We start from the raw sequence: 72,089 nt of genomic DNA, 5'->3' as shown, positions 1-72,089 counted from the left end.
ACTGTCTTCTCAGAGACCTTTTCTTGCGATGGCAGCAAGTGTGTTTAACCTGTGTGGCATCTCTAGCTCTTCCAGTTCCAGTCCTGGCAGATGCACAGTGAGCACAGAAGCGTTTTAGTCATGCTGGCCACATGACTATGGACAAAAGCCAGCTCCCTTGGCCTGAAGAACGAGATGAGTGCCGCAACCCCATAGTCGCCTCTGACTGGACTTAACTGTCCAGGGGTCCTTTACTTTCCTGTCTTTTACTTCTTTAGACAATCTGCTTCTGAGTATTTGCTGTTTTCTTTCACACTTGGGGACCTTTTCAGTAAAATTTGCACCAAGCTACATATTGCAGTTTCATAACTTATTTTAACGATAACACTTGGCAATGCTGGAATATGTTCACTGGATACAAAGCACCTGCCCTTTTTTTATATGTATGAGCAGACACACCCATCCTTGCCATGTCTGAGGCTATGTTGCCCAGACACATTATTACTATCTACAAACATATTGTACTTTTGACTGTCACAATATGCTACAGAGAGTACTAGTAAGACAGAATCAGAGAAACATATGTTTGTTACTATTGTTAATGCACTGTTCCCTAGAACTGGGCTCAATGAGTCTCTGTTGCCATTTTCCAGGAGAGCAATACAGTGGAATAACATGAATATAGTACAGTGGAACCTTGGTTCTCGAACTTAATCCATTCCAGAAGTCCGTTCGACTCCTGAAACTGTTCAAAAAGCAAGGTGCGGCTTCTGATTGGCTGCAGGAGCTTCCCGTACTCAAGCGGAGCCACGTCGGACATTCGTCTTCTGCAAAACATTCAATAACCGGAACACTTACTTCTGGGTTTTCGGCATTTGGGAGCCGATTTGTTTGTCAACTAAGCCGCTTGAGAACCAAAGTTCCACTGTACAGTGGTACCTCGGGTTAAGTACTTAATTCGTTCTGGAGGTCTGTTCTTAACCTGAAACTGTTCTTAACCTGAAGCACCACTTTAGCTAATGGGGCCTCCTGCTGCTGCTGCGCTGCTGGAGCACGGTTTCTGTTCTCATCCTGAAGCAAAGTTCTTAACCTGAAGCACTATTTCTGGGTTAGCGGAGTCTGTAACCTGAAGCGTATGTACCGTAACCTGAAGCGTATGTAACCTGAGGTACCACTGTACAGGTTTGGCCTGGCTGATGTTTATGAGCCACCACTCTGATTGTCTTTGTATGTAAGAAAAGCATTTTCTTTTCTTCTTGTTCCCATCAAAAACCGTCTCCCAGTTATCAATGTCCTTCATCTCTGCCACATGGTACAACATAGGCTCTTCTACTAGGGTGCTTTCATTCACTTCTTGGGTTGCACAAAAGAGGTGTGCGCAACAAAACGCTGCAGAACAATTGCAAACCTTTGGCACTGGAACTGGAATTGTAAAAAACCCCAAAAAATGTTTTATTTGTTTTAAGAATCTCAATAAAAATTACTTTACAAAGGACAGAGATCTGTCATGGCATGTGATTATGAGACTGCTCAGAAGGCAACCCTGGTGAGCTTTTTGGGCATCTTCTAAAGAAGTGTGTTTTAAACTCAGGGTTTGTAATTAATGAAGCCAGTTTAAGGCAACCTCCTAGGTTTAAAATAGTACTGCAATTTTAAATGTGTGCATGCTTTGTTAACTTGCTACTATCTCTTTAAATACCAACACCTTATTTTACCCTTTTATTTTCTCCACCTTTGTTAAGTTTCACCAACACCAGCAGCTAGAATCTATTCCCACCCCACCCCCAACTCTTTACTGATCTGTTGAATTTAGAGTTGTCCTGCTGTACTGCCTTGGAAATCTTCTCTGATAACCCTTACCAGCCACCAAAGACTGACATTTTAAGCTGTTTCATGCTGCAGACAGGCTCCCCTCTTGTCTCTTCAGCCTCAGGCAAGTGCTTTAGCTATCTCCAACAAGTCTTCAGCCACCTAGCCACTCTGCTTGCCTCTCAGGTCTTCTGTTCCTTCCCCGGGTCTTCTTTTCCTGGCCCTTCTAGTCCATCCCCAGCCAATCACACCGTCTAGCTGATAATTCTAAACCTGCATCCACTAATTGAAATAATATGCAAACTATTCTTTTTGCATACTGAGATATCTGACACCAACCCTTCTTCACAGCTGCCAGTTAAGGCCCCAAACAAAAGTTTCACTGGACCAGACAGAAAATTTCTTGCATCAAACAAATGCGCATTACAACACAAATGTCAGAATGCATTGCGCACCACCCATCAAAACCTACTTGTGTTCTTCTTCAAATCTTGGGTGTTTTATTTAGCTTATAAGAGTATTTATAAAAAGATAAAAAAGGTAGAGGACCCCTGGATGGTTAAGTCCAGTCAAAGGCGACTATGGGATGTGGTGCTCATCTCGCTTCAGGCTGAGGGAGCTGGCATTTGGCCAGACACAGCTTTCCGGGTCATGTGACCAGCTTGACTAAACCGCTTCTGGTGTAACGGAACACCATAATGAAAACCAGAGCGCACAGAAACGCTGTTTACCTTCCTGCCACAGTGATACCTATTTATCTACTTGCACTGTTGTGCTTTTGAACTGCTAGGTTGGCAGGAGCTGGGACAGAGCAATGGGAGCTCACTCTGTTAAGAGGCTCAATGGTTTAGACCACAGTGCCACCCGTGTCCCTAGTATTTATAAGAGATGCTAAACTGGCTCCCTCCTAGCTGTCCCCCTTCTGGCAGGTGAATACATTTTCCTGACAGGCTTTTGGGAACTGACTGCTTTTCATGAAAGGGCTGGTGCCATGCTGTTCTAGTGGAAAATATTTGTATGCCTTTAATAGATTTTATATACACTTCGTATCATGTACTTTGTATCATTTATAACAAATAATAATTATATATATGTGTGTGTGTGTGTGTGTGTGTACACACACAGAGAGAGTTTTAATTTTATTCACGTTTCACTGGTTTTTAAATACTCTCCCCCCCACGTTTTCAGCGGCTCTCATTTTCAGCATCCCGCTGTAAGCCGCCTCGAGTCCCGTCGAGTAAGGAAACGGCGGGGTATAAATAAACGGATAGATGATTAAAAGCAAACCACTAAAGGGCAGCAAAGCTATCAGCCGCGTTTCCTGGCGCTTTTAAAACGACCTGCAATCATTTCGCTTTAAATCCCCGAACGAGCCGTCAGAGAAAACTAGTCCGGGTGTCTCCCTGGTCGAGGACAGCGGCGTAGCAGGGACCTTTAAAACTAGGCTTGCATCCCTTCTCCTCCCTTCCCCTTCACTTTCCTGCCTGTAAGCCGCACATACTATACAGTGGTACCTCGGGTTAAGTACTTAATTCGTTCCGGAGGTCGGTACTTAACCTGAAACTGTTCTTAACCTGAAGCACCACTTTAGCTAATGGGGCCTCCTGCTGCCGCCGCACCGCTGGAGCACGATTTCTGTTATCATCCTGAAGCAAAATTCTTAACCTGAAGCACTATTTCTGGGCTACCGGAGTCTGTAACCTGAAGCGTATGCAACCCGAGGTACCACTGTATATCGCTCCTTCCCGAAAAAGCTCCTTTCCCCGGTCCTCCCGCGCCACTCCGCCAGCAGGGGCCGCTGTGGAGCCGCCCGGGCGCGCGGCTGCCGGAACTAGCCTGCTTTTGCCCTGACGCGCCGAGGCGAGTCCCGTCATATGACCCACGTCGCGCGGGGAGCGGGAGGCAGCAGGAGCAGCAGCAGCAAGCAGGAGAACCGGGAGCAGCAGCAGCCTCCGGATTCGGCCTCGAGGCGCCGTCGCGAGAAGGAGCGTCGGAGGCGAGGCGGGCGAGGGAAGGGAGACGAGAAGCGTCCTGGTTGCTGCCTTTGCCGCCACCACCTGCACCCCCCACCCCCATCATGCTGGCGCTGTTGTCTCGGCTGCTGGACTGGTTCCGGTCGCTGTTCTGGAAGGAGGAGATGGAGCTGACGCTGGTCGGGCTGCAGTACTCGGGGAAGACCACCTTCGTCAACGTCATCGCGGTGAGATGCGTGATTCCGCACCCCGGGGAGTCCCTACTTTGCCCCCTCCCGCCTGTCCATTGATACCCGCTTGAGCTGGAGATGGGCGGCTGCTCTCGCTCCTCCCCTCCTTGGCCCCAGCCAAATGCATGCACAGTAATTTTTCCACTAGTTGTAGAGTGGGGTTGTGGTTTTTTTGGGTGGGTGGGAGAAGAGGAACACCAAATTGACATTTTAAAGGCCCCGCCCTCGGCTTTCCCTCCGCCTCCTGCGGCCCATTGAGTTCTGCCTCGTGCGGGTGGTTAAAAGTCCCAGCACTTTGGGGGAGCATGCGAGGGGAAAGGCCACGCCAACTCCTTAGGATAGGGCAAAGGGGCTTTTCCCACTTTCTTTCCTGGGTGGGGTGGCATTCAGACATGCAGCTCGCTCACGTGTTCAGCTGTACAACCAGGGGACAGGAGAAGAGTTTAGGTTAGGGACTTAGAATTCTGCTGTTTCCCGGACCTCGGCAAGCCGTGGAGGTTGGGGTGGGGCTCAGCCAGGTGATGCTTTCGCCCACTTGGTTGCCTCCAGACACTCAACGTGGATGAAAGGAGTTCTGGAGGAGGGCTGCATTAGAGAATGGTGGGTGGTACCCTGCCTTTCCCAGCCCAGTCATGTCTTAGTCAGGTCTGAAGCTCTTTGCATAGCAAGCCTTGTTTGGGATGGGCAAAAGAAGAAGCTGCAACTCTTCTCCCTGAAGCTGCTATAATCCTGACTCTCTGTGGGTGTGACTTTCCCAAAGGAGAACACTTTTCTCTCCCCAGTGTTTGTAGGTGCCTGTGATGTGGGAGGACCAAGGACCTGTCTGGTTTTACCTGACTTTGCTTTGGTTTGGAGATGACTTCCTGGGCCTTTCTCTCTCTGGAGGAAGTTAACAGTTGGGCATGTTGCTCAAGATTAGTAATACAAGACCAGTGTGCACTCAAGAGTGGTCTTAAGGTGCCACATGAGTTTAAGTAAGGATGGGCCTAGCCAATATTTGGAGGCTATCCAGAAACCCCATGTATGTCTGAGCTCTTCCAAGACATTTAAAATATAAATGTTATCTATTTTGTTTGAAGGTATTTCTAGGGCACCTTTAAGGGTAAAAAACCTTGCTAAGATGACTTAAACCCTCTGAAGGGCAACACTTAAGCAGTTTGTGGTATACTTGAACATATATCATCTGAGGCCCTTCTCCAGGTACTTCCTCTGAAAGAAGTTTTGAACGTGGTGGCACTGTCTTTTTGGCTGTGTCTATGGAGGGCCCTCCCCATTGAGGCCTGCTTGATGCCAGTATTAACATCATTTCGGTTCCAGATTGACATACCTCTTTTCCCAGACTCTTCAGAGGTTTCAGTCTTTCCATTCTTTTTCTTTTGTTTGTATTTTGGAGTATCATTTTACCATCAGTTAAACCTGATGATGGTTTTTAAATTGTTTATGCAAGTTACTACTTTTATTGGATTACTACATGTACTTAAAGTAATCCATGCGAGTTTGAATGAGTCTAGGAGCCCTGTCTAGGGACGCGGGTGGCGCTGTGGGTTAAACCACAGAGCCTAGGACTTGCCGATCAGAAGGTCGGTGGTTTGAATCCCCACGACGGGGTGAGCTCCCGTTGTTCGGTCCCAGCTCCTGCCAACCTAGCAGTTCGAAAGCACGTCAAAGTGCAAGTAGATAAATAGGTACCGCTCCAGCGGGAAGGTAAACGGCATTTCTGTGTGCTGCTCTGGTTTGCCAGAAGTGGCTTAGTCATGCTGGCCACATGACCCGGAAGCTGTACGCCGGCTCCCTCGGCCAATAAAGCGAGATGAGTGCCGCAACCCCAGAGTCGGCCACGACTGGACCTAATGGTCAGGGGTCCCTTTACCCTTTACCTTTAGGAGCTCTGTAATGACTTATTAGGGTTATGTTTCATTAAACCAGGGCAAGGGATATCTGTAGAAGGTCTGTCTTTTTTATTTATTGACACCATTCTTGTAAGCAAAAAAGCTCACTTAGACTACATAGCCTGAACAGACTTGATACACAAGTAACTCCTACTAACTTCATTAGGATTTATACTCAGGCAAACAGACATATGTTGCCGTTGAGTACCGTTGCATAAAGTAAGTTTTGCCTTACATATGTGTGAAGGTGCAGGCCCTCAAATGGCTTACTTACTGCTTAGAAATACAATAGATGGTTAAAATGTGTTCAGAACACTTATTTGCCTCAAGGTATCTTAATTAGCACATATTATAGACGAATATTGATCTTTTTAACTGACGTTTCATACTTGCATTCTGGTTGTAAAACATCGTTTTCTCTTCCAGGGTTTTTGGTGTGTGTATATATATCTTTATGCCATCTATAGATATCTATAGCTATGGTAAAATCGGGACCAATCCATTTGGAATACTTTGCTCTGAATAAAGGGTCTCTCTCTGTCTTGAGGGTTTGCCCTTTGGGAGAGCAGAGTTGGGTGAATTACATCCAGCTCATTCTCCTGGTAGGTCAAAGTAGCTTTTCCCCCTTGGTGCATTAACAATAGGAGGGTGGGGTCAGGTTGCAGTTTGGGATGGGGCAAGAAACCTTCCACAATGGACTCAGCTGCAGAATGTGCCTCTCGGTTTAGCCATTAACTTGCTTATCTATGCTGAAGTTGCCTCATAAAAAGCTTTGATGATGTCTTTCTAAATGACTTGATTGCATCACTTCCAACAAACAAGATGCTACATTTTCTTGATTTGTGCCATTATCAGGGGCATGCAGCATTGTCTTGCTAGAGTAAATCTAAAACAGTGCTCTTATTTGGGGGGGGGGGCAAACTGGCCTCTACTTACTACACTTAAGATCGTTTTGGCTTTGGTAGGCCTACTGAGGCAGCAAGCTGCTTCTGTCAGTTCTGTAGGTTTTAATGGTGGCAGTTTGTTGGATAAATCTAGTTCATAATATGGTTCTAAAAGACAACAAAACAGCTTCCTTGCAGGCCTGGGAAATGCTTTCTGGTCTGTACTGGCTTGGCAGACCATTGGAGTGTAATATACTTTGCTTGTAGATATTTTTGTCCTATTTGTTGCTTAGACCTTGCCTCAAATACAGTAATGAAACTTCTGAGGGGATCTTGTAAATGAGATCTGAAACTCCTCACATTTTTCTTTTTTAACAGTAGTGCTTATGACAAAGAGTGAGCAAGGAATAGTTTGGAAAATTAAGAGTGTGATCCTTACCATGTTTGCTTGGAAATGAGTTCTGTTGAAGTTAGTAGGGCTTATTCCCAAATTAGTATGGGTTAGGTCTATAAATGAAGTAGTCCTAGCATTTTTTCAATTTTTTCATGGAAACGTCTTGAGTCTGAGTCTTGACAAGATTGAATTTGTAAATAATACTTCTAAGCAACTAGAATGATTTAAATATCTTCTTGTGAACCACTCTGAGATCTTTTGATAAAGGGCAGTATATAAACAACAACAGCAACAACAACATTTTGCACTTAAGCTTTGTGTTCATTAAGTTCAAAGAACGTTGTTGTGTGGTAGACATATGCTCCATAATAGTGATGGGCTCATTTGAGATGACTTCTAAATACAGTGGTACCTTGGTTTATGAACTTAATCCGTTCCGGAAGTCCTTTCTAAAACCGAAACCATTCGCCTCCCACTGCCGGTGCCCTTCCACCATTCGGATTCCATTCTTAGACCAAGGTAAAGTTCACAAACCGGGACACTACTTCCGGTTTTGCAGAGTTTGTAAACCGAATAGTTCATAAACAGGGCTGTTCTTAAACCGAGATACCACTGTATTCCAAAGCTTCCAGGTTCAGCACCTGCATTGGGATATCCTCTCTCCTTAGCTGAGATAATACAATCAGAAGATGGCCATACCCATGTTCTCCTTATCCACTGGGGATATGTGTGTGCAGCAGCGCCTAGGAACTGGGTGTATTTAAGTCTTGGTCTACTGACAGACCAGTACCCGATTTATGGTAGATCAGCTACTGAGATTATTGCAAATAATACTGGACTAGTGAATTTTTGCCTACCTACTAAGACTTATGTTCATATTTGGAACACTTAGCACAGATCATAGCCTTGATGCGAGTTCCTATGTATGCATGCTTGCTTTGTACATGTTTATACTTCTTGATGGATCATGGGGATTCTTAGGCTGTGCTGGAGGGAAGGTTGAAATCAACCCATACTGTTGTCTTGGGGGGCAATTAGCAAATAAATAAAAACAAAGCAAAGCTTTGTGAATAGGGATAGTTTAAGCAAGGGCTGAACCATCACCCAAAAGACAATATGTGTGTTCTTGTGCTTGAGTGCTACCAAAGGGCGTGCTTGCCCTGACCTGAAAACTTCTTAATTCAAAAACAAACACTAAATGCACAAAATATGGCTAAGAGTTTGATCCATCATTTCTTTAATATCAGTCCTTGACTGCCTTGCATTGCTTGTTTTCAGGACTACAGGGCACATCTGCTATGTTGTTGACTTTGAATGAACGAATTATGGAATTAGAATGGCGAGGCAAAAGGGCGATGTTGGTAGAGTGCTTGCTTGGTAGCTGCTTGCTCTGTGCTAAGGGCTGGGGAACCAGTGGCCCTCCAGATGTTGCTGCATGGCAACTGCAACATCTGGAGGACTGCAGGTTGGCCACCCTTCAGATACAATGACTTCCTTTAAAGGTAGTATTTAGATCTACAACATAAACAAATATTTTATCAAAACCTTTCAGGTAAATTGGAAGCTAGCTTTAACTTGGCACATGTGGTGGAATTTGTTAAAAACATGCTGTTATTGGATGATATATCTTTAAGCAGAACTTTTTTGTTCTTACTGGCAATGCAAATTGCAGAAAGGGAACCTGGTTGAACGTATAGCAGATCCTATGGAAAATTTTGCTGTTCCTCTTCCTATAAACTGAACTAAAGTTGATAAAATATTTAAAACTAGAGAGTTGCTTCTTTTCCACCCATCAAAAGAGTGTTGCCATATTACAACTTAAACATGGATAAAATAAGCCAGGTATGTGTTGAATACTGGGAATCATACCCTCTTGCCAAATCATAGAAACCACTGTTGGAAGTCGAGGTGCCTAGATGATACAAGAACTGGATATATTTCCAGCCCAATTTAAAGGAGTGTCAATTTCTTATGTAGAAGTAATGTCCTTATGCATTTTAAAAGTAAATAATTTAATTTAATAGTTCAGCCTGTTAAAGAAAAGTGCCATTCAGTGGAAGAGGTGGGGAAGGATTGGTTCTTTGAATTGAAATTGTGTACCTTACTGCTTGGTTGGGATCTAACACATCTCTAGACTTAACTGGGTGAAATCTATTAAATATGTATTCTTGCAAACTTGTTCTTGCGTGAAATAAAAGAGCTTTGTCGGCTTCAGTATTAAACTTCAATAGTTTGTGTTTCTGTCACTTGGACTGTAGGCAAGTGATGATAGGAATTTTTATTCTGTGATGATTGCAACTGATAAGCACCTAAAAAAATACAGGGTTGAACATAAGTCATACCGTAGACCCATTAAAAGAATGACTAACTTAGGTCTGCTCATTTCAGTGACTCTACCCTGAGTAAAACTTGGGAGGGTACAATCCACTGTGCTTCACCTTGGTATTGGGGATCTATTGCCTACAACTCCCATGATCCCTAGCTAGCAGGACCAGTGGTCAGGGATGATGGGAATTGTAGTCTCAAAACATCTGGAGGGCCAAGTTTAAGGATGCCTGGCCAAAATTAAAGTTCCCTATCCTTCCAAGGTAAGTATAAAATATTGAAGGCTAATAACTTGCCAGGCTAACAGCTCAGTTATATATGGGTAGTCTGGTAGTAAGGATTTCAGTTAAATATAAAAATAGCTAATAGGAAAGACTTGACTAATGTTATCAGAACTTGAACAACATATTAACCACCTGCATTATTATTATTCCATTAATAATAAGGTCAGGGATGTTTGTGTGGCATGTGAAGCTTGAGTAGGGATTCTCTTTAATTTACCGTATTTTTCGCTCTATAAGACACACTTTTCCCCTCCTAAAAAGTAAGGGGAAATGTGTGTGCGTCTTATGGAGTGAATGCAGGCTCCATGGCTTCAGCGAAAGCAACGCGAAGCCTCCAGAGCGCTTTCGCTGAAGCCAGGAGAGCAAGAGGAGTCAGAGCTCCCGCTGCGCTCCGGAGGCTTCGCGTTGCTTTCGCTGAAGCCAGGAGAGCAAGATCCCTCTTGCTCTTCTGGCTTCGCTTCACTGGAGAGGCGCTGCACAGCTTTCCCTCTCTGCACAGGAAGGGGCTCCGTTTCTCCTGCCGCTTTGCTGAAGGGGTGCTGTGCAGAGAGGGAGAGAATATTTTTTTTCTTGTTCTCCCACTCTAAAACTAGGTGCATCTTATGGTCGGGTGCGTTCTATAGAGCAAAAAATACGGTAAATGACTAAAGGCTGCAGTCTTTTACAAGCTTACATGTGGGTAAGTTTCATTGAATTCAATGGGGCTTGTGTCTGAGTGTGCATGTTTAGGATTTCACTGTAAAAGTAAGATAGTGTGTGTGGGCTGGGAATATATTACAACTTTTTTTTTTAAAGTACTTTCAGCTGGGCATTATCATTCAAAGTGCCTCCCTGAGCAACTTCAAGGGAGCTAAGCTAGCCTAAATGCTTCCATACTGGGACTAAATGTTTTGAGAGCTGGATTCCTAGATCTTTCAATTCTAGGAGAAAGGCTGGTCATTGCTTGATGTAGGCTCTTATCCAGTCATCGGCCAAACTGGATCATTACTTGTTTTCTGGACAGATGTAATAATAGCATGACTCATGAACGGTGATCTAATGATGGTGAAGTCTGGCTTCTTTGTGATTGCAACCTCCTTTATCTGAACTCCAAATATTTAAGACTGCTGAAGTAATCTTCAATTGCTAAGCAAAAACTTGGGATTTAGCAAACTTGGGGTGCATTTTTAAAAACACAAGCTAATACCAGTCTGTGAATATCAGCATACTGATTTTAAAATCGGTAAGAGAAAGCAGAGCTGTATCTGCTCTCCTAACCTTTTCTGAATATCCTTGGTAGTAGTTGACTGGCTACTGCGGAACCCTGTGTTAGTTTTTGGCATTTGGGGAATTACCCAACTCGGTGTTTGTAGGATTAGCGTTGAGAAGCCTGGCATCGAAAATGCTGTGACAAGCCTTTGGAGAGGAGAGGTCTTTCTCTGCTCTAAATGCCCCTGGATATCTTATGCACGACGGAACATGCTGCAGTTGTGGATGGAAATAGAAGTGATGAGGGAAGTAATGACGTGGCTCTTGTAGAAGCAACCTCCTCCTGCTGTGTCACAAGTAGCAATGACACTGTAGACTTGCTGCTGCAGGTTTCAGCTGTCTGTGTAACACAAATGCCTCCAGAAATCTCTTGGGCAATAAAATAAAAACCGTCCTGTCTGCCTGTATGCACCCTTGTTGATTATAGTGACATCTTTGCTTCAAAGAGGGGGAAGTTGCTGCTTCTCTTGGCTTCCCCATAGTAGCTTGCCACATGCAACCCTGGTGAGGGTCTTTCCCCCCAACCTGAAGCTTGTGATATTCAGTTTTTGTATCTGCTGCTTATCCAAACAATTAATACTTGGGTCACTACGACTTCATGGTGAGACGTATATAGATTGACTAGTGTATCTAAGAAGATACTGGTTTTGTTATGATGTAACCCTAAACCATGACTTTGCGTTACGGGGATAAGCCTCAGAAGCCTCATAAAATCATAATAGTTGGAATGTACCCAAGGGTCGTCTAGTCCGACCCCCTGCAATGCAGGAATCTCAGCTAAAGCATCCATGACAGATGGCCATCCAAGCTCTGCTTTAAAACTTCCAAGGAAGTAGAGCCCACCACTTTTTGTGGGAGTCTGTTCCACTGCTGAACAGCTCTTACTGTCAGAAAGTTTTTCCGAATGTTTAGTCAGAATCTCCTTTCTTGTAACATGAAGCTATTGGCTTGAGTCCTACCCTCCAGAGCAGGAGAAAACAAGCATGCTTACTCTTCCATGTGATAGCCCTTAAGATATTTGAAGATGGCTATCATATCTCCTCTCTTTTCCAGGCTAAACATAACCAGCTCCTTCAAGCATTCCTCATAAGGCTTAGTTTCCAGACCCTTGATGATCTTCGTTGCCCTACTCTGCATGTGTTTCAGCTTGTCAACATCCTTCTTAAATTATGGTGCCCAGAATTGGACACAGTGCTCCAAGTGGTCTGATCAAGGCAGAATAGAGTAATACTATTACTTCCCTTGATCTGGACACTATACTTCTAGAATAGCGTTAGCTTTTTTTTGTTGCTGCATCACACTGTTGACTCATGTTAAGCTTGTGGTCCACCAAGACCCCTAGATCCTTTTCACATGTACTGCTAGTAAGCCAGGTGTCCCCCATCCTATATTTGTGCATCTGGTTTTTCCTTACATTTGTCCCTATTGAAATTCATTTTGTTAGTTTGGGCCGAGTTCTCCAATCTGTTACAGTCATTTTGAATTCTGTTTCTGCCTTCTGTGGCCTTCACATTTCTCTTTCCCACCCCTTCTCTGGCACAACCATGAGAAGGGATATGAAAGCTTTTGCTTACATTTTCAAACTAACCACAGCTTGCTGCGCCATCCAAACCCGGACAAGCTATAGTTATGCTAACTATAGTTAGCGGAAACAAGCCAACGTCAAGGCATAGTCTATGGAGCTGGATTGTTTCCACTAATTGTGGTTGAGGTTTAGGATTCAAATGTAATACTAGTTGGCGTCCGTCTGTCTCGGGAGACAATGGAGGAATGTACCTTTGGGGGTGAGGGTAAGCTGCTGGAAGGTTGCAGCGCCTGCTGTGGCTGTAGAGACTGATGCAGGAGAGACATGTTTTATTGCAGCTAGAGTAGATGGTGTCCAGCTGTGCTGCTGCAGATGCACCATGATGTTTCTTCTTTCTGCACTCCTTCCAGCGGTCATTCTTCCTCTGGTCACTGCTATGCATACATGACCTGACTGCCTGTTACCAGGCACTACAGTCATCTGCAATGGATTCTCACATGGCAGGGTCTGGAAAACAAGCCTTATGAGGGAGTTTAGCCTGAATTAGAAGAGTCTGAGAGAAGATAGGCTAGCCATCTTCCAATATCTCAAGGGCTTTCACATAGAAGATGGAGCAAGCTTGTTTCCTCCTGCTGCAGAGGAGGGTAGGATCCAAGCCAATGGATTCAAGTTACAAGTAATGAGATTTTAACTAAACAGGAAGAACTTTCTGATGATAAGAGCTGTTTGACAGTGGAACAGACTCCCACAAGAGGTGATAGACTCTCCTTCCTTGGAGATTTTTAAGCAGAGGTTTGATGGATGTTTTGTTGAGATTCCAGCTTTGCAAGTGTTGCGACTAGATGACCCCTGGGATCCCTTCTAGCTGTACAATTCTGTGCTGCTGTGAAAAAAAAACAAGTGAAAGTTCAGGCTTCCAAGAGTGACAAGACCATAGTGAAAGGTCGTGCAGCTTATTGTAGGAGATCCTTGTCTAATTGGCCACTTCTGATGGGGATTGATGACTCTAGTGCAAGATGTTTATGTGGTGTAGCTTTTCATGAATGCTGAAATCAAACACTGGTGTGTTTATGCCTCCGTCAGTCAGCTGATCTGGTTCCTCAACATCACTCGTTGCTCTGTAAGCAACATGTGTTAATCAGCAGCCATGCTTTTTGTGCTTGCTTTAGTTTAGAATCTCCTGTCAGAGGGGAATGGTCACTCTGACAGGCTATCAGTGAGCAGAAAGGGCCGCATTAAAATTGAAATAATGTTATGACTGTGAATGCAATAATCCTGCTTGCCTTTTTATAACTGAAGGCATCCAGGTTCTAAAGAACCAAGTGCATGTTTGAATATCGCTCCCACATCTGAAAAGACAGGGACATGAAATAGAACCACAACATCTCTATAGGTCTCCAAACAGATCTCTGTGTCAGGATTCGAGGTGTTGTAGTGATGATCGGTGTCCTACTAAACCTGGAGAGGCCCAGCATTAAATGCCCATTCTGGACTTCCGGGTTAGCGCCATCGGCTAATGGTGGATTCCCTCCGAGCTCTGGAGGGAATTGGCTCCGCAGGATTGGGTCTTGACCGCTGCGGCGACGCGGGGACCCTCAAAAATCACAGGTGGTGAAGCCTGTGAACCTGGTGACTCGGCGGGCACCATTTGCGCCCCCCGCGACCTGTGAAGGAGCCTTTTTAAAGGCTTCGGAGCAGGGGACGGGGTGAGCGGCACGGTGCTGAGAGTCGACTGCTTCTCCTGCGGAGTGAAGCCGCATTGCCATGGTCGGAGAGCGCTGACTTCTTTTTGTGAACAATTGGACTTTAAAGCAACAACCCGTGAGTAGTACGGAAATTGGAAAGAATTTTTTTTTTTTAATTAGGCACGGTCGGGGAAGGCGCAAACAGGAAGTCCGTCTCCCCGTCTTGTAAATAATTTAAAGCAAGGACCTGCTAACTAAGGTCAAGAGAACCCTTTCTTTTTTACTTGGTAAAAGACATTAATTTCACGATTTGGCAATATAAGTAATCTTACTGGAGGATAAAGAGCTAATCTTGGGAGCTGAAGTGCCACCCCCCCCGGACCCGGGAGTGCTCTGCGAGAGAGCCTGCTGATGAGGTATTGAAGAGTTTGACAGCTGTCAAATTTAGCTGTCAAGACGGGAAAAGAGAACTTTGTTTCTGTTGTTTCTGCTGGCTATATTTGTTACAATTTGGTTACAATTTGTTGAAAACAAGGAAGAACTGTTACAAACTAACTTGATTTTTGGATTTGAATTGGAAGGAATATTAAGTTACCAAAATCCCTCTAGAGGGGGATTTGGGACATTACAAGAATGGCTGGAGGAGGGAAAATTCAGGCTGGGTTGGACAAAGTTTTTGTTCTCTTGGGAAAGTTACAAGGCCAAATTGATGTTTTGGCTACAAATGTTGCAACTCTGAACTTAACAGTAAATAACATCACTGAATTTGATAAGGATTTGACTCAGGAAGCCCATGCAGCTGGACAAAAAGAGAAACTTGAGAGCTTTGGGAGTGTGGAGAAGGAGATATATGTTGTTCCTGAGGAAAAGGAAGGAGGAGCTGTAACTTTGCAGATGATAAAGGAGAGCCAGAGGCCTGACATGATGGCTACAAAGGAAAATAAGAACTTGATGTCGAAAATCTGGCTTGAATTGGAGATTGAAGAATGGAGAGATCTCCTCATGTGGAGATCTGAAGACCCAAGGATTACAAATTTGCTTAAGGTGGAAGTTGGAGCTTTGGGGACATTTGGAGTTGAAAGGAATAAGAAACATGATTCGGGCTCCACTTTTAAGTATGGAGGTCTGGCTGGAAGAAACATGGATCCCGTTGGGCCAGAGCTTCTCCGAGATCTGGTGTTTAATATTAATGACTATAAAAAAAACCGGCAGAGAGGAATTGAGAGAGAATTAAGAGCCTCGGACGTGGGATCTCCAGGCTGATAGTAGACTAAGACTGATGGACATTTGTTGGGGATTGAAACCGGGAAGGGGGGGTGGAGTTTGGGAATCCAAAGGGTGTATAATTACAATCTGTTTTATTTTTATTTTATTTTGTTATTTGTATGAAAATTGGGGAATTCGTGGAAGGGAAATTGGGTCGACGTTAGAAAAATGTTTTAAGAACGAGTATTGATGCATAAGTATTGTGTTTAAGTTTGGATAAGGCAAAATTGGTTTTTTAAAATGAACTAAATAGAAAAAGGTTAAAATTAGGGATAAGAACTTGCTGAACTAACATTTTGAATTGGAATATAAGAAGGGGAGGTGTGGGGAAGTCAGGGAAATATGTTATAGAAAGATAAGGATTGTGAACTTTATGTGTTTTTAAACCTTTTTGTTTTTCCTTTTTTGATTCTTTTTTAATGTATTAAAGTTGAAAATTTCAATAAATATCTTTTTTAAAAAAAATTAAATGCCCATTCTGCCATGAGGCTTGCTGGCTAAACTTGGGCCAGCCACTGTCTTACTTCACAGGGTGGTTATGAGAATAAAATGGGGGAGGGGAGGACATTGCAAAGCCATGTTGACACCAGTGTGTGCGCATCATTGAACACTCCTGCATTGTGCCGGTGAATCCAGTTGAGTAAAATGGCTTCTTGATCCTTACCCTCAAGTCCTACTTGGGACAGTGTTGCAGAGACCTTTATGTAAGAAATTACAATCTTTAAAAAAACAGATGTCGCTGTTTATACTTCACAACTTTTTTGCACTACAACTTGCTTTTCCACGCCCAGAGTGAACACTTGGCTCCAACTGCTAGTAGCCTTGGGACTACAGAGCTGGAGGGAAGTATTATTTGCAGTGTTAGAAACTGGGATAGAAAAGCTAGGAGCCAAATGGCTTCTGGGACCTGGGTTGGGGGTGCCAAAACAGAAGGTCTGGTCACCATGGTGGGTGGGGAGCAACAACACTTTTATTATTTTTATAAAGCACTAATATGCAATTCATATAAGAGACATATTATTAATATCACATTTTATCAGAAATTGTTAATACATGTTTAATTTGGTGTTTACAATAAAAATATTGGTACCATACTTCAGTTTTCAAAACACTGTACTCTTTATGGTTAAACTCCATAACATATTGTCTATCTTTAACATATACTTCGAGGCTTCAAAGCACGTACATTTCAGTAATCTTTGAGTGTTAGCTAGCTGCAAAAAATAGCACCTAGACTTTTTGAGGTACTCACAAATGGAGAATCCTTAGGGGCAAAATGTGTCTGGCGCCCTGCTAATTTCGAAATCTGATTATTTGGCCACATGAATCTGCCAGGAGTCTATTACTGCTGGACTGTTTGGGATTAGGGTGTGGTGGTGTTGCAATCTGCTATATATGGTGCTCTGAGAGTAGTGGAAGTCACTCATTAAAGCAACATTTCCTCTTTTGGATACACTTTTGGATACCGTATTTTTCGCCCTATAGGACACACTTTTTCCCCTCCAAAAATGAAGGGGAAATGTGTGTGCGTCCTATGGGGCGAATGCAGGCTTTCGCTGAAGCCTGGAGAGCAAGAGGGGTCGGTGTGCAACGACCCCCCTCGCTCTCCAGGCTTCGCGGACCTCTCCGCAAGCAGCGGAGCGCTCCCGCTGCTTGCAGAGAGTTGCCTGCATGCCGAAGCCTGCGCGCGCTGAGATCAGCGCGTCCAGGCTTTGCGGACCTCTCAGCAAGCAGCGGGAGCCAGCGCTGGGCTCCCACGGCTTGCAGAGAGCTGCCTGTTTGGGGGCTGGGGTCGGGGGAAGCTTGGGCCTCCCCCGCCGCAGCCCCCGCCTGGGGGGGGAAATAATTTTTTCCCTTTATTTCCCCCCCAAAAAACTAGGTGCGCCTTATGGGACGGTGCGTCCTATAGGGTGAAAAATACGGTACATGCTTGTTACTGCATAATTTAATATTGCAACAGCATTAATCTTTGTTCTGATACTAGCAATAGTCGGTGTGGAAAACTGGAATGTTCCAAATGTAGTGGGAAGCTGTGGATGTATGTTTCTAGAACTGTGAAAAGATTTTTTACCTCCCAAGTTTAGATCAGGTGGAATAGACTTTATTTGCGTAGCCGACAGGCCATAGCATCAAAGGACAAACACCGACAAAAATGCATCACGAATATAGTTACCATAAAATCTTGTTTAGATCATGTGTTTGGTTTTTGTCCAGTTTTACAATGAATTTTTATTGTGTTATTCTCTATGGTTTGTTTTTATGCATACTACTTAGAACTGCTTAGGTTTAAGCAGTGTATAAATGCCATACATATGTATTTACTTACACACACACACACACACACACACACACACACACACACACACACTACAGTAGCCTAACAATAGGACAACTTTCAGAAACTTGTTCTACTGGATGAGACTTTAGGTGCAATATCTGTCCAGGGGTTATCACTCTAGATCAGCCTTTCTTAACCTTGGGTCCCCAGATGTTTTGAGACTACAATTCCCATCATCCCTAACCACTGGTCCTGTAAGCTAGGGATCATGGGAGTTGTAGGCCAAAAACATCTGGGGACCCAAGGTTGAGAACCACTGCTCTAGATGGTGGTTCCCCGGACTACCCTAAACTAACTTGAGGGTTAAGCAAAATGTGTGTACTAACTGCTTTCAGTTTGAGCACAGCAAACTATGCTCTGACAAGTACCATATTCTTTACATGGACTGATAGTTAGGTATGCATTTGCATGGTTTTAGTGAATAATATATAGGGATACTATGGTTCTGTAGTGTAGTGACAATTCTTGGAAGACCTTTTTATGCTGACTGGCCAACACAGCTGATTGAAGCTATTTTGATTGGCCAGTCATTTTAATGATTGTTTTGCACTGTTTATTGATTTAATGTGTTTCATACGCTGCCATTATATTTATGTATATAAGTACTTCTATATATAAATAGTGTTAAAATCTCTGTTGAGCCCCTGGTGGTCTTGGGAAAGTTGTCAGTCTCTTTGCTTGAGTCGTTTCACAAGAAAACCTTCTGCCACCCAGATCTCCCTGGAAGAAGGGTGCAGTATGGTGCACGTAGAAGTTTACAATTATGGCTTGTAAGCACTGTAAATCTTGGGTCGAGTAGGTACATGCATATGAGAAAAGAATAAGCATTTCTCATGTAAGATTCAGAGACTAAAATTTCTCACAATCTTAAAATTGTAGGTCTGTCAGTGTATGCTGAACTTGTACTAAATAAATGTTAATGTTTCTGCAAGTTGTCTGGCATGCAGATTTGGTGATGCTGTGGAGAGAGCTGAGCATTAAAGAAGCACCACCACCACACGTGTTGTAGGATTATATTTACTTGTTAAATGGCTATCATAGCTGAAAGACTGCTTGGGTAATGAAAGATGTCTAGCAAGCAGGATGCGATGACTTGCTTTTCAAAGCAATGCTAGCTTTGATTCTGCAGAACATACTGCAGCTAATATTTTGGCGACTGGCTCTAGACAAACCAATAATATAATTCCTGTGTTGATATATTTTGTTTAGCAAATTTATCTCCCACCTTGCTTGCATCATGGCATGCAAGGTGTCATACATTGCATTCCCAGGCAGTTTCCTACCTGGGCACTTTGCAAACAGAAATTTACTTAGCTTCAGCAAAATGGCTGCATCGTGTACCGTCGGGCAGTGACCTACTGTGGTGGCCTTGGTCAATAACTTCCATCTGAACTGGACAGAAGCACTATAACCATTCATTCTTCTGGACCTCTCAGGGATGCTTGATATAGTGAGGTCATCAGATCCTTTTGGATAACTTGATAGACATGGGAACTGAGGGCACTACTTGCCATTGGTTCCGCCCTACCTGATGGAGGTGCTGCAAAGTTTTATCATATGCTTGCAACACCTGTACACATCTATGGGAAAAGATGTCTAAGCATGTGATGTCATTATTATGCTGATGTTGCCCATCTTCCATTTTCATCAAATCCAGAAACAGTGGGCTCAGTTTTTGAAAAGATGCTAGCCTTCATTCAGCCCACATCCATGCACAAGCAAGTTCAAGGTTAAGAGTTTAAATTGCTAACCTTGGGTTTCTTAGTCAGATGTTTGCCTGCCCTGGGGTTGCCCTCTCCCTCCTAAAGGACAAGGTGCATAGCCTGGAAGTTCTCTTAAACACTGGCTTTTCTGCTTGGTTTTTAAATGGTGGTGACAATCTATTATACCATTCACCAGCTCTGATAGAGTTCATTTGGAACAAGGGTTTGGTGCCTGTCCTCTGTGCTTTGGTAACTATGGGGCAGCCTTCTGAACACGAGGGCACCTCCCATATGTACGTCCTCAGTACTTGAAAGAGATGCTGGAAGTGAGGGCATAGAGCCTCACCTTTTTCATGGAGGCGTTCTTGCTCTGTAATGTTCCACCTGTTGCTGCTTTTTGACAGATAATCACAGTACAGTATTTTAGGGAGGCATTTTAGATGCATAAGGATGATTCTCTTCTCTGCTACTCTTATGCAACCTGCTAACTTTGACATCATGGTACACTCGTATAACTTGTTCTCCTACTTTGCTCTGTCGGCAGTTTCCAGTGCTTTACATGCATATTCTGGCAGCATTTATTTGCACATCTTTTGCACATTTTAACAATTACAATGGATCTAAAAGTTATTTTATGCTGTAATATAAATAAATAAATAAATAAATAAATAAATAAATAATATCCCGCTCATCTGGCTGGACTTCCCCAGTCACTCTGGGCGGCTTCCAAATAAATATTAAAATACAGTAATCCATCAAACATTAAAAGCTTCCCTAAGCAGGGCTGCCTTCAGATGTCTTCTGAAAGTCTGGTAGTTGTTGTTCTCTTTGACATCTGGTGGGAGGGCGTTCCACAGGGTGGGTGCCACCACCAAGAAGGCCCTCTGCTTGGTTCCCTGTAACTTGGCTTCTCGCAGTGAGGGAACCGCCAGAAGGCCCTCGGTGCTGGACCTCTGTGTCCGGGTAGAACGATGGGGGTGGAGACGCTCCTTCAGGTATACTGAACCAAGGCCATTTAGGGCTTTAAAGCTCAGCACCAACACTGTTAACGACCTCAGTTCCAAATCTTTCATTGCAAAATTATTTGGAGTTGAGCAAGTCCGTCGCACATGGAAATAACTGAATTCCTTCTGATACTTCCAAAACTGGTATGTTTTGTTTAACTACTTTGGAATAGTAATCTGCTTTGTCATGAGCTTGAAAGGGTGTATCCAACACTTGCTCTGCTAGCGCAGCAGACTTCTGCTTGCTCAGTGGAGCTTTCCTCTCTCCTTTCTCCTGCAACCCCTCAGAATCTGCTCCAGAGGGTTGGAAGAAGAGGGGAGAAGAAGAGAGAATCTCACTGGGCAATTGGAACTTGATGTGTGTGGCATTGGATATATCCCAAAGTACAGTCAATCCTACTTTTGTAGATAATAATATTCCCATTTTGCCAATATGCCAAAGTAGACTGATCTACCAGCATTCTGTCCCCAGCTAGTCAATGTAATTAACTTGTTTCATTTTGCAATACAAATAAAGTTGGCTCTTGTATATTCTGGGAATTAATCATTTTGCACTGATATATATAAAACTAGGAATCTCAAGTGAATACCTTCATTTTAAATTCCTGATGTATCATTTTAGAAACTTAAACCATAGAAGTACTTGGCTTGTCCATCTTTGATTTAAACTTGATAGACTCATATCTGTTTTACTGTAGAATTTGGGAGGAGCTAGATCACTATTAAATCTGAGGTTTTATATACAATCATAGGAAACTTACTTGGGCTAACCTCATTCTTAATAAGCATTTAGTGTTCTGCACTCAGGACTGCACCATAATTCTGTAAACTTATAGAAGTGTAGGATTCTCAATTTTTAATACTCAGAAAATTAGTATCATAGATAATTTTTACCGCATAAAATTTTGCAGCATGCACAGTAGTAAGTTAACTGGTAGGTGAACAAAAAGTTTACAAAATCATTGTAGTAGTGTGTGTATATCTTTAGCCTTACTTAACCTTAATTTAGTGGTCATATAAAATAGGATCATACTAAATAACAAAGCTGTGTAAGGAGCACTAAATCTAATGAGTGTTGTTTCAGGTTACTTCCTGGCTGTAATCTTCCTTTGAAGCATCAGTTTTAAAATACGTTCATGAGTATATTTTCCAGTAACTCAGAGATTATAGGTCTCTAGCTGCCTGCTTCTAAACGGTCAGGTGATTCCCTAGTCACGAGTAGGATTACAGACTCATGACCACTTTGACTTTTATTTCATTTGGTTAAACTGAGGAAGTAGTAACGCTGTAAACTAAGAGCACAAAGGAGAAGCTAGCAAAGTAGAATAGGGAATGGAAAGAAATGCCCAGTGTTCCCCCCCCCTCCATGGCAGAATAGAGACTGATAATTGTAAAATTCGGGCATCTTAATTCTTGCCAGTCCTGTTCTTATAATTGTTTCCAGGCCTTAGCATTAGTTCTTACCTGTAGGATTGCTTTATTTGGTGACACTATATATAAGTTGAAGTAGGATCACATTGGACTTCACTGCTTTGCCTGCCAACTTTAAGCTTTTTCCACTCCTGTAGTACAGGAGGTTTCTGGTTAATGGATCACCTGTTTAAAGGGTCACCTGAGCTGAACACATTTTGCAAGTGCACTGCCAAGTGGGTTGTAGTCGGGAAAGAAATGCAGTGGTACCTCAGGTTACATACGCTTCAGGTTACGTATGCTTCAGGTTACAGACTCCGCTAACCCAGAAATAGTGCTTCAGGTTAAGAACTTTGCTTCAGGATGAGAACAGAAATCGTGCTCCGGCAGTGCAGCAGCAGCAGGAGGCCCCATTAGCTAAAGTGGTGCTTCAGGTTAAGAACAGTTTCAGGTTAAGAACGGACCTCCAGAACGAATTAAGTACTTAACCCGAGGTACCACTGTACATTGGTACCTCGGGTTACAAACACTTTGGGTTACAAACTCCACTAACCCGGAAGTAGTACCTTGGGTTACAAACTTTGCCCCAGGATGAGAATGGAAATTGCATGCCGGTGGCAGCGGGAGGCCCCATTAGCGAAAGTGCGCCTCAGGTTAAGAATGGATTTGGGTTAAGAATGGACCTGTGGAACAAATTAAGTTTGTAACCCGAGGTACCACTGTAATTCTGTCTTGCGCGCACGCACGCACACACACACACACTTTAGAGTAGGAGTAGGCAATGTTGTGCCCTCCAGATGTTGTGGACTACAGTTCCATACAACATGAGCTATGGTAAGGATTAGAATTGTAGTGTAGTCTACAACATATGGTGGGCAATACCTACCCCTAGTTTAGAGCTTGACAGTGAAGATAACATAACATTTCTGGCTTTTCTTGTGAAAGCTACTGGCTAAAGCTTATACAACAATATACTGCCAGCTGATCAAAAGGTCACTAGTGTGAGCAGAAGATACTTCCATTTGCATGATAGGGAGGAGTATAATTTCCATCAGTAGTCCTCCTTGCAGCATCACACACTGTTCTTGAGGGTGGCCCTCAGTAGTCTTCATGTGGTGCTCATGTTCATTTGTGACATGGATCACTTGAAGTCTATCTTCTGCTTTTCACCTTGGATATTTGCCCCCCCCCCATGTGAAAGTTTAGTGCAATGCAGTTTCACTTGTGGCAGGTATCTAGCTGAGCGGTTTGACTGCAGAACAGGCACCTACCTAACATTTACTTTTCTGTGGTTGTGCTTAATAATATTGGCTTTGAAAGTGAAGAAACCTGCAATGCGTCCTTGTGTTTCGTAGATCTGATGTTCTCCTTTCCTAGTGATGGTATGCTAAGATACACTTGAAGAAAACAATCTATGTGTGTCTCTCTCCAAGTGTTGGCACTTGGATTGAATTAAAACAAGGTATTTATCCATAGCCAGTCACACAAGAGCAGAGGGTTGTTAAAACATTTATCAATTAAAAACAATTAAACAGTACTTGCTTGTAGTTCAGCAAATTGATTGAATCAATGCAAACTCTTTGTGTGGATCTACTTTGCTTTTTTAAGGTACAGGGACATGTTCAATGCATTGTGATCACAGTATAATCTTCACTACTTTGATGTGTTTGTAAAAACAGCAAGCTGTGTTTCAGTAAGTAATATAAAATTGGTGGGAAAGCTCTAAAACAGCACAGTGCAGGACTTCAAGTGTTCATTGAGTGGTAAGGGCAAAAACTTACAAATGGCTTTAGCGGTGCTACCGAGGCCTCATGTGGGATAAGGCCCATTGCCTCACTGTAGAATGGCTTTTAAATACGTCTGTCTATATAGAACATACAATCTACAACTGAAGTGATGAGTGGCAGCTAATCATACCAGTCACAATTTTACAAAATAATGTGTTAAGTGTAACATCAAGACTGGACTTGAAATGCACTGACTGGATCAGGCCTTTCCTGTATATTATACCAGACTCATGGCCAAAGAGCTTGGTGATAGCCTTGCTTTGTATTCTTTAGTCTCAAAAGAGCAGGCAACTTGAAGGGAGAGTAATATATACAGGGCTTTGCCTAAGTAGTCTATTGCAGGTGAGTTTTATGTGTGTGTTGGGGTTGAGTTAAACACAGCTCATGGTATCTGAACCTACTCTAGCATTGTTGCTCAGCCGTGGTCTGCAGTAATCCATCTGCAGCACAGTAAACCTTACCTTGAAAAAATATTCCCCAGATTCTTCAGGCTCAGACACATCCCAGAGTAGTCTTTCAAGTTTAATACTTAGAAATTATGCAATTTGATGCTAGTATAACTTCCCATGATGTGCATACGTTGTTCAGGTTCTTCCAGATACTATCCTGTCACACCAAGGAGTTGAGAGTACTGTTTTTCTGGTAGATAACCCGCTTGAAAAAGATGAGACATTCTGTCCAAGTTGACTAATAGTTTCTTAATGTGATTGCAGGAAAATTGTTTTTGGGAGTGGCATGCTTAACTTGCAGGTAATGCTAAGAAGCTTGAGAACTCTTCTTCATAAATCTGGAGGCCCTTTGGGGTCATTGTATGTGATTCAGCATATGCTGACTTACTCCTTCCTTCCTCCCCTCTGTTGATGATGCTCATGGCCTCTCATGTGATCTTTGTTCACTGACTGTCTCAACTGCAAACTTGTTCCTTCTGAAAAGGATGTTGGAAAGAAGCATGAAATATTGGTTAGAGCTCTCCTACATAATTAATTTTCTATGGCACTGCAACCATGATTCTTGCATCAGTGGGAAAACATGTAGGCACATGTTTAGCACAGCTAATTAAGCTGCCTGAGAGATCCTCTGCCGGCCCCCTACTAATGACTGTGCTCTTTCCTCTCTTCAGTCAGGTCAGTTCAGTGAGGATATGATTCCTACAGTGGGCTTCAACATGCGGAAAGTTACCAAGGGTAATGTCACAATAAAGGTATGTTTTTCTAGTTTATGAAGGCAAATACATTGTCCTGCTAACCACTTCTCAGGGAGCAGATGAAAGGAGACCAGTTCAAGCTTGGGGGGGGGCATAAAACCTTTCCATTCTACCACCCATTCATTCCCTGACTGCTTCTCGTACCCATCATCCTATTAATATTGTCTGCTGGGTTCAAAATTTGTAATAGAGGGTCACGGTGTGCAACACTTGATGCTGTTTCGAGCTTGCAAGTTATTTACGCTGTTTTATATGAATCCTGGGACGTGGGTGGCGCTGTGGGTTAAACCACAGAGCCTAGGACTTGTTGATCAGAAGGTTGGCGGTTCGAATCCCCGCAACGGGGTGAGCTCCTGTTGCTCGGTCCCTGCTCCTGCCAACCTAGCAGTTCGAAAGCACGTCAAAGTGCAAGTAGATAAATAGGTACCGCTCCAGTGGGAAGGTAAACGGCGTTTCCGTGCGCTGCTCTGGTTCTCCAGAAGCGGCTTAGTCATGCTGCCCACATGACCCAGAAGCTGTACGCCAGCTCCCTCAGCCAATAAAGCGAGATGAGTGCCACAACTCCAGAGTCGGCCACGACTGGACCTAATGGTCAGGGGTCCCTTTACCTTTACCTTATATGAATCCTAGCTTCCTATAGTCGGCTGTAAGCAATTGATAACTTTTAAAAGGCTACCGACACAACTGTGCCATAGGGCACAAAGCTTGGTTGACACCCCCCCCCCGATGCTGCTGTCATTATTACATCATAAAGCAGGGATGCAGTACTTGCAGCCCTCCAGATAATTGTGTAGGGCTCTCATCTCCTATCAGCCTCAGCCACTATGGCCAGTGGTGGTCAACAACATACAGAGGTCCATAGGTTCCCCATATCTAGTATTGAAGGATAGCTATTTTTTTAGGATTATATGCATTTTAGGGTAGTTAGAGGAAATCAGGCAATGGGTTACTGCAACTTGGCTGATTAAGTGTGCAGTCTTACTTCTGTGTTTAATAGGACCTGGCTGCCCTGACATGCAATTATTGGGAAAGTGTTAATGGGAAAATGCACAACCCCCATCAATCCAGTTGTTCCTTAAGGTGGGGCCTGCAAGATGCATGCTTAAGGGTTCATGGGCAGGTGGGGCAGCTTTTCAGCATATCAGTGGACATTTTGGTGGAAAGCAGAGTGGCAAGGTTTGGAGCTCTGCTGTACCTCTTTCAAACTGCCCACAAAGAGAAAGAGCATTGAAACCGGCTGCTGCTGTTCATGCTGCATAGGAGGAGTGTTGATTGCATATGCAGGTAACCCCCTGTTTGCGTGGGGGTTGCGTTCCTGGTTGTCCCATGCGTTGATAGAGCCAGCATAAGCCCACCCCTTTCTGCCTCCAGGTCCAAAACAAACCTGCGTAGGTGGTTGCGCATCACTTGAACACACTCAAAAAGGTCGCTGCCTGTATCAGGTTTTGTCACTGTAACTGTGATTAGGGATTAGTCCTCTATTTGTGTTACTTGGGTCATTTGTTCTACAGATGTAAGCATCTCCCACAACAAATTTCATGTTGCAGTAAAAACAATATTCGTGGAAAACCTCCTTGTTGCTCCTCCTGGCTGACAAAATGCTTTCAGTTTTTTGGTCCACATAGCTTCCTTTATGACTTGTATAACATTGAGTTTAGTCGTTGCAATTTTGTATTCAGCCTCCAGACATAATTCTCCATTTTGTCTCTTAAAAAAGATCTGGGATATAGGAGGACAGCCACGATTCCGAAGTATGTGGGAACGCTACTGCAGAGGAGTAAATGCTATTGTGTAAGTATATAAATCTTGTGATTACTTGGTTGTGGCTGCATTTGTTGTGTTGTACCTACCGGTAGTTCTTCAGGTGTGTTACTCTACTGCTACTGTTTAGCTATGTGCTTGCAAATGGTGCAAGCTTGGGTTTTCTTTCATTTGAACTCTGTTAAATTTCACTGTCTAAGGAAATGCATTAACCGCTTGGTAGCATTGCTATTATTATGTATTACAATGAGTTGAAAGTGCTTTTCAGAGCACTACAAAAGTATGTCATTTTTAAAAAATGACTGTGTTGTATAGGTACACAGTACTTCTATAAAAACCTGGGATCCTATACCCTAAAAATGGTGGATGCTGTTCAAAATGAAGTTTCTCAATACCATGGCTTGTCAATGAAAGCTTGACAATTAGTTTATATGAGAGCCAGTGTGGTGTAGTGGTTAAGAGCGGTAGACTCGTAATCTGGGGAACCGGGTTCGCGTCTCCGCTCCTCCACATGCAGCTGCTGGGTGACCTTGGGCTAATCACACTTCTGTGAAGTCTCTCAGCCCCACTCACCTCACAGAGTGTTTGTTGTGGGGGAGGAAGGGAAAGGAGAATGTTAGCCACTTTGAGACTCCTTCGGGTAGTGATAAAGTGGGATATCAAAACCAAACTCTTCTTCTTCTTCTTCTTCTTATATTTATTGTAAGCAATTGAACAAAAACCTTTTAACTGGACTTCCAAGGCAACATCCAATGCATAAAAGTAAAACATTGAAACCACAATTTATATAAAAAAAGGAAAAGCATGTTCTTAACATACAGTGCAGAGGAGAATGTCTAGTCGAGTGAATGCTCTGATCCCAAAAGAGTTATCAGTCTCTCTAGCAAATCAGACTTGCATATCTACTTCCTGTGAATCCACTTGATTGTTCTTTAATCCCTCACAGGGATTCCCAGCATGATACCAGCAAACTGCAAACATTAGATCATACTCTAACACAATCTAGTTCACACTGCAGCACAGTCTCTAATCTACCTAGTTGCCTACTGCAGCAGCTACTGTTAAGGTTAATATCTATGGCTTTACTAGGTTGCATATGTCCTCAGCACTGACCCATTACTGGTGAGCTATTTTATAACCTCTAGCAATTTTGCTAGAGTTACTTTGGCTTAGGTAGGATTGCCTTGCACAAATATTTTATATTGCATAAACCTAGTGGTCACTTACTGAACTCCTTTAACAGGTATATGGTGGATGCTGCGGATCGTGAAAAAATAGAAGCCTCTAGAAATGAGCTGCACAATCTATTAGACAAACCACAGCTACAAGGAATCCCTGTAAGTTGTAAACATCTGGTCCGTCATCCCATACAAACTTTTAAGGTTTTAACTTGTTTTGAAAGGAATTCTACCTTGTGCACAAATCAGTCAAACTCCACTTGTGTTCAGCTTCTGCAGCTCCATCTGTTCCATGTTCTTAAGCATGCTTTTGACCTTCTACTGAATCAGACCATTGGTCCATCTAGCTCCTGGTTATCTATAATGACCGACAGTGGCTCTCCAGAGTTTAGGCAGGAGTCTCTCCCAGCCCTTTCTGGGAGCTCCATCCCTCTTGTATTAATCCTTGTCTGGAAGTTTCCATAGAACTAATACACTACAGCAATGTAGCCAAAACATGAAGACTATTCAAATGTTTCCCAGAGTGGAAGCTGTTAATGTGAAAAGTCTTAAAAATAACTTGCTAAGAGGGTTGGTTTTGACAATCTGTGTTCAAAATGTTTTAGTTAGCGAACGCTGCTAACTGAAGGAGCCCACTATATACCTAAACTTACCACATCTGACTAGGGTGCTATGGAAGCAAGCCCTCTGGTTTTGCTTCCTGCTTGGTGTGCTCACATCTGGCTCCTTTACTGCCTCTGCATGCAGTTTCTGTGCTGCATCTGATGGGACGACCAGTGGCGCCAGAGTGTGGGGTCCCTTTGAAGTCTCTTCATAGGTTTGGTTTGAATTCAAACTACGTCTACAAATAGATAAAAGCCTGAGCTTGTTGAGGCTTAACTGCCTAGAACCTGAAACTTTGGTTCTTTCACACTACCGATTTATTCCCTCTATGCTCTGGTTTACACGAAATTGGGCAAGTAAGTATCTTGTTTTAAACAGAATGTAAGCTGCCTTCACAAGAAGATGGGGTACAAATAAATACAATACCTTCTCTTTTCAGGTTCTAGTACTTGGAAACAAAAGAGACCTTCCCAATGCTTTGGATGAGAAGCAACTTATTGAAAAAATGTAAGTGACTAAGCAATTATATGATAAGATGCTCTGTGCTGACTTGCTGTGTTCAAAATTAAACTTGGTATGGTAAGAGAGGTGTTGTCTAAGAGACTAGTTTCATATTGTAATGTGATTCTTAGGAATAGTGGTAAGATGACTTACCTTAGAAATATTCCTATTAATTACAATTAGGGATTATCACTAATGTGTTCCTGTGCTGCTTCTCTTCCAGGAACCTGGCTGCTATTCAAGACAGAGAAATCTGCTGCTACTCCATTTCCTGCAAAGAAAAGGACAATATAGGTGATTAAAATGCATAGGTGCTAACTTCCACTGGGTGCACAAATTGGATTCATAAAGGCTGTTCTTGCAAAACTGCATGCATCCTTTCAGACATTTAGCAGTTCATGCCAACACATATACTAGCATTTTTTATAAATTCAGAACTGTGTAATTAACTGACTGTGAGACTAGATAGACCAAACATATGGTTTCATAAAAGTGAAACTGGCAGGCCACACTTCTGAGCTAAAATATGGGAACTCGGAGTTTAATCTCTATAAGGTGTCTTTCATTGAATACCCTGACAGTGTGCTGCAAATGCTTCTGTCTTCCGCTCAGAGCAGTGGAATTAGTCTATGGTGGTACCTGGGTAATTGGAAAACTACGTATAAAGACAAGGAAAAAACAATGTGACTAGCTTTCCCCAACAATTATGATCTTCAAGCTTAAAGGCCCAAAGAAAGAGTCAAGAAGCACGTGTAAGAAAAGAAACTTGAAGATGAACTAGAATCAGTTCAAAGCTGCACTTCCCAAAAAATTAATTCACATTCAGTCTGGTGATTATGGGAACAACTTTCAGGTGTAGTTCAGAGATTTTTGAACTAATTCAGTGGACTTCATTAAACCAAACTAGTTCATTCCAAGCACTGGCCTTTGTAGAATTTCATTTAGTTTGTTGTTTATAGGTCTATAACTGACTGAATATATAGCATAGACTGTGCCTACAATGTTCTTCATGATTGTGTGACTTAACAGGTGTGTGTATGTACACAGCATTTATATAGCTAAACTTATTGCTGTGCAGAGCATAGTGTACATGCTCATTTCTTAAGTATCCACCTCTGTCCTAATTAGGTTTCCCTTTCTTAATGTGACTTTGGTGCCAAATGTTGCCTGCCTATTATTTAGCACTTTTTGAAAGAACAGGTAGTAATAGTTTGCCCCGAAACCTATCCAAAAAACTTTTGCCAAGATGCCTGGGTCCTGGAGCTTCGCAGCCCTATGAGGTATTTCTGTAAATGGATCATTAATGGAACACCTGCCTGCTATTTTCCTATGGCCTCCCCACACCCAAATCCGGAAAAGGAAATTATTACTTACATGTATACCCTAGTCTAACCCTTTTGAATATATATATGTGTGTAGATAAGTGTAATCTCCTTTTTAGATTGGATGTTCAACTGCAGGAAGTAGAATATCTAAGATAAATGACAACTGTTTCTTTTTCTTCTAGATATCACACTTCAGTGGCTTATTCAGCATTCAAAGTCCAGAAGAAGCTGAAATATCACCGATAACACCCCCAGTTGGCCATAGTCTGATTTGTCTGCTCCTTCCATGATGAAATGTTATTCAGGATAGTCCTCCTGTATCCAAGGAATTGCCTTTTTTCACAGTTCATGCCTCCATGTGCACTGCTGAAGACTTATATTCCTACTTCTGTCATAAAAATTGGCTAGAGTTGTCATGAGTCGTGCAAATGTTTTTTCTTAGTTCATCTAAGCAGTGGCAGTGGGTGCTTCTCCCCTCTCAAAGGCTATCATTAAATCAGTGTGTTTCTGCTCTGGTCTTCCTGAGCCAGGTTTTTATATTTGATTGTCAACAAACTTATTTAATTCTTATATTTAGTGACTCGTTGAAGATGCTGACACAGGGCAGCGCAAGGATTCTAGCACCACTTTATTGTGCTTATAAAGCTTTTCAAACACTGTTTAAATGGGATACTAACTTTTTTCTCTCTCAGATGCATGTGATATGTATTGTAAAATGGTTTGCAATGGAAAGTGCCAGGCACTAGGTATTAAATCACTAAATTACCTTGAGTTTCTCAAAACTTCCTTCATTCTAATGAATGAAATGTCCAATTGTCAACTTTTGTATCTGTGCAGGCCATTGCTAATGACTTTATATGCTGAAATTCTTAAGGGGAATAGAGTACTTTTGAAATAGAGCTTTCAAGTGTTTAAACACACAAGCAAGTCAAACGAACCTGGGAACCTCGGACGAGACGGAACAATCACACCTTGTTCCTCGAAATGCTTTGCAAAGTCTGCATGGCACCCTGATGGTGTCAGACTCCCAGCACAAAATAATTGTATCGTTATCTGGCTTGTCCTCTTAATGGAATAATTGAGCACCGTTGCACTTGGTGCTAGGAAATGCCTAGGCTATTGTGACAACTCTAGATTTGCCTGCTTTCTCGGTGTGTAATCATGTGTAAAAGTCCACAGGCTAAGAAATGTTGAATGGTGTCTTGAAGCACAAGAGAATCAATGAACTGATCCTGTTTCTTGGTTAGCTTCTACACAGCATAGAGGTGTATGAATCAAACTGTAACACTACTTTTGTAGCTTTACCTTCTTGGCAATGTCAATATTTAAAGGGACAGACTTGTTAAGGCTGGTTTTCTTCATACAATGTCGATGTAGCCCACTGTATGCATACAAATATATGGTACACCTGCTTGTGTTGCCCCCATTGTTTCGTTTGTTTTTTTAAGCAGCACCTGCATGTACTTGGATGTTGCACTTTTCAGAGTCCATGTTAACACAGGTTTGGTACATTTAAGGGCACGTTCATAGTATGTCTTTCAAGGACAAAATGGTTTCTCAAAGGACATATTTCATACTGGAACCCCCCAAGTACTGTGATCAGCCATGGTATAGTATGCCTTTGCTAATCTGCATGTATGGCAAAACTCTTCTCATCTTCTACTGGCATTCCTGTGTTACTTACTTTCAAAGGCTCTATGCCAAAAGGCCACAGGCCATGCCTTTACAGTATCACATGGAGTTTGTAAAAGACTCCACAGTGCTATCAGGTGGTCTGGGGGAAAAGTAACATGGGATCATACATTAGCCGCAATAGCCAAATATGTGTGCATTACAGGCAGAATGTATGAAGACTCATTAAAAAGTTACAGCAGCTTTGCAACAGCAATTGGACCAAGTTGACTTAACACACAAATGTGCCCCACAACAGCCAGTTTTGCTTTATACTGCCATGGCCTTACTGTTCCCATACAAACTTGCTGCACTGTTGCACAGGCACAGCTATTGCTTCCATTAGCAAATTGAGCTTTTTTGCATTTTTAACTTCATATATGCTTCTATAAATCCTGTATTGTTGGTGCTGTAGAGACGAGGTCAATCACTTGCTATTGTAGTTGACTACAGACTGCTACACTTAACTAGAGAAACTCTGCTTGTGCCTAAAAATAAGGAAGCTGAACTAGAATGTGTCAACTTTTCTTCTTCTTCTGAGAATCAAATTACTGTTAAAGAAACTGGCCTGCTGCTGAATTCAGTGTGGGTTCTTTTTTTGTGCATACTTCACAGCTTTCAGCATTTCGACATCAAAAACCACTATCAACTTTTTAATCTGTGCATTAATCTCGGCATGTGAAGAACTTATACATTTACCAAACTTTGTAAATATGTGAATTTTTTTATTTAGGTGGATGGCATTTTGTTTTACTGCTGTTTAGCTTTAACCAATAAACTTATGTTTTCAGGGTTATGCTGGCATGTATGTAATTGGACCTTAAAAGGGTCAATGTGACCGAAATAGAGCTGGAGTAAGCCTGTATTCTTATTCGAACATTAGAGACTCTCACTGTTTCTGTGCTTATGGAAACTTGCATATGTTCCAAGTCCTTGAGACTGTGGGCAACTGCACTCTCCACAGCGAGTGAAGCCTCAAAACCTAGTGTGTGAAATATCCAGTCCAGTCTCATGCAGGTGTCCTTCCTGTTCATAATGTAGAAATTTGTATTCCTGTACCATTTCCCTAATACACCCCCTTTTTCTTTTTACAAAATGTACTTTACCTAGCTATGCCCTGGGACGCGGGTGGCGCTGTAGGTTAAACCACAGAGCCTAGGGTTTGCCGAACAGAAGGTCGGCGGTTCGAATCCTTGTGACGGGGTGAGCTCCCGTTGCCCGGTCCCTGCTCCTGCCAACAGTTCAAAAGCACGTCAAAGTGCAAGTGCAAGTGGGAAGGTAAACGGCATTTCTGTGCACTGCTCTGGTTCGCCAGAAGCGGCTTAGTCATGCTGGCCACACTACCCGGAAGCTATATGCTGGCTCCCTCAGCCAATAAAGTTGAGATGAGCATTGCAACCCCAGAGTCATCCGCGACTGGACCTAATGGTCAAGGGTCCCTTTACCTTTAGCTATGCCTTAAAACTGTGTTCAGGAACCTGTGGACCTACAGCGCTTCTTGGATGAAAACCCATAATTCCTGGACCCATTGGCTATGCTGGTGGGAATGGCAGCAAATGGGTTCCACAACCCTCTCTTAATGTAGATTAGAACACAGCTGGCCTAGGACAAATGCAGAGATGCCCACACCACAATATCTTCAGTATATGCTTTGCTTCTAATAAGGCTAAGAACAATTATGCCTGGTGATGTTTCATTCAAGTATACTTGAACTTCCCAGGCTTTTGGATGGGGGAAAAGGTATAAATACCTTTGCTGCCTGGGCTATGGAGCTAAATGTTCCTCAGGGGCATGGGAAAAGATGAAACTTTCTGGGATCTTGGATGAGGCAAGCACAACAGAAAATATGACATTACTGCATGATGGGAGACAATGAGCTGTTAAAGGTTAATAACCCTGCTAAAATTCTGCAACCACTGCAAGAATTGGATTATTGGTGGTATGATTATTAGCAGTAAAGTTGCAACTTCTCTTTCAGTGGCAGGTCCAAGGGCGGGTTACCACAATTGAAAATTAAAAACACTTAAAGCAAATTGGTTACTAAAAACACACACCTCTGGTGCCAAAGGCCAGAGTTAAAAGGTGCATTTTCAGCGTTTGTTGAAAGTTGTAAAATTACAGTGGGCAAAGAGTGATAAAGTTCCTAGCTCAATGTGAGAACAGTTTTGAAGTAGTGAGGAAAGGTAAAGAGGTTAACCCCTTACACTTGAGGAATTTTACTTCTCAATTGTCATTTCAAATTTGGTGCTAAACCACAAACTCCTGAAGATGTATCACAGAAAGATGAGCGCAGTTGTACATTTGCCTTGTACAGCTTCCACTAGTGCAGGCATAGGCAAACTCCAGCCCTCCAGACCTATGGGGCTACAGTTCCCATCATCCCTAGCTAACAGGACCAGTGGTCAGGGATGATGGGAATTGTAGTCCCAAACATCTGGAGGGCCGGTGTTTGCCTATGCCTGCACTAGTGTGTTTGAAATAGCAATGAAGGTGGAACAACAGGCCCTGTGTGGCTTGTAGCAGCTTGCAGAAGCACAGGTCTTTAAGCGTTGTATCAGGGATGGGGAACCTGTCTGTGCCCCCTCAAATGTCTGGACTAGAATCCCCACCCCACCCTTGAGCATGGGCTATGCTAGCTGGGGCCCAACAAGATTCCAACATAGGTTCCTCATGCCTCTACTATGCTGATGGCTGTCAAATTGATTGCTTCTGTGCAGTGAGGGTGTGGTGGGGAAAAAGATACAGGGCCAGTAAAGAGGGAAAGTGGCATGTGATGCGTTATGACTCCCTCTCCCCCTTTTTTTGCAGCTCTCACAAGATAATTAAATTAGGGATGGTGGATGGAGAGGCAGTAAAACCGTCTTCCTGACTGGCATTTCAAGAAACCACAAACTGCTTTTGGAATGGTTGCGTCTAGTGCTTGTAAACAAACACATTTTTATCTGTCTGTATCTCCCCCTCCCCAACTTCCCTAAATCTCCATGGTTTTTGTTTTTTTTAAAGGCCAATTAAGCTGCATATACCCTTTACCTTAAGCTACATATAAATGTGAAAACTGGCTTCAAATTGTGAGAAAAGAGAAAATTGAGTCATTTGTGGAACAATGATGGTTTATATATGAATTTTGGCAGCAGCAGATGCTGGCATTTCTCCGCCAATCTGCTTAGCCTTTTGTAAACATAAGATTTCATGCCTATTTAGATGCCTTCTGCAATGTCCTTTAGAAGGATTACCAAAAGAAAACTAGCACATAGAGAATGACTCCTGTTGTAGCCTTCCAACTTCCTTACCTCAGAAAAACAATGGAAACTGCTTCATCAAAAAAAAACCCTATTCTGAAATTAAAATAAAACAATTACTGCTATAATAGCTGAAGTCTAAAAATATTAAAAACAAGGATCCATAGCTAAGCTGCAGCTGGTGTAGAATTCAGCAACCAGATTGCTGACCAGGGCTACAAATTAGCTTCTGGACTCAAAAGTGCTGGGTTATTTTTTTTACCTTTAAAAGCTCATGTGACTCAGGACCCTGGGGGCTGTGTCTTACCTTATGAACCAATCTGGACCATGTGATCATCTTTCTAACTGAGCTTGATGGTAGTAACTGAGCTAACTGTGCATGGTGCTGATAACACTACAGTTGCAGGTTTGATCCCCATATGGGATAGCTGCATATTCCTGCATTGTAAGGGGGCAGGGGCAGAGGAAGGCGAAGGGTAGTACGGTGGGGGCGGGCTGCCCCAGGTGTCATCACTGAGGAGTGTGTGTGTGACAAAATGGCGGACAGCACTCACTGCGGGGCATGCAGCATGCCCAAACCATGCATCTCCTGGGAGTGACGCGGTGGCTTGGGTGCCCGCAGGCTTTGTGCTGCCCCAAACGGTCCACCAGCTGCCTCTCCCTCCGCTGTGGGGCGGCTGAGTGGGAGGAGGCAGGCAGACTCCTCAGAGCTTCGTCCCCTGGCTGCCCCCCCCCCGGGCGCACGGCACCTGCGCCGCCCCAGGCGCCCGATTGGCTTGCTCTGCCGCTTTAAGGCGGTTGGACTAGATGATCCTCAGGGTCCCTTCCAACTCTACAGTTCTAGGAATCTGAGGCCCTTCTTCATGTGCCATCTCAATAGGAACTTTGGAGGCCCTTTTGATAGTGGCCTGTGGAATGCTCTCATCGGGGAGGCATGCCTGACACCCTCTTTGTGAATTTTTCAGCCACCAGGCAGTGACACTTCTTTTTACATGAACTTTGGGCCTTAAATTTGAAGGGTGGCACTGTGGCCTCTCTTAGTGGTTCCAGGAGTCCTATCTTTTATCTGTATTGCTATACATTTTTAGATTTTTATTTGATGTTCTTAATTGGTTACTTTGGGTCACTATGAGAAATGAGTATTATGCACTTGAAAAATCTTGAAATGAATTTTTTAAAGGCATCTAAAACAGTATATAGTGAGGGTGCCTGCTTAATATTTATATTTTTAGAGGTAGGAACGAACTCTAATACCAATCTGCAACATGGTTCCCATTTCACATAACAATTAGAGGTAGACATCCTCTTTCCTCTTGAGGGTCACATTCCCTCAAATATATGTTGAGGACTGAATGTGGGGAGGGCCTGTGTTTTACTAATAAAGTAATTTACAGTAACCCACTTAATCCTTAAAACCACTTCCCCTTGGAGTTCCAAATTTGTTTTGGTGTTTCTAGTTGGTGGATCAATTGTCCCTCTGCTACTCCCCTTTCCATGTTTGCTACTTCTTGAATGCTTCAGTTTCTTCTTCAGCTGTGCTTGTAACTACATTTGGTGTACTCCTGAATGGAATAATTGTGTCCCCCCCTTGATCCTTGAGATTTGCACAAAATAAAAATAAAAACTGCACAAGCAATCTACACTAAAATTTTCTTTTAAGTGTGCTGCGAATTTAAGGGCTTTAAGATATTTAGATATAAATTGTTTAGATCCCTCAGATTTGCACAAAACCAGAACAGCAAACAAGCAAATTTACAACTGCCTCACTCTAGTTTTGCACATTTTGGGGGCAGAGATTTTTATTTTTAAAAAATAAGTTCTGCATGCAGCATCTGGAATAACAGAATCAACAAGGTTGAAAGGCTGAAGGCTGGGGCAGACACAAGAGAGAAGCCTACTGGCATGGTGGTCTGAGGTTGCTCTCATATACAAAATCAAATATGTGTTGGTGTGAACTAGTCTGGTCTAATTAATAGTGAAATAACGCTCAAATGTAGACAAGCCCTATGTTGCAAGAAAATGGTTTGATCCATCAGTGTGATTTATGTTCCACCATAGTAAGTTTCATTTTCAATACAAACCAGCACTTACGTGTTCAAACAAAATGAGAGAGACAGAGAATCCTTGCGAGGTTGGTCCCTGCTGCTCAATGACTCATTACCCCCACAGTGTAGGTAATAGCACATTAACCTTTAGAAAGCAACTCAGGGAAGGATAGGGTAGAGCTAAATAGCAAACGGGCTGTGTAAAACCTTATATTATTTGTGCATTTCCTGTGGCTTTGGCTTGCTATGGGTGGACACTAAAGATGAAAATTGATCCTATAGGTAGTCTTATACTTCAGAAAATTGTTATACAACAAAGGGTATGTTTACTGATCATTTGCGATACTGCCCACTACGACTGTAATCTAACCCCACTTACCATGGTACGTACATCTGAGTAGACATGGTTAGGATCACAGCCATAGTCAAATTTTGTCTCCGATATATCTACACAGAAGGTGCTTTTGTCCATGTAGAAGCAGTTTGAAATTTTATCCGTGTGGTTAAAAAAAATGGTTTGGTACCTTAAAAGACTTTTAAAATGTGATGTGTTGTAAGCTTTCATGGCCAGATTCTGCTTTGTCTGATACATGAAATGCGTCACCTAACTACAAAGTGAAATGGTATTGCTGTGGTGAGTTACTGCTACACACAAATGGAGTAGTGGGTATCTCACAAAAGGAGGTCTCCCAAAAGCAAAATAAAATACTAAACTTAAAAATCCTTTTTGAAAAGTTTAAGCAACTTACCTTTCTTGCATCCTCACAGCATCAACCCCCCACTTTGCACATCTTACCTTACGGAGCCTCTTTTTTGCTGCTCTACACAGATGGTTGCATGTGTTCAGCTGTTTACACTAGATTCTGTCACATTATTTCCTCCATGCGGATGCAAAATTGCAGGGTTTACTCTGGAATTGCCACACTTGGTTCCCTCTCTTTACAAGCATTTAAATGACATAAACAGTAACCTGCTTCAATCACTGCTCCCGCCCCCAGGGGTGTAGGGTGAAGATAAAAGCTCACGTTCCACAGGTGTAGGTAGCCTTAGCAATACTTTCCTGTCTTTTTAAAGAGGTATGGTTTCAATGCTCCTGCCAACCTAGCAGCTCGAAAGCACGGCAGTGCAAGTAGATAAATAGGTACCGCTCCAGCGGGAAGGTAAATGGCGTTTCTGTGCATTGCTCTGATTCACCAGAAGCGGTTTAGTCATGCTGCCCACATGACCCGGAAGCTGTACGCCGGCTCCCTCGGCCAATAAAGCGAGATGAGCGCCGCAACCCCAGAGTCGGTCACGACTGGACCTAATGGTCAGGGGTCCCTTTACCCTTTATGGTTTCAATGTGTGCAGTGACCTACTGGTCACGCGAGACTATCAACAAGCATCTATACTTGGCAGCCTTTGCCATTTTATTAGCGTCTTAATTTTTAAAATCTATCTTGTACTTTGTGCTAAGAAATCCTTTCGTTTCCATTTTAATTTTTTTTGCAGTAGTACCACTCTTATGAAAGCGTTTCAACACAATTTTGAAAGTTGATGAAAAAACCCTCCACGTGCTAATTTTGCTCCCAACCACTTTTTTTTGGTCTTATCTTTTAAAAAGCTATTGAAGTTGTAGAGTCCACATATTTTTAAACAAATTTTAAATAAAAAAATCAGGTTTTATAGAGATTTTTAAATGGTGCGACCTGCCCCCTTCCAAACCAGCAAAAAGCTGCCACACCTTCTCTCGAAAAGGGACAAGAGAAGCAGGTGCCACATCCCCAAATTGGAAGGCAGTCTGTAAATCGGTCGTGTATGATTTAGTTGGGATTCCCACATTGCAGGGGGCTGGACTATATGACCCTTGGAACTGCCTTCCAACTCCGCAATTCTGTGGTTTTATGAAATCACTTCCACCAGCTGTCAAATTAACAAACAAAACAACTTGTTATCCCAGCATCATAACTGGGGTTAGGGGCGTGATTCAAACCCCAGTGCGTGAAGCAATCAAACAGGTGGGAGGAATAAAAGGTATTCAGCTCTTTACCAAACACAATTCAAAAGGGGGAGGTGGGGAAAAACAACACGTTTCAACAGTCCCTTGTTTACAGCAGCTGTACAAACTTAGGTAAAACGCAAGCACTCCCTCTAGCGGCGGCAGCGCTTCCCTTCACGCTCGTCACCAGGAAGGCCGCGCCGAGTGCACCCAAGGGCAACACTCCCGGCCCTCTGATTGGCTAACCGCTTCGGCTGGGTGAAATCGTGGCTCGCCACGTCAGTTCCAAGGCTGGCGTTGTTGTTGTCATCATCTTCCTTCGACCGCTTCTCGGAAAGAAACCTTATGTGGGCGGGGACTGGCGTGAAACGCTGCGCCGCCGTCTCCGCGTGATGACGGCGGCAACGGTGACTCGGACACGGCCCTGTCACAATCCTCCTCCTCCTCCCCATCTCGGCAACACCCCCCTCTCGCGCCTCTTCACACCCGTCGGCCCTTAAAGGAGACGTGTTATTGTTTCTGCCAAGGATACGTGGGAAGGAGGAGGAGGAGTCTGAGGGGCGGGGAGGCCGCGCGCTTCCCCCCTCCTCCGACAGGCGCGGAGCTTCCGCTTGAAGTATGCGCGTGAAAGGGGCGCGCGGTGGCCGCCGTGGTGCTACCGCCGCCGCCGCTGCTGACGGCTCCGACCATGCAATGGCGGTCGCTGGTCCTGGCGCTGGTGGCGCTGAAGCTGGCCGGGCACGCGCTCTTGTGGCTGGCGGGGCCCAGCCTGGGCTTCTACCACCAGCGCCTGCGGGGCCTCTCCTGCATCCCGCCGGAGGGAGGCGGCGGCAGCAGCGGCGGAGCCGGAGCCTCCCCGCTCTCGGACGCGCGCTGCTTCGACGCCGGCTTGGTCGCCCCGCACTGGGCCTCCTTCTTGGGCAAGGCCTGGGGAGCCGGTAGCGGCGCCGCCTCCTCGTCGCCCCCCAGGAGGGTCGTCGGTGTTGGCGGCGGCGACGAGTACGAGCAGCGCTACAGCCGCGCCTTCCCTCCGCAGCTCCGCGCGCAGCTCCGCGACGCCGCCCGCGGCATGTTCGCCTTCGGCTACGACAACTACATGGCGCACGCTTTCCCCCAGGACGAGCTGAACCCCATCGAGTGCAGCGGGAGGGGGCCCGACCGAGCCGACCCGTGAGTAGCCTTCGCGAGGGAGACTCTTTTTTCCGGGGCTCGGCACCCCGCCCTCCTCTGCCCCCCGCGACGCCCGTCCCACGGTCTGGGTGGGGTGCGCGCTCTGCTCGTGCTCAGGGGCACCGCAGTCCAGGCTGTAGGCCCTCCTGCTTGCATCGAGGGGATGAGAGAGAGAGAGAAAAGAGAATTTGGAGTTCGGGCAGGGAGAGGGGATTGGACGTGGTCTCCCTGGGCTGTTGGCAAAAGAATGGAGTTAAGAGGGGAAAAGAGGACTTGAGAGTTTTCGGTGGGTGTGTGTGAAAACCTTGTCCCATCTGTTTCAGCGGGTGAACTTGAACTCGACGAGAAAGTAAGAGTGGAGCAACTTAGGGACTTAAAGCAGGGAGACTTTGAATCACCTTTCAAAGAGTATTTTCTTTTTGGGGGGTGGTGGTGGAGGGAACAGGTTATGGGATATGCTGCCATAGGCCCTGGGAGCAAGTTGAAAGGGAGCCCATTTGAAGCTGATAGCAACTACCACCTCTGTGGTTTAGCAGTCATACAGTATAGGTATTAGTAAGTGTTCCCATTTCTTGCCTAGTGCCAGATTTACGTATAAGCTAAACAAGCTATAGCTTAGGGCCCCACTCTCTTGGGGGCCCCAAAAAAATTTAAAGGAAAAAACAATATGGATGTATACAGCAATAGAGTTTTGTGTTGTGTAGACTCCTATGATGCAAGTAATGGGTCTTGACAAAGGACAGCTGGACATATAAAGGGCCTCATTACCTTCAGTAGCTTAGGGCCTCATCAAACCTAAATCCTGCCCTGTTCTTGCCCCAGCCGTCTTGTATCGATGTGGAGCTATGACTGTAACTACTGTGAGTGTAAGAACCATAGGTTGGTCTGGGAACCCAAAGGTAGGAATGTATTGATGCTAACTCCAGTTGCAGTGCTAAAGGGAAAACCAACAACAACAGTGTTGAATGGTCCCTGCACATAAAAATGGGTGGGGAGTAGAGTTTAAGGTGAAAACATGGAGCTTGTTTTTGAGATGGGAAGGGTCAGATTTAGGAGAAGTGAAACTGGCAGTAAAGTTACAGCTGCGGATAGGAAAAGCAGTCTTTCAGAAACAATAAAACTGAACAGTCACAAGAGCTATGTAGTGACTGCATATGTGTACTCTTTCCAAAGTGCAAAGGTGTGTGACAGCTATTGGTTTCCTCTAGTTTCTTTTATCAGATCTTATTCTTACAGAAGTGTCAGACCCAACTATGTTGCACCCAGTGATGCCATCTTACATGTTGTTTGCAGTCTTAAAAATCGCAGAGTGCTTCAAAAATTGCATGAGCATTGCTTCATTCATTCTGGGAGGGAGACGCAGTCGACAGTGGGGTTTCCCTTGGTTGCAAAGACTAACTTTGCTGCTAAAGCTTTGGTTGCTACTAATAGATTCCTGGTGCCTCTCGGTTTCCTGCAGCTATACATTGTCCTTCCTGTATAGGTCTCTTTCTGTTGTCTAATGGCTACAGGTTAAGTAAGATACATGCAGTAGCAGTTTACTGATTTGTGCAGTTCAGTGATGTGGATTGTTTAACTAACACAACTTCACATGTTTGCTAGTAAATCTACATACCATATTCTTTATGCTTTCCTGCAAGCTTATTTGTAAGTGAGCCTTGAAATGACACTTTGTAAATAAGATCACAAAAGCTTTTAGTCAACACAGACACACCTAAGGACATAAAGAAACACCTTCTTGATCAGATCAAAGTCCTTTAATCCTGCATCCAGGGCCTCTCCTACTCATGATTTCCCAGCAACTGGTATTTGCCTTTGATTCTAGTATGTAGCCATCATCACTAGTAACCGTTTATTGCCTTATCCTCCATGAATTTGTCTAATCCCCTTTTAAAGCCACCCAAGTTCCTGACTCTGTTACTGAATCTGCTGTGTGTCTAAAGTGGTACATTTGTCTGTCCTGAGTGTCACTGGATGGGTTCTAGGATTGTTTATGGAGGTGTAATTCTTGTGGCACCTTCTCCCTATCCTCTTTCAACACACCACATAATTTTGTGCATTTTATCGTGTCTTCCTCCCTCATCTATTTTTCTAATTTGAAGAGCCCCAAAAGTTGTAGGGGAATTGCTTTAACCCCTAGTCACTGTGGTTGCCTTTTTCTGCACCTTTTCTAATTACGCGTTTTTTTTAAAAAAAGTGTGAATCAGAATTGTATATAATATTCCAAACGTGGTTGCACCATAAACTTGTATAAAGGCAGTACAATATTGGCAGTTTTATTTTGATCTCTAATACAGAATCTACCTCTTTCACAACGGTTACACACCAGCTCAACATTTTAACTGAGCTACCCACCACAACCTCAGTACCTTTTTTTCTGGTCAGTCATCACTAGCTCACCATTGGTGTGTATATTTTTTGCGGGTATAATTTTTTGCCTTACTATGCATCAGTTTACACTTAAACTGAACTGCATTTGACATTGTCCTGTTTGGAGAAATACCTTTTTGGAGCTCTTTGTGATCCCTTTTTCTTTTTACCACCCTTAATAATTTGACCTGACTGTGCCAGAGTCCAGGTCATTATGAAAAAGCACAAAATGGATCCTTGAGGGAGCCTCACTTCTTACATACATCTGTTGTGAGAACTATCCATTTAGTCTACTTTCTGCTTCCTTTTTAAAAAAAATGGTTCAGTGATCTATAAGATTATATGTCCTATTATCACTGCTAAGTTTAATCAGGAGCCTTCGGTAATGAACCTTTTGAATGGCAGATTTTAAAAAACATTTTGAATACAAAATAATCCATGTTTTATTGGAATATGTATTGTCTAATAATTGGATTAAATTTTATATAAAAGCTACACTATAAATATAGCCTTCTGCCCAACATCCTAAATTAAGTAAGACAGGTACTGACACAAAGATGAAATCAATGTGAGCTTGATATTCTGGAATTTGATCAGGATCACAGTTACATATGTGAAGCACATGGGAAAATCAATTAGACCTAGCCTAAACATTATTTGGGGATTTAATTTTGGCTCTTTGCTATGTATCACTTGAACAAATAGGCCTGTGCTAGCAGAGCAATTTGAGCTGAAAATTTTATTTCATATAAAGTTATATAATACTGTGTGGACTTCACCCATTCTGTCTTTCCAGATTATATTTATAATTGCCTGTGTGGCTATTTCTCAACAGATGCACCAGTAAGGAAAATCCAATTTTATGCTTAGAAAGTGCTTTTAGGGTAGTTTTTGTCAGGGTTGAGAAACATCAGAGTAAATCTTAAAGTTTTCATAATGAACAAGCTGATGTTGTCAACCTTTGCCATCTTGTTCAATTTCGAATGGTGCTCTGGGTCCAAAGAACACTGTGTTCTTGGAGAAAGACATCTCTTCTCCAAGACATCTGTTCTCTCTTTTTTTTGTTTCCTAAAACAAATCAACATATTTTCAAAATATAAGTATCTACTCAAAACTTTAAAATATCTTGAAGTGTTGAATGTTGGTTGTAGACTAAATCCAGTAATTTGAAGGTTACATTGGTAACTTTATTCCAGTTCTTGAAAAAGGGAAGGAAGCTTAAATGTTGTATTTATAAACATAGCTGCCTACTTTTGTCAAAATAGTCTATATCATGGCTGCATTCATGTTCCTAGCTATTCTTGCTTTGTAAAATCTGTTTTCACTGCAAGCAGCTTCTGTGTTTCTTGTCTACCAGTTTTGAGCTACTTCCTTTTCTGACTTTGAGACTTAACTGGCTCGCAGATGTTTGTATAACAGCCTCAAATTTGAGCAATTGTATGGATATTTCAAGTTACTTTTCGAAAATCATGCATTTCTGCCACATTTTGGGGCCTAGTTAAGACTATAAGACTGGGTTGAAGAATAGAGAAAAGTTCATAAAGAAAGATGAGAGTGCTTACTTGCTGTTTTGATTAAATAGTTCTCACAAGGAGACAAGGGAACTTAAATTGAACAGTGGCTTCTCACTTCAGTGGTCGCTGTAGCAAAAACAGCATGCTAAGCTCTGAGTGTATGTATTTGTACTTTCTTTGGATCCCATCCTAATCCCTACATACACTTTGAAAGAAGGAAAAATACACCCTTTTACAGCCTTGTTATTGATTGTGTGTCTAAAGAAATAAGCAATTGTGTTTTGATCCTGAGTATATATACCCTAATCCACCCTTCAACAACCTGGTGCCCTCTAGCTATTTTTGACAGCAACTTTTTCTCAGCAGCAGACAGCATGACAAAAGGTTATGGGACTTGTATTCTGCAACATCTGGAGAGCACCAGTTTTTGGTTTGTTTTAAACAGCAGAGTGCTCAGTGAGAAGATGTGGCACAATAATCCTGTCCTGCTTTTTGTATCAAGCCTTATAACAAGAATTCTTTTTAATTTAATTTAGAAAAAGAATGAACAATTTTCTGATGTTCTAATTTGCTCATAGTTCAACAAGTATCTGAAATTGCATCTCCAAGTTTAGACTTGTATACGTTTATTCACTCGGTTATACAGACAGTAGTATAGCTTCTAAATATTTGTGTCACTTTAATTTCAGATGTGCCCAGTCCATCAAGTCAAAATTCCTAGGCCTACCGTAGTTCACTTACCGGCATATCCTATTTCTGACTTTGTTAGACTACATGTCCTATTACAGTCGTACCTTGGAAGTCAAACGGAATCCGTTCCGGAAGTCCATTCGACTTTCAAAACGTTCAAAAACCAAAGCGCGGCTTCTGATTGACTGCAGGAAGCTTCTGCGGCCAATTGGAAGCAGCAGAAGCCCCGTCGGACCTTCAGCTTCCAAAAATCATTTGAGAACCGGAACACTCACTTCCGGGTTTCAATCATTTGGGAGCTGATTTGTTCGGGAGCCAAAGCATTTGAGATCCAAGGTCCGACTGTAGACGCATGTTGCATCTTTGCCTTACTATGAAAGAAATTGCATATGGCTGAATTAAAAGTATAACATGACAGTAGACTGATTAACTGTAGGAGTGTGCTAATACTGCATCTATGTTATGGGGCCAAGGCTGCAATCCTTTGGGTACTTAGCTGGGAATACATCCCATTAAATTCTTTAAGACTCTCATCCAGATAATCAAGCTTAGTATCAGGCTACAAGATTTATAGACTACATTCTTGAACTAACTTGTAAAAAATCTGATAGAACTAACTTCTAACTGACTTTATTTCAGTTCAAATCTGAATATCAATGATGTCCTGGGAAACTACTCGCTTACTCTGATTGATGCATTGGATACCCTAGCAGTGAGTTTAAAATGTTTTCTAATTACTGGAAAAAGAAAAAATGATCAAAAGTAGTTACAACCCCACACATGCACCTCTTGTTTTCCTGCCTTGCCTTGGTTAACACACATGTCTTCTGGGCAAAGACCCATACTATTCAAATCCGGAGTGGAGTTCCTAAGATGGTTGGATGGTGCCTTGTACACCTCCTTCTGGCAACTCCTGCAGCCAGGCTGGTGCCAGGTGTATTGCTCTGCTTTCTTTGGACCACATCAGTGAGGCCGAGAAGGTCGTCTTGTTTTGTAGGCAATCCAGGACCTCCATACACACTGCCCAGGCTTGCGCCCTGGGAGGTCACCTTGTCGCTGTTAACGAAGGAGTTTGATTTCACCCCAGGAGGTGCACTCCATTGTCTCTCGAGACAGACAGGTGCCAACATCTTCCCCTTAGATAACTCCCCTTTCCTGAGTTCTCTTCTGCTGGAAATGGAACTCCCTTATTCAAGGAAAAGGGATCTATTGGCTTCAGTTCATAGTCTTTGTTGATAGTCACAAGCAGTGAGAAATTTGATTATATGTGCCAGCAGACTCTATGGAGCAGAGTGGAGTCAATTGTAAGCAGTTGGAATTGAATGTCTTGCTGCCAAGGTAGTTTTCTTAACTGAGGAAGGTTTTTTTAAAAAAAAGTAAATTAATTCTGTCAAGCAAGCTCGATTCAACACATCTGATATTTTTATAACCACCCTAATTATTGACTGTTATTAAGATCCATGCCACAGTAGACTTTTGTATCATTTTCTTCCTTGTGGAATTACCCCAGTGCCATTGCATTCTGATTATTTTAACTCCATCACCATTTGTATTAGTGTTAGAGCCTGCTTTTAGCTTGGACAAATCACTATAGCTTCTCTACATGGTGTTGTTTAGACAGACATTTAACCCTGGAAGTTGTTTTCTTATACTTTGAAACTTTGTATAGGGCATAGTTTTGTTGCAATTGGTTTTTCTTTCTTTTCATAAATCATACACCTTACTAAACCATCACACTTAAATTATGGTGCTTTGTGTTCTAATACTTTGTTGTTTTTAGGACGGTACCTTTTGAGGTCCTGAAATATTATTGGGATTTAGGAAATGTGACAGTGGAAATTTCTACAATTTTTAGTAATGCCTGATATTTAATTTTTGTTTTTAAACATTTTAAACAGCTAGTACAAAAACTTGTGATTATTTAATCTGATAATTATGTTTTGCCTTAAAGGTAATGGGAAATTCTTCAGAGTTCCAGAAAGCAGTGAAACTAGTGATAGACACAGTATCATTTGACACAGATTCAACCGTCCAAGTTTTTGAAGCAACAATTAGGTAGGTTGCCACTTGAAATCTGAGAGCATTGTATGTGAGCACCAACTAAATTTATCACATTTTCAGAAGACAGTTAATTTATGCTTGCTTGTTGTCTCACAACATAGTGTAATAAATTGGCAATTTTGAGTGATAGAAGAAAGAATGTCACTAAAGCAAAATAGAGGGTTAAAGAGGACCCACTTTTTATTATAAACAAACACCAGCAGGGAACTGACAATAATTTTAGCCCTCTTAATATTAAATGCCTAGCAATATTTTTTGTCCTTACCCCTGAAGTCAAAGCAGAGGAGGACAGACATGAAGTTCCTTAGGAGCAAAGTGCTTAGTAAAACAGTAACCATCTACTACAGAGAGTTACGAAACTTTTTGCTGTACAGTACAAATGGATCATGCTGCTGTTCTGTATGAATGGAGCATGCAACAGTACCTCCCTCCCTACAACATCCTCTTTTTGCACTCTCATTTTTCTTTTAAAAAAAGACACTACAAGTTGGGGTGCTGCTTTGCATCTTGGTGACTGCCCTTATTAGCAGTGCTATTTTTCTTTGACCGAGCTGCGGGAGGCAGTGGACGACAGGGAGTGCCTGGTGTGCTCTGGTCCATGGGGTCACGAAGAGTTGGACATGACTAAACAACAATTTTTCTAGAAAAAGAGATGCCAGAGCTCACCATGAACGCCTCCCTCGTTTTCTTAGAATGGCAATGGTACCCACCTGAGAGGTGCCAGAACTCAGTTCTGGGAAGTTCCCCCTGAAACTAGTCTTTTTACAGCATGTTGTGTTGAGAAGTACTAATGCATGTACTCCTCACTTTGTCAGTTAATTTTGCTATAGAACTCCATTGTGCTTAGAGAGCAGCAAACTTGCCACATTCAACTCTGTTTCCAACACCTGCAATTTTAACCACATTCAGAAACTCAAAAGCAAGAAATGTATGTTACCTATAACTAGCAGAATTGAAATTAACCACTGAAATTAACATACCCTTTTCGTTCCTTACCCCTCAGTTGTGACTACTTCATTGCTTAAAGGTTGTCAAGTCTTTCCTTTTTGTGCTTTACCTTTTGTTTACTTATGTTTAGTTAAATAAAAAGAATGTGCCAATGCATTTGAGTCATGATATATCTATTTTGCCTCTTGCAGCTAAGCAAATTGCCAGCATTTTGGCATTGGCTTCTTTATAAGAAAGATAGAGCAAAGGTTTGTAATCTGTTCTAGTGATTTTTTTTATTACTTAAGAAGACATTCTATTGAGGGTTTTGAAAAAATAATAATTGAGAAACAGCAAGTTTATGGATTAGTGGAGATATATAAACCTATCACAGTGATTTGCATCCTGGCTTTTTCAGTGTTAGCCAATAATTTTCAGAGCCTTTTTAGAGGCTAACTAGATGCTGAAAGCTCAATTTAGGTCCTGCACTTAAATTAATTAATTAATTCAACTTTACTTTACTTGGTATTTCCTTGTTAGCTGAGACTACAATCACAGATGTGTCCTTGCTCAGGACATGCAAGCTCATAATATTGCCAAGTATGGGATGGTGTACAGAATAAACATAAAACAATTTATATTGTTTTTGGACATGACAAAATTGGTATTAAGACATTGTGATAGTAGGAAACATGGCAAGTAAATGACAGCAGATTTTTCAGAATTCTGTGCTGGTAGACAAAACTGATGTGAAATAGCTCAAGAAGCAGATTAAGATGCTCTGCATCTTACATGTTGATCTTTCAGTTGAAGAGTACAGAATGTGGTTTGGGCCCAAGGACTAAATGTCTCTCTCAGCCAGGCCTCTCTTTGTCCATGGAACTTCCTTCACCCCTTTCCCCCGGGCCACATCCCTCAGTGGCCCTGCTTTGCACCCCAGGTGCTTTTTGCCTGACTAGTATGTGTCCTTGAATTCTCATGATGACCCTTGCTTCCATGGATGGAGGTGATTGGAACGTTGCCCAGGATGGTTGCAGCGCTCAGACTGAAAAATGTTCCCCACTCCTGATATAAGCTAATGTTCTGTTTGATCTTCAGCTTGAACCTAACTTTGATAACTGATATGCTGTACATAACACATAATGTAGCAAATTATATATTGTCTCTTTTAAAACTTTCTCTTACAGGGTTTTGGGAAGCCTGCTTTCAGCCCATATCATCATAACAGATGCCAGACAGCCTTTTGGGGATATGACTATCAAGGGCTATGATAATGAGCTCTTGCATATGGCTCATGACCTGGCTGTAAGACTGTTACCTGCTTTTGAGAACACCAAAACAGGAATTCCATATCCTCGGGTAAGTGTGCCATGAAGAACAGTTTTCACGGAACCTTCTTTAATACTTCATTCTACTTTCACTTGCTGGGGCTAGATGGGTCTTAAATATTAAACATAAGGCTCACTTTTTGGAATAGCAGCTTTGTGGAGGAAGTAATGCCTTTCTCAGTACATCTGTGTTTACAGGCCTTGCTTTCTCATGTTAAAACATACAGCCTGACAGCGGAAAATATCTTTGCCCTCACTTTAAAAATCTGCTGTCAAAACCAACTGCTTTAATGGATGCCCTAGGTCAGCTGTTGGTTCCTCAACATGACTGTGTTCCTGAAGCTGTTCCATGTTGAAGATTTTGCAGTGTCTGACTTGGTCTTTTGATGGCTCGGTATTTACATGCCTAATGTTAATCTGGATACTCCTTTAAGACAGATTCCCTGTGGAATATGATGCAACCTCATGACAGAACACTGATGAAACACACAAGTCCCTTTATATTTGTCCTTGATTATCAAGGGGGTAGAAATGAAGGAAGCAAAAGACAGAAATATAACTGCTTGCTTTTCAAGAAGAACATTTGAGCCTTCTTATCTTTGTATAGGTAAACTTAAGAACAGGAATTCCTTCTGGGGGCAACAGTGAGACCTGCACTGCAGGAGCTGGATCCTTATTGCTGCTTGCTTTTCAAGAAATGTACATTTAAACCTTCTTATCTTTGTGTAGGTAAACTTAAGAACAGGAGTTCCTTCTGGCAGCAACAATGAGACCTGCACTGCAGGAGCTGGATCCTTATTGGTGGAATTTGGAATTCTTAGCAGGCTTCTGGGCGATTCCACTTTTGAATGGGTTGCCCGCCGAGCTGTGAAAGCACTCTGGAGTCTAAGGAGCAATGACACTGGACTATTAGGTGCATAATAGGTTTATGGGTCTTGCATAATTAACAGAATTTGTTAACTGTAGTCTAATCCCGAAAAGTTACTTATTTAAGGTATTTATATACTACTTTTCAAGTGAGCCTCACAGATTGACTTACAAAGCAAAGGCAAGCTGCAATGGGTGGAAGGCATATATTTTTTAATCAGATATCCCTCCCCCCCCAGCAAGGTAGGGGAGCAGTTGTGGGAGGCAAGATGGTACTTGCATAGTTGTGATAGCTTATACCACAGCATCATTTGTATGGTCGCACTGGGACCTTTGTGCCCAATTGCCTAAAAATCCTCCATTATATTAGGAATAAATTTTTACTTCTACGCTAGTGCATCTGCTGTTTGCTTGTGAGCAGTGCATCATAGATAGGCATATTACAGAATCGGGAGATGGGATTGTCTGGGATCCTTGCTGCATGTATGTACACACAACGGAAAATACATTAGCTGCATACTGTGTGAAGCCACCCTAATTTAGTGAATGATTATCTCTGCAATAATGCACCATGGCAATGTTATAGGAACACTCAAATATGGGTATTGATTACTGCAATATAGTCACCTGGTGTAGAATGCAGCTATGTGCACACGTGATGATGAAGATGGGATTCTGTACAACTAATTATTTGTGAACTGTGCTGTTGGTCTTCCAAGCCCTGTTCTCAGAGTTTGTTTTTAATAAAACCTTGTACTTTCAGTACTTCACATACAGTCATACAGGAGTGCTTATATTGGCAGACTGTTGAAGGAGATCCGCTAACATCCAAGCCACAATTTTATTTTTAAAAGACAATGCAAAGGGATCTAGCTTTCCCATACTGAATGTTTTGCGTCCAGACTTTTGTTTTGGGTGTAATGCTTGACTTCTATACTGATGTCCTCTGGCTTTTGAGATTGTATACGCTTTATTGTAATTTATTTCATGTTATACAGGAATTTTATATTACATTGAGCATTATCAGCCAAGCAGTGTATAAATGCAACAATTTTTGTAGCTATTCTTGGATAATCTTTGTCTTTGTGTTTACTTCATAGGCAATGTTGTGAATATTCAAACTGGCCACTGGGTTGGAAAGCAGAGTGGTTTGGGAGCAGGATTAGATTCCTTCTATGAATATCTTTTGAAATCTTACATCCTCTTTGGAGAAAAAGAAGATCTAGAGATGTTCAATGATGCTTATCAGAGTATTCAGAACTACTTAAGGCGAGGGTATGTTCCTTACGTTACTATCTTCAGGAGGATGTAAAACTTGCCTGGGCTGGTTGGAACACGGAACATCAGTTTCCTTAAGAATAATTATGTGTTCCTCGGATGTACACTTAGAAACTGTGATTATTACAACAAACTAAATTGACACGTACTGTCTACCTTCAAATTCTTCTGCAAACCCATGTCGTTGTTCAGTCTTTGGCGTAACCACTTAATCCCCATGCCCTACTTGTAATTAGATGTGTACAAGCAGACTTCTGCTTGTGCAATGGGACATCACCTTCCTCTCCCCATACCCCACTCAGATCTGTTCCAAAGAGCCCCCCAACCTTCCAGAGTGGAAGGTAAAATATTGTTGCGTAAGTGAAAGTCTGTTACACTCATAAGCAGACAGTTTGAGTTGCAACCTTAAGTATACAAAATTGAAATGGTTTCCCCCTCTTTACTCCTCTCTCCTCTTAGCTCCCCTTCCTTGATTTCCCTGTGTCAAATCATTGATTGTAAGAACTCTGGACAGGATCTGTCCTCCATATACTGCCATCTATTCTAACATTATAGTAACAGTGATGTGGGGTGGAAGGTTTCCCAGTGCTTATATTTTCCATTTCACAGGAATGTATGCTAGTTACAAATACAGTATAAGTCAAGTTTCACAGTTTCAGATGTGTTCAGCTTTGTTTCCTCAATGTAAGTAAAATAAACGTGTTAATTATTAGATTACTCTCTAAAGTACTGGAAAATTTTCTGATGTACACTGGAAAACTTCCCAATACAAATCAACCTATTTTGTGTAGGGGGGGGAAAAATCCAAAAAATGATCCAATTAAAAAATAATTCTATTAATTCCACACCACATTATTATAATAATGCTTAAACAATACACAGTGATAGCTTTATACCAAGCTACCACCTGCTTAGTTTTTGCTATAATCTCTTAGATTGGGTGACATCAGAGCAGTCAAAGCTGTAGCATATTTGAAAGGTTTCACAAGCCTTTAAACTGACATGCACTGTTATAGGTATGCTGTACGTACACTTTCTCAGCATAGCCCTCCATCCTGCAAGTAGGGTTATAATGGTGAACTACACTGTATGATTGTTATAAACTCTCCATATAAGGTTGGTAGAGGGAGACGAGGCCTCTAATAGCCAGGGAATAACTTTACAGAGAACTTAGTTTTGCTTGTGTTCACTGGATGTGGGAGTTTGGGGGAATGTATCTCACTTTATCTGTCAGTGTTGTAGAGCAGAAAACAACATTTTATTCATTCACCGAAAGGCTCAAACTCTGGCATCCGTCCTTTTTTTTACAAGGTATTTTAAAAGTTATTTGCACACAAATTGACCCATGCAAGATTTTTTTAAAAAATTAATTTATTCCCCAGACTTTAAAAGACTTCATCCTCTTGCACAAAAAATCCTGCACTTGTCTAAGGTTTGTCAGGTTTCGATCTCTCAGAAGGAACAACTGTGCCTACACATTTTTATCTATTTCTGTTAAAAAGTTATAGCTGTTAGTTGATTTCTCTGTAGTAGTTAGAGGGGTCATACAAAGGCCAAATTTTGATGAGACTTCGGATCTGGGCCAAAGTGGGTTGTGGTCAAGGTGGTCCAAGCTGAAACAACTCACTTTCTGAGATGCTGAAGCAGGATCGAAATGGAATCTTGTCTTCAGTGTGCACCACTTGTACATATAACGATAAAGCATATTGTTTTGAATCGAACCTTGCTTTTTATTCCTTTTAGGAGAGAAGCCTGTAACGAAGGTGAAGGGGACCCACCACTTTATGTTAATGTAAATATGTTCAGTGGGCAGTTGATGAACACATGGATTGATTCTCTTCAAGCTTTTTTCCCTGGGCTTCAGGTATTTTCAATTTGATGCAGAAAGTATAGAAAGCTTTGCAAAATGTGAACTATTAGGAGCTCAGCCTCCCAATCTAAAACAGATTTTGTTGGTCCTTTCTATAAAACTAGCACCTGGTAGGAAAGACTCCCACATATTCACTTCTGAATCCTGCATTGCATGGTGCAGTTGACTTGCAAGTGTGGGTACTACTCTAACAGCTGGAGCTAAAATGCATATGTATGACCATACAGATTCCAGAAGTGCAATGTTAGCATCATCATGCGGGTGGGAAGTGAGACAGCCGGTGCCTATTCCCAGGGCATTAATTTGCCAGCCGGCTGCTTAGCACTTAAGATGAAAGGGATGTTGGGTTGTAGTGGTAGACACAAGATACCATATTTTTCGCCCTATAGTACACACTTTTTCCCCTCCAAAAATGAAGGGGAAATGTGTGTGCGTCCTATGGGGTGAATGCAGGCTTTCGCTGAAGCCTGTAGAGTGAGAGGGGTTGGTGCACACCGACCCCCCTCTCTCTCCAGGCTTCAGGAAGCTATCCGCAAGCCTTGCAAGCCTGGTGGGAGTTCCCGCGGACTCGCAAGGCTTGTGGGCGGCAGCCTGCAGCCCGAAGCACGGGGCGCCCTCCGGAGGACGCCCCGTGCTTCGGGCAGGTGTCCGCAAGCCTTGCGCTCCCAGCAGCCCACAAGCTCGGGGGACAGCGGGGAGGCAGAGCGCTGCCATCCCGCTGTTCCCCGATCTGGTTTGGAGGCTGGCGCTGGGGAGAAGCGCGCTTCTCCCCAGCGCCAGCCTCACAAACTCGGGGGACAGCGGGGAGGCGCAGCGCGCCTTCCTGCTGTTCCCCGACCTTGTTCGGAGGCTGGCGCTGGGAGAAGCGCCCCACAAGCCCCACAAGCTTGGAGGACAGCGAGGAGGCGGAGCGCCGCCATCCCGCTGTTCCCCGACCTGGTTTTGGGGGGGAAATAAAGGAAATTTCCCCCCCTTTATTTCCCCCCAAAAAACCTAGGTGCGTCCTATGGGCCGGAGCGCCCTATGGGATGAAAAATACGGTGATCGCAAAAGGGTTTGTGTGTGAAGGAGATACTAAGGTTCCTTGACCACTGACACTTCCAGTAAAACTGGTTATGTTCCTTTTGCAGCAAAAGGTATGTAGCAATTCAGCTTCTACTGCTGCTGATTGAATGTAACATGGAGTTACAGCATGCACCTAATACATAGGTTTTCCCAGCCTACTTTTATTATTTGCTTGGTTGTGTCTGGTCCAAAAGCAGCTATAGCGCTTTTATATGTTTCAAAAGTCAGAGTTCTTTTGCTGAGCTAATGCTTGCTACACAATTTTAGAGTAGCGTTCCTGATAACTGATTTATTGGCTGGTGCTTTTCCTGGCCTAGGGAGACTGATGATACCATGAAGGAAATTGGTAATGTTACTGTATTATTACCAGTGAGCTGTCCTACCTTTATGCAATTTTTCAATTTTGCTGCTTCTCAGGTTTTAATAGGTGATGTAGAAGATGCTATTTGCCTCCATGCATTTTATTATGCCATATGGAAACGATATGGAGCTCTTCCAGAGAGGTACAACTGGCAGTTACAGGCACCTGATGTCCTCTTTTATCCCCTAAGGCCAGAGTTAGTAGAATCTACATATCTTCTTTATCAGGTATTAAAGGTTTTTTTAATATATATAATTGTCTTAATGAATGTATCCTTGTATTTTAGTAAGAACCTTTTCAACCGTTGCTGCTGCTTAAGAGGTGTGGTCCCAATATACAGTTACATATTTTTGGACTGATTCAATCTATTCTATTTGGGAAACATGGATTTAAGGGAATCATTGGTTTAAATTACATTTTGGGCTCCATGTTTAGATATAACAATCAGGATCCAAAGAACTGGTTAAGCAATTTAGTTTTTCTTGTGTAGAGGATGTGGGGCTCACCTCCTCCCACAATGCTAACCTTTGAATTGGCATAGTGGTCCACTATCGAAACTCTGGAAACTTGTTTAAATTCTTATTGGTGAGAACAAACTAGGATTAAACTATGGTTTTGCATCTGGTTTGTTTACTTTCTAGTGGCTGAACTATTTAGCTTTACTAGTGTTTGAGCCTTTATTTACATGGCATTGCATAATTTCTTCACACTTATTTCCTTCCTTTTATTTAGGCAACAAAGAATCCCTTTTATCTCCATGTAGGCATGGATATTCTTCAGAGTCTGGAGAAGCACACAAAAGCAAAGTTAGTTTTCAAACTAAACTTTTAATATCACCTTGTGCTTAGTTATTGGAAAATATAGGGACAAATGAAACCTTTTATTTTAAGTTACTTGTGAAGTTTCTTCTGAACTGAGCTGCATGTGACAGTTTATACAAATATGCTTGCTTCCATTGAATTAATTTTAAATCTTATCTAACGAGCATGTGAGCAACCTCTTTGCTTTTAAACATCAGCAACGCTATGGCTTGGATCCCAGTGCTCACAAGAGATGTTTGAAAAACCTGTGCTTCAAGTGTTAGCCCCTATGTTGGATTTGCAAATCTCACTTTATTTTGTGTATAGTACTTCTATATTGCCTACTAACCAAGTTTATTGAGGCGGCAGCTTACAATGCATTCAAAATACCTGAGTTATAGGGAGGAGCAAAGGTGTTTATAAGCCTCTCTGAAATTTTCAGGTGTTCAGTTGACATGTTGCTGCTGAATTTCTGGGCCACAAGCAGGTCTTAGAGGAAAAGAAAGCAGCCTGGCATTAGTCCCTTACAGAGTGGGGTTTACTCACTGGGTTGCTGCTGCCTCTTACAACTGAGAGAAGTTTCATAAGGAGTCATATGGATGAAGGGAAGAGAGTTCAAACGAGGAAAATATTTCCCAGCATGCCCATGGCTTTAGGCATGAAGCTCTTTAGTTGTCACTGTGCCATAACACTTCCCAGCACCCTCTCGCCATCTCCTCCTACTACCAGCCTGAATTATGGAGAGGAACAAGCTAATGGTTGTGGGATATTTGTTCTAATGGCTCTAAGAGGCACTGTGTTTGTGAGATATTAGAACAAGACCTGCTTGTTGCTCTTGGGTCTGCTGCTTGACAGAGCAGAGTTGCTCCATCAGCAGTAACTAGAAGAAAGCTAAGAATAGCAGTAACTTTTGGAATACAGTTAGAATCATAGAATTGTAGAGTTGGAAGGGACCACGAGGATCATCTAGTCTAACCCCCTGCAATGCAGGAATCTTTCACCCAATGTGGGGTTTGACTCCATGACCCTGAGATTAAGAGTCTCATGCTCTACTGACCAAGCTATCCCTCTCTGGGCTTAATTTCTTAAAACATTTGTGGCTTACTAGTGATAATTGAGGTTTTTTAAAATTTATTTCAGATGTGGCTATGCTACTCTGCACCATGTTATAGAGAAGTCCAAAGAAGATCGGATGGAAAGCTTTTTTCTCAGTGAAACATGTAAATATTTGTATTTGGTAGGTATCCTTTATGGTCAGCCTTGGGGCTTTCTGTTTTAAAATAGGCTTGTTCACTAGAACTGAAACTAGCAACAAGTGGTAGGTCTGCTTATAATGAGTCATAGGGTGTGTGTGTGTGTGTGTGTGTGTTTTATAATATAATCTGTGTATCTAACACATTGGCAGGCAGAGTCTGTAATAAATGCGTTATACTGGTCATCTGCATATTCAGAATACATTTTATGGCACCTATCTGCAGAGTAACCTGCTTCCTGTGTAGTTTTGCAAACGTGGTGGTACTGTATTACTGTTATATATTATGCTAAATGTGAAACATTAAGGATACATAAATTCTTGTTTCAGCTTTTTGATGAAGAAAACCCAGTGCACAAATCGGGCAATAGATATATGTTTACTACAGAGGGGCATATAGTATCGCTGGATAAGCGTCTTCGTGTTTCACTGTGGCAAGATACTTTCCCTGAAGAACAGAAGAAGACTGAAAAGCTAAAGCCAAATGAACTTAGAGCAATCAACTCTACTTCTAATGTAAATATAAACCAGTTCCAGTTTGGGTATAGTAGTTGTGTACAGAAATAGGGAATGCAAGCAATTGTGCCCAGTTAACTAAGCATTTTGTAACTAGTTAATATAGAGCGTCCTGGGGGGGGGGCGGGCCTGCTTTTTCAGCAAATATATCCATGGATGCTGCTCAGATATATTATGATGGCAATTGCAATATGTATTTTTCCTGTAAAGAGTTTCTGTTTTGCTGAATAGGAAGGATCTTATAATTAGCTTTTGGGGGGGTGGAGAGGATCAGAAACCCATTTTAGAATCTTAGGTTCCAGCCTGCAGGGACCTAAATCTGAAAGTTTTGGGGAGCAAACTTGAGTGTTCATACAACCTGTGTCCAAGTATTCTCCAAGACATATTTGTTTCATACATATAAGTGTTGCTTGTCTTTCTAGACGAGGGTAAAGATCCAATAGCAAATTAAAAGCCCAAATGTTCAGAAAGAAATGAGATCTCAACAATATAAAATTTCTTTTTAGACACTATAATTCATAGTCCTTGCCTGAATTTGTTTAATGCACAATTCTGCACCCTTCTTGAATGGTTGTGGCTAGAACCACATGAGACCTAGCTCCGATTTTTTCAGAAACGATGTAGATACTAAAGGCTGTATTCATTTGGTTCACACGAATACACGGGGTAGCCAACTCCCAAGAGACTGCGATCAACTCAGAGTTAAAAACTGGCAGTGATCAACCCCCTTTTTGGGGTTCAGGTCAAAGTTGTTGAGCTTTTTTAGGGGGGAGCCAGTGATCTAATAATGATATACCACAGACGTCCAGTGATCTACCGGTAGATCATGATCTACCTGTTGGACGTGCCTGAAATACAGTAATTGTCTTTGCCATCCAGTTAAACTCTGGGTCGGGGAGCACATTTTGGTTCAGGTAGTCAAGAAGATTCTTTGTTTAAAGCAGTAAAGCCAAGTTCACTCATCAGTTCCTTCCAGTGATAAAAGGGAGCTTTGTGTGCATGACCAAGAATCACAATGGGTGAGTTGATGTTCCTGGAATGTAGCAGTTTAACAGAGATATTCTACTTGTTCCTGTAAAGTCACCAGCGTTTTGGATAGCTTTGAAGGAAACTTTTCAGTACCAAGGACTATTTCTCACACTTTTAAAGATATGAATGCGTTGAGTAACACTCATCATTTAAGTATCCACATTCCCTTACTTCTGTTAGGAGCAGTATCTGATCCTGTCATGTTGCCAAGCGATGCGTGGTGTGAATCATGCCCTCCCATCCAAATGGGATGGGATTCAGTCCTGAAAAGCAAGCTGCTGTGGACTTCCAACTATTAAAAAACGTCTCCTTCTGTTTTGCAGTGCAACAGAGTACCAGATGAGAGGAGATACTTGCTGCCTTTGAAGAGTATTTACATGAGACAGATTGATCAGATGGTGGGCTTGATCTGAACATCTCTTCATATGGAGTAATCCTTAAGGCGCAAGGCAGCATCTTGTTCTGAAGATGAGTCTCTTGAGCCACATAGCTTATAGCAGGTGCAGGCATTTAAATAGCCACTCACTGTAATGAAGGATTCAGTTTAAAGATGGAAAGAGGATCCCGTGCTAAACTCCAGTTGTTATCACTGAAATACAGTCGGATGTGGCATATTTTGCCTAATGTAAGCTAAGTTATCGCATGTGAAACTTTGAAGCTTGTATTTCTGAAAAATATGTGATAGACTAAGGTGACCTTTTAAAAGGATTGCAAGTATCTTGTATCAGAAATACTGTTTTGCCACATCTCTTAATTGCATTCTAAATAAGAATGTTGGAGAGAACCTATATATATTTCTTATAAAAAGGGGGGGGGGGTTGGAAAAAAAGGGAATGTGCAATTTCTCTCACCAAGCTTAATTATTAGATTATTTAACTAGCAATAAACAATATTAATTATTGCTCAGGTAGGAAAAAATCCATAGGTTCTGGTTTACTCGGTGTCTTGCTGGAAATGTCCTAATTGAAATGCAGTTTGTTGTAATATCAGCCAAGATATTGCATCACTGTGTTTAGGACTAACATCTAGGCTGATGTTGAAAACAGTGTTCTTAATTAGAATTGCACATTCAAGGGTGTATGGAGTTTACTAGTTTCTGAAACCAGTAATTTTTAAAAGGTGCCTTCTAGTAGGTATAAATGCACAGAGCCACTCATCTGATACTTTGTATTGCTGATTTACCAACATTCACAACATTATTCTGTTTATATTCATCTCCTGCTTTGTGCCTCTCTGGGAGATCTTCCTGAATCTAAGTATTTACATTCCTTGTAGTTGTAATATGTAAGCTTTTTGAGCTAGTGCCTTCTTAGCTGTTTTCAGAACAGAGGCAAGGGCTTGAGCTGTTCATTTTCCAGAAAGAAATAACCTTTTAAAAATCATTTATAACTATTGTGCTTTTACAATATAAAAGATTAACATCCCAAGTAGTGTTTGAGGGTTGTACACTCTCCTTTCACGTTTACTGTGAATTGAGTATTTACAGGTGATTATTGCCCCTTCTTGGGGCATGTATTTTACATATACATATAGCAGAAGAAGTAGAGAGAGAAGCTGATCCTCAAAGATGTTCTGGCCTTTGATTCCCATTTTAATTCCTGTGACAAGAATATTCATCATTTTTGAAGCACCTTGGGGCAACCAAAATGGATATAATATGAGGCCTTCCTTTGCTTCTGATGAACAAAGCCTTTCTTCCACATCCCAGTAAGGCTGGGAAGGTAGAAGAGAGTATCTGCCTGCCTTCAGGAATATAATTTAAACCCACTTGAGGATTCTTACAGTAGATTGAAATCTGATTATTGATCAGCATTTTCCTCTTTGAAAAGCGCAATACATCTTGGATCAAATTTTACCATGCATTGTGTACATACCAGTTTCACTACCTAACCTAATCCAGTTCATAATATATGTTTGCTTTCACAAAACACATTTCAAATACTACATAATATTTATCAAATAAATAATTAGGGCTTGCTTAATCTCTTTGGCAAACAAATGAATCTCAGGGATCTCAAAGTAGGCTTATGTTTGCCTAGAAGATTTTGTGTTTCACTGTACAGCCTTTCTTCCTATTTTCTCAGTGTTGCTATTTGTAAGAGAGAGCGAACAGTTCAGAATCCTCTGGAAGATTAAAATCCTATAAAAACCATGATACCTCTATAGGTGAGACCAGATCTTAATGGCCTTTTTTTCCTCCAAAATTATGCCTATGATGTTTGACCTAGTAGCTGACTTTTCAGGTCAAGCAACACTTCCTGAGTTGCGAGGAGAGCGCAGGTGAAAAAAATGATTGGGCTTTTTGACCAGTTATACAGGGCTGGCATCATCTACTAATCCTGCAAAGGAGAGCATGTTAACAGTTCACAATTAGAACATGTGCTTTAGGAGGGAATGTGTGAAGCAAAAAAGCTGAAAACTTCAACATTGGCTGGAATCCATAGAGCAGTTTATGCAAAGTACTTTACTAGCACAGTGAATTTTGCTATTGTGCCCAGTTGGGCCCCACCCCAGTCATGAACTGCTTTTGAAACTGAGTATTTCCAAAGTTTTTGTTGTTGTTGAAAAAAGATCCTGGCCATAAGCTGTTGATGTGATGAGAAATGCAAACTGAAACAAGTCAGTTTATCACTGCTATAATCATGTTGTCAACAAAGCATGCTGTCACAAGGTATGTATGTGTCTGCATAATGGGGTCGACCGGGTGTGTAACTTTTTCGGCATGTCCACATTGGCGCTTATGACTATGTGTAGCCTCTTTGATGCAAATTGCACGTTTTGTAACTCAACTTAGGAAAGTTTGTGCCTACTAAAATGTTGGGTGTCCAAATGGTGACTTACAGTTTGGCTTATTTTTCCAAGTAATGCGTTTGCTTTTTTAAAAAAAACAACAACCAGGCTACTAGAGTTCTAAAGGCTTAAGGGCACTTACAAAACACTTGTACTTCTAGTCAAAATAGTATAGTTCTTTCCCATGTGATTCAGCCAGCATTTTGATTGGTTTTGGTATGGATAAAATCTCATATTGAGAAGGTTGTATCTGTCCTTAGTGACTGGTGTCCGAGGCCACTCATAGATGCTAATATGTGCTGTGAACACTCAAACAGATACCTGATATTGACATAGATTGCACTATCTATGGGGATATGAAGGGACTAGATCAAATTTCCAAGTGAAATATTGAAATTTGCAGTCTTTCAATATTTGAAGATTACCAACACTGTCCTATAAAATACCTTTTATTGTTACAAAATGTGTCCAGTTTCTTCTGTTGCAATATTAGTGTTAAGACCAAGTCTTAAGCGTTGCTTGGATAACTTGCCAATTCATAAAACCAAACTGAATTTCTCACCATAATGTGCAATATGTGTTGTTTTTTTTCTAGCCTAATACGGCACTGTTACAAAATGTGTTTAATAGGGTGAGGGCGTTACTGTTTATAAAGGATCAGATGGTCTGGAAAATGTAACGCAGATTTTACATTATAATTTGTATTAAATACTATTTCTTAATTCTGTGGTGCCTGTCTTTTCTGGAGTTTTAACAGAAAATGATATGTGACTAGAGGACCCTGTGCAAGAGGGTGTTTCATTTTCTGCGTAATGTGTAAGACTGGCCAGTTTTTACCCTCTACAGGCTTTAAATGTTGGAGGCCCTCCTTTGGACATGCTGTCATGATGTAACTGCAGAAACTTGTCTTATATTTGTCTCATTGAGCTTTATGCTGTCACCAGGTGACTTGAACGCCCAAACCCAAATTCATTGTTGCTGCAATCTAGGAACAGTATCTCCTTCGTGTGTGTGTGTGTGTGTGTGTGTGTGTGTGTGTGTGAGAGAGAGAGAGAGAGAGAGAGAGAGAGAGAGAGAGAGAGAGAATCCTGCTAAGTTTAAAAGGTGCAGCTGTTTTTTTCCTGGAAGCATTTACAGTTTCACGTAGCTAAAAAGGATTTGCTTGAATCTACCCTTACTTTATGAGCATATGCCATAGAAGTACTCTTAGGTGTGAAACCTGCCAAATTAGGCAAATGGGTCCAGGGCTTTCTGTACTAGGTGCTTTTAAAAATTGATATGGGGGGGGGAGGCCTAAAAGGATTTGCTTCCCTTTCCTATGGTTTTGTGGGCAATGATTTTATTATGAAAATTTATTATTTTGTAGAGGTGCCTCGAGGAAAGCAAGCTGCAAACTTTCAGAAAGGATGAAGGATAGGAGAGTTGGTGAATTGGGAGTGGGGGGGGGGGAAGCTTTAGGCTTCTGCTCTGCTCAGTTGGTATCTAGAGTCATAGAAACTAAGTCCAAATATGATTTGATGAGGGAGTGGATGTGTGGGCATCTAGGACAGAGGCAGAAGGATTTCAGCATTCAACATCTTCCAAGCAAGCACGATTAACTGAAGTAGCAAACAGCACAGAACAGATAAGAACAGGATACATAATTTCAGTATCCCCTTCCCAAAGCACTAAGATTGGAAAGCCCTGGTAAAATAATTCCTTCTGATTAGAAACTAGGCCAGTCAGTCACAAAAGAGCTTTCCATCTCCCCACTTCCTTATCTGGCAAGCTGGAGATGTTTCAGTTTTTGCAGTTTGTTAAAAACGTCTGAATTGCGAAAGTCCTCCAGTAGTAAGTTTGGGGCACTTTGGATATATTCTTTGGCTTGGACAAGCCCTGAATCCATCCGTAATGTCTTTGCTTTGTTTCTTGATTTTGGAGTTCATCTGAATCTTATGCACACTCCTGTTGAATATCCAGCCCTACTGCTTATATCAGAGGTTTTCAACCTTTTTGATTCCCCGGCTCCCATGACCAACTACATTCTTTCTGCGATACCCAAGCCTAGTTATGTCACCCTGTGTCTGCCAAATGGCAGCGTCTCACCCTTTTTCAAACACCCTCCCTTGTGGAGTGTCCTCTCCTCTCCTCTCCTCTCCTCTCCTCATTGGGAGTCCTGTGGGCAGCTGCCACAGTCACCCCAGTCTCTGAGCTGCCTCAGCTCCTGGCAACCAGCACCCTTTGACCAGCCCCAGGGGCACCATTCGCCTGGGGAGCTTGTAGCCAGAGCTGCTGCAACAAACAGCTGTGCAAGCCTTTGGGAGGCAGAGATGTGAGAGGGCATCAGAGAAGGGAGGGAAGGAAAGAAAGAGGGACAGGCCAGTGTTGCCCACAGCACCCCTGACCATCATTCAAGGCACCCCACCAGGGTGCCACTGGCTTATATATTTAGATATAAACCTTGCCTCTTTGTTTTGACAATAATTATCATCAGGGGTATTGCAAAACCCATGCGCGATGGCAAAATATATAAAGGTAAGATACGCCATCTGTCTTCTACGCATAGTGTCAAAACTCTCCATTACTAGATTTAAAAAATAAGATTGATGGAAAAAGGAGGAATTAAAACAGGCTTGGAATCCGTGTATTAAGAATATCAAGTTCTCCTATCTGACAATCAACAGGGTAGTGCCAGTCCTTCATGAATTGCATATGAAGGAGTACCTTTGTAATTTAAAAGGTAGGAAAATAAGCAGGAGATGGCATATTTTGAGGACCCAAAGCTTGAGCGATAGAGTTTTGGAAATGTGAAACATTTTACCTAGTAAGGCTGTATATATAAGTATGAGACTTTGATCATAGACGGTGGCAATATGAAAGCTCAGACACAATGGCGGCAATGAAGACAGCTCACACTCATCTGCAAGACACCGACTTACGTAAACTGAGTGTCCACATAGAGGAAGGAGTATGTACAAATCATCCCAAAGGCTAACTTTTGGTTTGTTCTGCTTTTGTGTGCTACAGATGTGATTTGTACCCACAAGAGGGCAGTGTGGCTTCATTGAAATCTTTCCTAAAGGGTGCAGCAAAGTGTAATTGCATTTTTAAACACTTGTTTTTGAAAAAAACATTTCCAGAAGCTTTGCTTTTCCTTCAGTTTGGTCAGGGAGAGATGTGCAGAGAGTTGAAAGATAGAGGAACCAAATTCAAAGTGCATATACTAGACTACATTACAAGCTGCTTCATGCTCAGCCAGACCAATTGGTCCCTCTAGCTCAGTATTGTGAACACGTGGCTGGCAGAGGCTCTCCAGGGTTTCAGGCCAGACTCTTTCCTAACCCCCTACCTGGAGACACCAACAGCTGAACCTTGAGGCATAAGGTGGTTCTCATCCCACCACTTGCCACCCCAAGTGACATAACATTCCAGCTGCTTCCTTTCTGGACATGTGGAATCCCCTGCCATAGTTCCTGCAGTGTGGTATGTGAAGCCTTTAACTGCTGCACCCCAAATGGCAGGTGCAGGATTGATACCCCCACAAGAGACACAGATAAAAGTAACAAAACTATATTCGCATAAGGGGATGTCCTATTCCTATTTTGATATTAGTGTAAGATTGCTTGGGTATGCAGTGCTTAGTTACTCAAGGTTACGCAAACATAGTAACAGTTGTTTATAATGAAAAGAGTCTGCCTCAACTTATTAAAGCTTTTAGCCCCCTGCCTTTTTTTTTTTACCCATACCAAATTCACCTCTCCTGCATCCCTGGTCAGTCACAAGTAGGCACAGATGCTTTATGCTCCTCTTCCTCTGCCTCGAGAGCCTCTCCTGCTTCTAGGGTAGTTGAACTGTATTAAAGAGTGCCTGCTAAGCCTCTTGGGCTTGCTGATTGTAAGGTTGGCAGTTCGAATCTGCATGACAGGGTGAGTTCCCATTGCTCTGTCCCAGCTCCTGCCAACCTAGCAGTTTGAAAGCATACCAGCATGAGTAGATAAATAGGTACCACTATGGCGGGGAGGTAAACGGCATTTCCATGTGCTCTGGCTTCCGTCACAGTGTCCCATTGCACCAGAAACAGTTTAGTCATGCTGGCCACATGACCTGGAAAGCTGGACAAACATTGGCTTCCTCAGCCTGAAAGCTGCATCCCATAGTCGAATTCAACTGGACTTAACTATCCAGGGGTCCTTTACCTGCTAAGGTTTTCTCTCCTGTCAGACCTCTCACTGAAACCTGCTATGGAGAACAGCTGCTTTCTTGAAACCTTGCCAACCCCTCATGACATGGTTCCTTGTTCTCAGCCACTGGCTCCCATCTTCGTGTCCTGTCCACAGCACAGTCCTCTCAGAGATCTCTAACTTGGCTGTCTCCCAGTTGCCTTAACAGACCTGACTGTGCCTTTTCTTGGCCAAGACATCTGACCAACCAAGCACCTACTCTGGTCAGGACACCCTGCCCATTGGTTGTCTCTTATTCTAAGTGCATAAGATGAGTCCTGCTGGATCAGGTCCACGGCCTATCTAGTCCAGCATCATGTCCTCACTGTGGCCAACCAGATGCCTGTGGGAAACCCTCAGCCAGGAGCAGAGCATGGTCCCCTCCTGTGGCTTCCAGCAACTGGTAGGTATTCCAAGGCCTTAGTGACTCAAGACTGTGGAAGCAGAGCATAGACAGCATGGCTTAGTAGGTAGGACTCTCCATGGATTTAGGTAGGACTCTCCATGGATTTGCCTTGCCCTCTTTTAAAGTCATCTAGGGATGTGGGTGGCGCTGTGGGTTAAACCACAGAGCCTAGGACTTGCCGATCAGAAGGTTGGTGGTTTCAATCCCCGCGACGGGGTGAGCTCCCATTGTTTGGTCCCTGCTCCTGCCAACCTAGCAGTTCGAAAGCATGCCAAGTGCAAGTAGATAAATAGGTACCACTCTGGCGGGAAGGTCAACGGCGTTTCTGTGTGCTGCTCTGGTTCGGCAGAAGCAGCTTAGTCTTGCTAGCCACATGACCCGGAAACTGCGGACAAACACCGGCTCCCTTGGCCTATAGAGCGAGATGAGCACCCCCAGAGTTGTCCGCGACTGGACCTAATGGTCAGGGGTCCCTTTACCTTTATCTAGGTTGGTGGCCATCACTGACTATTGTGGCAGCAAGTTCCATAGTTGAGCTCCATCACTGGTAGCCAGTCAGTGGTTCTGTATGGATCTTCTAACCACCAACCAAATTTGTTCACCTATCCACATTATATTCTTGTGTTCACCTGGCTGGTGCATGAACAAGTGAACACTGTCAGCTTGAAGCCTCTTCCTCTTAGTAACGGTTGCTAAGGCAACCACAACGGTCTTCTCTCCGATACAAAGCAACAGCGCCAGTCTTCACCTTCTGGCTTGCTTGGTTACAAGACCAGCCATAAGCAGATGAAAAACTACAGCGGTTCTTCATGTTCCTCCTGGCTGAAACAAATGTGAGCATTCTGACTCTCCAGTATAAGGAACTCCTGGACTTGGCTCTCTTTCAAACAGGCAGCAGGATTCTGCATGTGGTACACGTATATGCAAAATCATCCATTTTCTCCATGTTCCCTTGATTAAGATGCTTTCCTGCCCCCCCTCCCTGAAAGTCCATGTACCGTATTTTTCGCTCAATAAGACGCACCAGACCACAAGACACACCTAGTTTTTGGAGGAGGAAAACAAGAAAAAAAATATTCTGAATCTCAGAAGCCAGAACAGCAAGAGGGATCACTACACAGTGAAAACAGCAATCCCTCTTGCTGTTCTGGCTTCTGGGATAGCTGTGCAGCCTGCATTTGCTCCATAAGACGCACACACAGTTCCCCTTACTTTTTAGGAGGGTAAAAGTGAGTCTTATAGAGCAAAAAATACAGTAGCTGCTAAGTAGATCCTGGTGGACCAAGGATCAAGTTTCTCCTGCAGCTGTGCATCTCAGCATGGGTTACATTTCCTGCTGTGTTTAGAGTTACAAACTGATGATTTTTTTCCCTATAGGAGGTGTACCTCTGCTTAGAGGTGTCATGTGAAAAAAGGCTTCTGATTTATTCATTTATTTTTTAAAAAACACACAATAACGTTTCAGAGCTTGATGTTGACCCTAACCTTGTCTGTGCTGTCTATTCTGCTCTTACATCCTTTTTTAGTCCCATTGTTCTCTTTCTTCAAATCTACTGCCACACTTGGCTTCCTTAGGTGCAGGGACCTCTTCCAACCAAGCTTTGCGATCATCAGGTTCTCTTAATTGCCGTTCGCTTCAATCCATGACATATTAGTCCCTTCCAAAATGACCTTTCATTTGCCTCATTATGAACATTCCATGACTGATACCAGAGCAGCTCCGCTAACAAAATACCTTGGTGTGTTGCGATATAGGTGGGAATTTATGCCCATGTTTACTATAACAAGGGTAACCTGCTGCTACTGTAGAGGCCCTTCAAAATTTTGTGTGTGTGTGGTGAGTCTCGCTAATTCACTAAAGCGCTTAAAGTCTCTTCAAACACAACTAGATGCAAAACCGATGGATGGTCTAGCAAGACACACATTTACAATAAGAGCTTTGTAATAATAAGCCAGTGATCAATCAACCAGAGCTCAGGTCCAGTTTACCCATCATACTCATTGCTTCTAAAATGTGCCTCTTATGAACCGTGTGGGAATTGTTATTGCTCAGAATTGCACATGCAAATTAAAGCCATATATTGTTAGCCTTACTTTTATCCTTCCCCCGATGAGTCTCTATCCTTAGGCACCTACGCTATATGGGTCCTTTTAACTTTTGAAGGCCCTGATCATGTACTTCTTCTAGCAGAGAGAAAATACTGCTTATATGTGCTATTGACCATTAACTTCAAACAGGTTTTCACAATCTGTTAACTCAGATTATCTTCTAGTCATTCAGTTAAGGTGAGCAAAAATGCCTGAGAGATGTAATTATTCTGGGTTTTGTTTTTGGGTTTTTTCTTTTGTTTGCAGGGCTACAGCTCCTAGGGATGGATTGTGGCTAATGCTTATTTATCTCTTCATTTCATACAAAGTACGTGCAAATATTTGCAACCAATGCAGAATGGTAAATGCAGAAACGTGGATGCTCAAATCCACTTACCGTATTTTTCGCTCTATAAGACGCACCAGACCACAAGATGCACCTAGTTTTTGGAGGAGGAAAACAAGAAAAAAAATATTCTGAATCTCAGAAGCCAGAACAGCAAGAGGGATCGCTGCGCAGCGAAAGCTGTTCTGGCTTCTGGGATAGCTGCGCAGCCTGCATTCGCTCCATAAGACGCACACACACTTCCCCTTACTTTTTAGGAGGGAAAAAGTGAGTCTTATAGAGCAAAAAATACGGTATATGATATGCACAAGCCTGAATTAATCAGGAGAGCCATTGCAATTCAGTGACAAAATGCACCTACTTTTAAAGCCACACACTTTGGGGTCTAATCCTGCTGCCCATCTAATTGGTGCCCAGAATGTCTGGTTTATATAACATTAGACCCTCCAAGTGTCCCTATTTTCTAGGAATGTCCCTAGAACTGTCCCAGTTTCTGATTTGAACCCAGAATATTCCACTTTTCCTTAAGATGTCCTTATTTTCACTGGAGAAATGTTGGGGGGGGGGTATGGAGTTATCTAATCCTTGAGCCGTCTGAAGGCAACCCTGTGTAAAGTTTTTTTTTAAAGTTTAATGTTTTATTATGTTTTTATCTATGTTAGAAGCTGCCCAGAGTGGCTGGGGCAACCCAGTAAAATGTGTGGGGTATAAATAGTAAAATTATCATTATGGAATGGGACGTCCCTGTTTTCACCGGATAAATGTTAGAGGGTATGTCATATGCGCAAACTGGAAACCACGGTAAGCTAAAGGAAAAATACTCCTTCCACCCGAGCAGACTAATTGTGTGAGCATATTGCCATTGCTCCAAGTTTCATTGAACATTTTAAAAATAACTTTCCAGCTTATGCACTTCTTTTTCTTATTGAGAGTGCATTTAAATGGAAGTGAGATGGATGTAAATCAATTCCACATTGTATAGGAAAGAGCCCATAAGCGAAGAATATATCCAAGCAAACGGCAGATATATTTAGAAGGGCTCCACCTTTACAGTAAATAATTGTTGCTGCACTTGGAACATCCTGATGTTGCATACCATAAGGATTTGCTGAAGTGCAAAGGAAAGGATCTAGCAGCATGCTGCGCCTCCCTGCTCTGAAGGTATTAAGTGGTCACGGAGGGAGGAGCTGGGTGATTTGTGTTACGATTTCCACTCTTTTGTCACATTAGGATAGTTGTTCTCAGCAGAAGGGAAGGTTAGCTAAGGTTACCATACTACAGGGGTGGGGAACCTCTGGTTGGTGTACCAACCTTGCCCAAAATTGGCCCGCCAGACTGTTTTCTCCAAACCACACCCACCTGCTACTGACATCACTGGTGATGTCAGCTGATGGGTGGGAGGAGATGGTTTAAATCAGGGGTCGGCAAGGCAAGGCTTACCTCGCCCGGGCCGGTTCACTGCCACGGAGATTGCTCTGTGGGCTGGATCGTGTCTGCGCAGATGCGATTTTTGGCGTCTGTGTCTGCACAGACGTGATTTTTGGCATCTGCGTCTAGGGAGATGTGATTTCCAGCACTGCAGAAGTGAGTCCCCACACGGCACTGTGCTGGTTTAGCGCAGCGTGCGTGGACTCGTCGAGCGGGTGACTCGTTTCGGGAGCGGCTCATGGTTAAATGACCCTTGTGGGCCGCTTGTGGCCCATGGGCCTTAGGTTGCCGACCCCTGGTTTAAATCCTCCCTTGGCTGCCCAGTTCCCAGGAAGGAACAGGATCACACAGCCAAGACAGCAGGACTTAATCTCTGCTCATCAATTGATTAAATCCTGCTCAAAAGCACTGTTTTAAGCAGCTTGTGTATAACTCCTGCAAATGGATGGTTGATAGCAGTGGGCTGGGGGCAAAGTCTCATGTTTCAACATGGGGGCTTCCTTAAAGTGCTTCTCAAAAGGGCTGTCTGAAGCACTTCAAAGGCGAAAGGGGGCACCTTTTGTAACCCAGCGCTAAGCAGGATCGCTCTCTCTTCACAGCAGCTGATGCAATGGAGGAGCAATCTTGCTAAGTGCTGGGCGTTTGCAGGCAACAGCAGAATTGCTTGCAAATTTCTCTGCTGCTTTTGCTTGGGAAAGGTGTGCTTCTGTAATGTGGTATAAATTTAACTGGTGTGTTTGGCATGTATGTGTATATTGTAGCTTGCTTCACAGTTTTATTTTTAGATTTATGAGGCATTGTGGCATAGGAAAAGGGGTTTAAAAACCCCAATTAAACTCTTACCAACACAAAAATTACAAAATAAGCAGCAAGGGCAATAATAAACGGAAAGCACTAAAAGAGCAATATATAAGTTTCAATTTAGGTATCCATTTTAGCATAAAGTCTGAACAGAGTCCAACAGCATAATAAAACCCTGACCTTCCTTTTTAATTAAAAGCAGTCTGAAACAGAAACGTTTTCAGAAAGCATGAGAAGGGGTCAGCTGTGTCTCCTGATATGGAATGGAAGTATTGGGTTGACTGAAGTGACATCTCACAAATGTTGCACATGACCTGTGCATCGCTAGGTAACATGGCATCTCCAGTGAATTCTGAACCAAGAGCAATGTATTGGGTGGCACCTTGAAAGAGTCAGCATAGGCCATAGGGAAAATGTTCTGGGCCATCTCTGGGCAGGGGATGCTTCCAGTCCTATTTGGAGATGTAAGGGATTGAATCTGGAACCTTCTGAATGCAAAGAAGAAGAGAAGAAGAAGAGTTTGGATTTTACATCCTGCTTTATCACTACCCGAAGGAGTCTCAAAGCGGCTAACATTCTCCTTTCCCTTCCTCCCCCACAACAAACACTCTGTGAAGTGAGTGGGGCTGAGGGACTTCAAAGAGGTGTGATTAGCCCAAGGTCACCCAGCAGCTGCATGTGGCGGAGCGGAGACGCAAACCCGGTTCCCCAGATTACGAGTCTACTGCTCTTAACCACTACACCACACTGGCTCTCCAGTGCTTTGCCGCTGAGCTACAGTACATCCCAGCCAGGGGTGGAGGAAGGGGTGTGTGGGCTGCCCTGGGTGTCACCACTGAGGGGGGGGTGACAAAATGCCGGGCGGCACTCACCGTGGGGCCTGCAGCACCCCTGAGCCACACATCTCTCCTGGAAGTGACATGGTGGCTTGGGCACCCGCAGGCTCTGTACTGCCTCAAATGGTCCGCCTGCTGCTCCCCCTCAGCTGTAGGGCGGCTGAGTGGGAGGAGGCAAGCAGACTCCTCAGAGGCCCCGTGGAGCGTCCTGCCCCAGCTTGCCCTACCTCACAGGCTGCTTGCCCTGCCCCTGGGTGTAGGGCACACTTGCCACCCCAGGCGCCCGATCGGCTTGCTCCGCCACTGATCCCATCCCCAAAACACACCTGTAATTTCTTACAGTGTTATCTTTTGAAGCTTCTGCTCAAGTGAGCTCTGACCCACAACAGCTGGTGCTCCAGTAAATTTGTTGGCCTTATGTCACAGGAGCTACCAATTAAATTTGATGTTTTTATCTAATCAGGGAGAGTCAAGATTTAAAATAGCTGATTTGCCTCCCCGCCCCCCCCTGTTTTAATAAATACTGATAGGTGATTTAATTATCTATTTTGGACATTTTTATCCTTTCTAAAAAATAAAATAAAATAGATTCCAAGGCAGCTCACAAGAAAATGAAAAAAAGCAAAGCAATTTCTCAGCATCTAACTGTTTAAGCAGTTGCATAACATCATAAGAATCTAATCCAAATCTAATAATAAAATCCATAATAAAAAGCCTCTCGGAATAAAAAGGTTTTGACAGACCAGTTAAAACCTGGCAGAAAGGGGCTTGTGGGGAGATAGTACCACCACCAAGAAGACCCCGCTCCTGGCACCTGAAAGTCTGATCTTGACTAAGGCAGGCCACAGAAGAAGACCTC

General features: G+C 42.7%; 2 protein-coding genes across 2 annotated transcripts; both read left to right on the top strand.

Annotated features, from left to right (window-relative positions):
- The first annotated feature begins 3,647 nt into the window (after positions 1-3,647).
- Positions 3,648-32,772, top strand: ARL8B (ADP ribosylation factor like GTPase 8B). Its single transcript, XM_053378127.1, is given in 8 exon segments — positions 3,648-3,786; positions 3,789-3,988; positions 24,854-24,934; positions 26,655-26,728; positions 27,942-28,035; positions 28,919-28,986; positions 29,204-29,274; positions 30,488-32,772. Coding segments are annotated over 8 exon segments (762 nt in total). The 5' UTR covers positions 3,648-3,662; the 3' UTR covers positions 30,538-32,772.
- A 7,052-nt stretch (positions 32,773-39,824) lies between these two features.
- On the top strand, positions 39,825-61,848 carry EDEM1 (ER degradation enhancing alpha-mannosidase like protein 1). The gene is made up of 12 exons (XM_053378126.1): positions 39,825-40,408; positions 45,622-45,694; positions 46,934-47,037; positions 49,158-49,329; positions 50,028-50,211; positions 51,266-51,440; positions 53,187-53,307; positions 54,796-54,966; positions 55,472-55,545; positions 56,680-56,776; positions 57,122-57,307; positions 58,660-61,848. Exons 1-12 carry the CDS (start codon positions 39,927-39,929, stop codon positions 58,747-58,749), a joined length of 1,929 nt encoding a protein of 642 aa, XP_053234101.1. The 5' UTR covers positions 39,825-39,926; the 3' UTR covers positions 58,750-61,848.
- Positions 61,849-72,089: the final 10,241 nt, after the last annotated feature.

The sequence above is a fragment of the Podarcis raffonei genome, chromosome 2 (genome assembly GCF_027172205.1).
Source record: "Podarcis raffonei isolate rPodRaf1 chromosome 2, rPodRaf1.pri, whole genome shotgun sequence".
NCBI classification, from domain to species: domain Eukaryota; kingdom Metazoa; phylum Chordata; class Lepidosauria; order Squamata; family Lacertidae; genus Podarcis; species Podarcis raffonei.
This window is presented reverse-complemented; position numbering and strand designations above follow the sequence as displayed.

Coding starts and splice junctions, on each gene's coding strand:
- EDEM1 (XM_053378126.1), top strand. CDS start 39,927: ATGCAATGGCGGTCGCTGGTCCTGGCGCTGGTGGCGCTGAAGCTGGCC. Junction 53,308..54,795: donor CTTTTTTCCCTGGGCTTCAG/GTATTTTCAATT, acceptor GCTGCTTCTCAG/GTTTTAATAGGTGATGTAGA. Junction 57,308..58,659: donor CAATCAACTCTACTTCTAAT/GTAAATATAAAC, acceptor TCTGTTTTGCAG/TGCAACAGAGTACCAGATGA.